Below are 60,948 nucleotides of genomic sequence, written 5' to 3' on the forward strand. Positions count from 1 at the left end.
TCAGCCCTAACTGCAGCTAGCAGCCCTGAGTGTTCTCTTCTCTCTCAGCCCTAACTGCAGCTAGCAGCCCTGAGTGTTCTCTTCTCTCTCAGCCCTAACTGCAGCTAGCAGCCCTGAGTGTTCTCTTCTCTCTCAGCCCTAACAGCAGCTAGCAGCCCTGAGTGTTCTCTTCTCTCTCAGCCCTAACAGCAGCTAGCAGCCCTGAGTGTTCTCTTCTCTCTCAGCCCTAACGGCAGCTAGCAGCCCTGAGTGTTCTCTTCTCTCTCAGCCCTAACTGCAGCTAGCAGCCCTGAGTGTTCTCTTCTCTCTCAGCCCTAACGGCAGCTAGCAGCCCTGAGTGTTCTCTTCTCTCTCAGCCCTAACTGCAGCTAGCAGCCCTGAGTGTTCTCTTCTCTCTCAGCCCTAACTGCAGCTAGCAGCCCTGAGTGTTCTCTTCTCTCTCAGCCCTAACTGCAGCTAGCAGCCCTGAGTGTTCTCTTCTCTCTCAGCCCTAACTGCAGCTAGCAGCCCTGAGTGTTCTCTTCTCTCTCAACCCTAACGGCAGCTAGCAGCCCTGAGTGTTCTCTTCTCTCTCAGCCCTAACGGCAGCTAGCAGCCCTGAGTGTTCTCTTCTCTCTCAACCCTAACAGCAGCTAGCAGCCCTGAGTGTTCTCTTCTCTCTCAGCCCTAACGGCAGCTAGCAGCCCTGAGTGTTCTCTTCTCTCTAAGCCCTAACGGCAGCTAGCAGCACTGAGTGTTCTCTTCTCTCTCAGCCCTAACAGCAGCTAGCAGCCCGGAGTGTTCTCTTCTCTCTCAACCCTAACTGCAGCTAGCAGCCCTGAGTGTTCTCTTCTCTCTCAGCCCTAACAGCAGCTAGCAGCCCTGAGTGTTCTCTTCTCTCTCAGCCCTAACAGCAGCTAGCAGCCCTGAGTGTTCTCTTCTCTCTCAGCCCTAACGGCAGCTAGCAGCCCTGAGTGTTCTCTTCTCTCTCAGCCCTAACTGCAGCTAGCAGCCCTGAGTGTTCTCTTCTCTCTCAGCCCTAACTGCAGCTAGTAGCCCTGAGTGTTCTCTTCTCTCTCAGCCCTAACTGCAGCTAGCAGCCCTGAGTGTTCTCTTCTCTCTCAGCCCTAACAGCAGCTAGCAGCCCTGAGTGTTCTCTTCTCTCTCAGCCCTAACGGCAGCTAGCAGCCCTGAGTGTTCTCTTCTCTCTCAGCCCTAACGGCAGCTAGCAGCCCTGAGTGTTCTCTTCTCTCTCAGCCCTAACGGCAGCTAGCAGCCCTGAGTGTTCTCTTCTCTCTCAGCCCTAACGGCAGCTAGCAACCCTGAGTGTTCTCTTCTCTCTCAGCCCTAACTGCAGCTAGCAGCCCTGAGTGTTCTCTTCTCTCTCAGCCCTAACGGCAGCTAGCAGCCCTGAGTGTTCTCTTCTCTCTCAGCCCTAACGGCAGCTAGCAGCCCTGAGTGTTCTCTTCTCTCTCAGCCCTAACGGCAGCTAGCAGCCCTGAGTGTTCTCTTCTCTCTCAGCCCTAACGGCAGCTAGCAGCCCTGAGTGTTCTCTTCTCTCTCAGCCCTAACGGCAGCTAGCAGCCCTGAGTGTTCTCTTCTCTCTCAGCCCTAACAGCAGCTAGCAGCCCTGAGTGTTCTCTTCTCTCTCAGCCCTAACGGCAGCTAGCAGCCCTGAGTGTTCTCTTCTCTCTCAGCCCTAACGGCAGCTAGCAGCCCTGAGTGTTCTCTTCTCTCTCAGCCCTAACGGCAGCTAGCAGCCCTGAGTGTTCTCTTCTCTCTCAGCCCTAACTGCAGCTAGCAGCCCTGAGTGTTCTCTTCTCTCTCAGCCCTAACTGCAGCTAGCAGCCCTGAGTGTTCTCTTCTCTCTCAGCCCTAACTGCAGCTAGCAGCCCTGAGTGTTCTCTTCTCTCTCAGCCCTAACAGCAGCTAGCAGCCCTGAGTGTTCTCTTCTCTCTCAGCCCTAACAGCAGCTAGCAGCCCTGAGTGTTCTCTTCTCTCTCAGCCCTAACAGCAGCTAGCAGCCCTGAGTGTTCTCTTCTCTCTCTTCCGCTTCAATTACCATGATGTGCCAATATAAGGCAGCCTTCCAACTGGCCCTCTCTCCATGCGCAGACTGACATTTTCAATAGGTTTGACTTAAACAGTTCTGAGGAACATAAACAGATCTAAGCAAGGGATCAATGGAGAGTCAAATGTTATACACAACCTGCCAACCATGGGAGGAATAAAATAGGCTGTTACCAGAGGATATGATGATAAATATGCCGAAATGTATTAGTGTAAATATGACATGGCCTTCAGGGGTTGTCTCCACAGTGCTTTGTGCTGTGTATTCATTTGCATTTGTCTATAGTGGCCGTTTGCATTACACATGCGGGAGGGTGTGGGCCTGTGGGTTCTGAGGTAAGTGACAGAGACAGGGTATGCCAAGAGATGCTAAAGAGAGAGAGAGAGAGTGAATGTCAGAATAAGAGCGAGAGAGAGAGCAAGCGAGAGAGAGAGCAAGCGAGAGAGAGAGAAAGCAAGCGAGAGAGAGAGAGCAACAGAGAGAGAGAGAGCAAGCGAGAGAGAGCATTAGAGAGAGCATTAGAGAGAGAGCACTAGAGAGAGAGCACTAGAGAGAGAGCTAAGAAAGAGAGCACTAGAGAGAGAGCATTAGAGAGAGAGCACTAGAGAGAGAGCTAAGAAAGAGAGAGCACTAGAGAGAGAGCATTAGAGAGAGAGCACTAGAGAGAGAGCACTAGAGAGAGAGCACTAGAGAGAGAGCTAAGAAAGAGAGAGCACTAGAGAGAGAGCACTAGAGAGAGAGCAAGGGAGAGAGAGCATTAGAGAGAGAGCACTAGAGAGAGAGCACTAGAGAGAGCACTAGAGAGAGAGCTAAGAAAGAGAGCACTAGAGAGAGAGCATTAGAGAGAGAGCACTAGAGAGAGAGCACTAGAGAGAGAGCGTAGAGAGAGAGCACTAGAGAGAGAGCTAAGAAAGAGAGAGCACTAGAGAGAGAGCACTAGAGAGAGAGCTAAGAGAGAGAGCACTAGAGAGAGCACTAGAGAGAGAGCTAAGAGAGAGAGCACTAGAGAGAGAGCTAAGTGAAAGAGCACTAGAGAGAGAGCTAAGTGAGAGAGCACTAGAGAGAGAGCTAAGTGAGAGAGCTATCCCCTTAAACAGGTCCCTGCGTTTCCCTTGTAATACAAGGTCAAGCGCGGGACATCCACCCTCATTCAATTTAGGTGTGTGGTGGTGTCCAGGCCATAAATTACACAGGCCTAATGAGAATTAGCAGGCTTTCCCCCGAGTCTGGCCATCAGGTCGGACAGTCCTCGCTATCCGGAATCCTTGGGACATCCCTATCCCATTGGAGTTGACATTTAAAAAGGTAAGGGTTGAGGTTAGGGTTAGGTTACGGTCAAGGTTAGGGTAAGGGTAGGGGTTATGGTAGGGACATCTCAAGGATTCCGGATAGCACTAACCCAGGTAGGACCCATCTCACAACCACGACTGCCTCAAAGATTTCACACGGGTTCAAATTTGGCTATGTCCAGTCTAGCAGATCCATCCAAAGCTGCACTTTAGTTATATACTTGTGTGGGTGGGTTGCAATACATATCTGCTTATCATAAAAGTACTATTAAGCCAATGCAGATATATATATTTTTTAAACACAGCATAGTTCGCGGCGCTAAGCACTACTCTGCTGCTATCCAATCAAAGGAAATGGAGTCTTTCAAGCTCTTTGAAAAAAAGTTTATTCTCTTCTACCCGCAACCTTTTAAACAGAACTAGAAGCACAGACTCTCTCTAATACAACACCATTAGAGTTGGCAGCTAAGTAAAGACACAGTATCTGGCCTGTCCAGTGGTGACCCGTCATTCAGGGCAGGTGAGGCAGAACAAAAGCTTTTTTTAATACTAAATCAAATAAAAGAATTGGGGGGGGGGCTTACCTGTTTTGCATGTTATTTTGGCATTAATACGTGTCACGTCAGTGTCACGTCAGTTAGCAAACAATGTAAACAAAACATATATATATATTATTGAGTTGATATAGCCGAAATAAAACATGGTCTCTTTTTTGTTTTCTTGAGTAAGGCAGCTCCAAAACGCAGGTGTTCCAGCCCAGCCAGTGCTTTCTGTGGTGGTGGGGAAAGCCAGCAGAAAATACAGAGCGTTGCGCCGTGATTGGCTCAGTATTTTGTCACTCATGGGGACACTACGTCATCGCCAAGTCTAAGGGTAGAGCTAGAAAATTCTAGCCCCTTGGGTGCTGCCATAGAGTTACATTAGAAGTGCCCATCCAAGAAGACTCAAGGTCAAAGGCCACAGATAAAATTTGTTAAATCACATTATATGTACAGCAGCTTTGATTGGACTGATCATGTCAACATCATACTTTCAAAATCTTAGCTAGCAGTCAACATCATGAATCAAGTCGACAATCTACTGGCAAATCCGTTTTAATCCTTGTCATATGAAGAGAAATAATGAAGACAAACTATAAATAAAACATATCGGTGCTCATCGGCCATTGGACATAAACATTACAAAACAAGTTGGAAATTGCAAATTCAACAATGAGTGGTTTGGAAGAAATCAGTGACAGTGGCTAACTGCAAGCATTGCAAAGCAATCACTAGCCTGCTATTCAGTGGAGTGGCTATGTGGTCCCAAATCTGGGATTAAGGGGCTCTTTTCGAAGTTTAAAATGATAAACACTGAACATTGGCCATGCTGTCAATGAAACATGATTTGTGCGTGCACAAAACAACTGTTCACTCAGAACTGCGAAAACTTGACTTCAGTGAGTTCAACTGGGAAGTTGAACTCATTGAAGTTGGGAATAAACTGGGAAGTTTGGAATAAACAAGCTCTGACTGGGAAAATACATTTTGAACGGTCACCCAACTCGGAATTGTAAATCCGGCCTCTTTCTAGAGCTATGAACTGAAGATCAACGACGTCATCATGATTCGACTTTGTTCTTTTCCGAGTTCCCAGTTGTTTTGAAGGCACCATAAATCCAAAGAATGGCAGACTTTGATGACAAATCTTGCCCACGAAGGACCACCACGCCACCTTCCCGTTCAAGTGAGCACAGCACAACAAGGCGAGTCCAAAAATGTATTGTATGCTGCTGCATAAATTATGTTATATGCCAGGGAGATATGTATACCTTAGCTAAGAAAGTAATACTAGGTGTTTGTTGTGTAGTAAGATGTTAGTAGCCCATCTGCATCACCCTAATTATTTGGTCTATTTACCCCTCTTAATTTCGCCTACTGTTCTGACTTGGTGGTAAACATGTAGCCTATAACCTGTTTTAGAGAAATGTAATCATTTGATATTAAGAGCTTTCATTGTCTGCTTATATGCCCCGTTTATTTATCCTACGGTTCTGACTTGGTGTACAGCGAGATTTGACTCTTATCCGCTTGTCGTCCCCTTATGCCATAGTTTGTACATCTCAATTGACATTAGAAACCACATTTGTTTAAGCAAGTCAGCCATATCAGATATGTTTCTTTAAAAGGCAGTAAATGAGGCTGAATGAACTGTTTCGCTGCCAGACAAGGCTCCGCTGATAGCCAGGTGTAGCAGTGGTAAGATGTTGGGACTGTTGTTGGGACAGCTTGATGTAGGCTCTAACAGTTTGTGGGCACTGTTTGTCACCGTTATAGTGCAATTAATATATTGTTTAGTGTTGTGTAGTGGCTTTGCTGGCATGCACCCCACTTTCTTTGTTTTTGCTCCACCAAGATTTACATGCTAAAATCGCCACTGGGCCTGTCTGAATGGACAATCTGCTCAGATACCCACAGACTTCCAGTCAATACGCAAACGCTAGATAACATTGGCTAAAAAAACTACCTCTAACTTCCTTCATACTGGACACAGAGACATAAAAAGGCCAAAATCCCAAAGGGTAGCTTTAGTGTAACTTAACTACATCCAGTGTGAAGTAAATTGGTAGCTTGGTAAACTATATATTCAGAGCAGCTTCCCCAACACTGAATATAGAAGTGTGTAGTATACTATATAAACCCCCTAGTCGCCCACTGGTAGACAACTCAACTGGGTTAGCTGGAGGACATGGCAGATCAATGAAACACTAGGAGGACCAGAGGGAAGGAGGGATGGAAAGAGGGATGTAGGCATGTGGGATTCCTTGGGGGTGTAGAGGCTATTTGAATCTCTCTATACCTCCCTGTCTTCAGCAGCTGTTGGAGATGGAGGGGTTTAAGACCCAGAGAACAGATTAGGATGGAGGGATGGGGGCGTAGGGAGGTGGGGTGCTGGTGTCTTTCATCGCCTCTAAATGGAACATGGGATGGGCCTGACTGTTCTGCAGATCTGGGTCTGTCCTTTCTTCCTAATGCAGCAAAAAGGCTCCCTTTGTCACGTTCCTGACCTGTTTTCTGTTAGTTTTGTATGTGTTAGTTGGTCAGGACGTGAGTTTGGGCAGTCTATGTTTTGTGTTTCTATGTTGGTTTAATGGGTACCTGATATGGTTCTCAATTAGAGGCAGGTGGTTTTCATCTCCTCTGATTGAGAATCATATTAAGGTAGGTTGTTTCACATTGTTTGTTGTGGGTGGTTGTCTCCTGTGTCAGTGTCTGTGTATGTTACGCCACACGGGACTGTTTCGGTTTTGTTTGTTTGTTCGTTTTATGTAGTCATTTTTCCTGTTCGTGCGTTCTTCGTGTTTCATGTAAGTTCTTACGTTCAGGTCAGTCTACGTCGTTTGTTGTTTTGTTTCTATTCAAGTGTTCGTCGTGTTTTCGGTTTTGTTTAAATAAATATCATGTCTTATCACGACGCTGCGTTTTGGTTCAATCCCTGCTCCTCCTCTTCGGATGAAGAGGAGGAGGAACACCGTTACAGAACCACCCACCAAATCAGAACCAAGCAGCGTATGTTCGAGCAGTGGAATACACAGGACTACTGGACTTGGGAGGACGAGCTGGATGGAAAAGGACCTTGGGCTCAACCAGGAGAATATCGCCGCCCCAAAGCTGAGCTGGAGGCAGCGAAAGTAGAGAGGCGGCGATATGAGGAGGCAGCAAGGAAGCAAGGCTGGAAGCCGGAGAATCAAGCCCAAAACCGCAGATATGAAGGTACGCGGCTAGCAAGGAAGCCCGAGAAGAAACCCCAAAAATTTCTTGGGGGGGGGCTAAGAGGTAGTGGGCCAAGGGCAGGTAGGAGACCTGCGCCCACTTCCCAGGCTAACCGTGGAGAGCGGGAGTACGGGCAGACACCGTGTTACGCAGTAGAGCGCACGTTGTCTCCTGTACGTGTGCATAGCCCGGTGCGGGTTATTCCACCTCCCCGCACTGGTAGGGCTAGATTGAGCATTGAGCCAAGTGCCATGAAGCCGGCTCTACATATCTGGCCACCAGTGCGTCTCCTTGGGCCGGCTTACATGGCACCAGCCTTACGCATGGTGTCCCCGGTTCGCCTACATAGCCCGGTGCGGGTTATTCCACCTCCCCGCACTGGTCGGGCGACGGGGAGTATTCAACCAGGTAAGGTTGGGCAGGCTCGGTGCTCAAGGGAGCCAGTACGCCTGCACGGTCCGGTATTTCCGGCGCCACCTTCCCGCCCCAGCCCAGTACCACCAGTGCCTACACCACGCACCAGGCTTCCAGTGCGTTTCCAGAGCCCTGTTCCTCCTCCACGCACTCTTCCTATGGTGCGTGTCTCCAGCTCAGTGCCTCCAGTTCCGGCACCACGCACTAAGCCTCCTGTGCGTCTCCAGAGCCCTGTACGCACTGTTCCTTCTCCCCGTACTCGTCCTGATGTGCGTGCCCTCAGCCCGGTGCCACCAGTGCCGGTACCACGCACCAGGCCTATAGTGCGCTTTGAGAGGTCAGTGTGCCCTGTCCCTGCTCCCCGCACTAGCCTTGAAGTGCGTGTCTCCAGTCCGGTGCCTCCAGTTCCGGCACCACGCACCAGGCCTACAGTGCGCCTCAGTCGGCTAGAGTCTGTAGTCTGCCCAACGCCGTCTGAGCCATCCGTCTCCCCAGCGCCATCTGAGCCATCCGTCTCCCCAGCGCCATCTGAGCCATCCGTCTCCCCAGCGCCATCTGAGCCATCCGTCTCCCCAGCGCCATCTGAGCCATCCGTCTCCCCAGCGCCATCTGAGCCATCCGTCTGCCCAGTGCCGTCTGAGCCATCCGTCTGTCCCGAGCCATTAGAGCCGCCCGTCTGTCCCGAGCCGTCAGAGCCGTTCGTCAGTCAGGAGCCGCTAGAGCCATTCGTCAGTCAGGATCTGCCAGAGCCGCCAACCAGACAGGATCTGCCAGAGCCGCCAACCAGACAGGATCTGCCAGAGCCGCCAACCAGACAGGATCTGCCAGAGCCGCCAACCAGACAGGATCTGCCAGAGCCGCCAACCAGACAGGATCTGCCAGAGCCGCCAACCAGACAGGATCTGCCAGAGCCGTCAGCGAGCCATGAGCAGCCAGAGCCGTCAGCGAGCCATGAGCAGCCAGAGCCGTCAGCGAGCCAGGATCTGCCAGAGCCGTCAGCGAGCCATGAGCAGCCAGAGCCGTCAGCGAGCCATGAGCAGCCAGAGCCGTCAGCGAGCCATGAGCGTCCAGAGCCGTCAGCCAGCCATGAGCGTCTAGAGCCGTCAGCCAGCCATGAGCGTCCAGAGCCGTCAGCCAGCCATGAGCGTCCAGAGCCGTCAGCCAGCCATGAGCGTCCAGAGCCGTCAGCCAGCCATGAGCGTCCAGAGCCGTCAGCCAGCCATGAGCGTCCAGAGCCGTCAGCCAGCCATGAGCTGCCCCTTAGCTTAGAGCTGCCATTTATCCAGAACTGCCCCTCAGTCCAGAGCTGTCTCTCTGTCCGGAGCTGCCCTTCAGTCCGGAGTTGCCCCTCTATCCTGAGCTACCTCTCTATCCTGAGCTACCTCTCTATCCTGAGCTACCTTGTCCCGGAGCTGTCCTTTATCTTGGTGTTGCCCCTTAAATTAGGTGGGTGGAGTAAGAGGGTGGTCATTCTGAGGGGGAGACGTAAGCTGGGATTGACTATGGTGGGGTGGGGACCTCGCCCAGAGCCTGAGCCACCACCGTGGTCAGATGCCCACCCAGACCCTCCCCTAGACTTTGTGCTGGTGCGCCCGGAGTTCGCACCTTGAGGGGGGGGTTATGTCACGTTCCTGACCTGTTTTCTGTTAGTTTTGTATGTGTTAGTTGGTCAGGACGTGAGTTTGGGTGGGCAGTCTATGTTTTGTGTTTCTATGTTGGTTTAATGGGTACCTGATATGGTTCTCAATTAGAGGCAGGTGGTTTTCATCTCCTCTGATTGAGAATCATATTAAGGTAGGTTGTTTCACATTGTTTGTTGTGGGTGGTTGTCTCCTGTGTCAGTGTCTGTGTATGTTACGCCACACGGGACTGTTTCGGTTTTGTTTGTTTGTTCGTTTTATGTAGTCATTTTTCCTGTTCGTGCGTTCTTCGTGTTTCATGTAAGTTCTTACGTTCAGGTCAGTCTACGTCGTTTGTTGTTTTGTTTCTATTCAAGTGTTCGTCGTGTTTTCGGTTTTGTTTAAATAAATATCATGTCTTATCACGACGCTGCGTTTTGGTTCAATCCCTGCTCCTCCTCTTCGGATGAAGAGGAGGAGGAACACCGTTACACCCTTGGTAGAAGCACTGCATCGTGTACAACATGTAGTAGGCCTCGTCTCTGCCTGCCTGCCTGGCAGGCTGGCACCTGACAACCATCACCAGCCCCCTCCATCTAACAGCCTTTACTAGCAAACAACACAATCAAGAGGGAGATAGTTTTTTTCTTTAGCTGTGCTTTGCGCTGCATGCAAGGGAGCCGCTCAGATTCAGAATATTCATATGGTGCTCTTAACAGCTGAATGCACAATGACTCCGAGCCCATTGGGAGTCGTTGAATGAAAGAGATACAGTGGGAAGATACGCCATTTGGAATCTGCATCAAATGATGCAATTGGATGTTTTCTTCACGTGTGGGCCGCACGGGGAGAAAGAGCGAAAGAGAGAAAACGGATTAAGAGTCGACCCAACATGAACACTAGCAGTAAATACAAGTGATGATTTGCAACCAATTCCATCTTTGATCGTTCTTACTTCTTGAAATCGTATTCAAATCAAAGTTTATTGGTCACATACACAGATTTGCAGGTTATCGCAGGTGCAGTGAAATGCTTATGCTTTAAGCTCCAACAGTGCAGTAATATCTAGCAATAATATTCCACAGTAGACAGAGACATGTTGCTAGTCTGTCCTGTCACCACTGTTAGATTGAGGTAATTAGGGTTGTATCACTTGTCGAGGATTTTAATTATTTTCTGATCCACTTCCTGCATATTAAACAGCACGCACAGGAGACTTTAATAGCTGTAGATAGAAATGTATGTTGCATACAAGGCTGGCAAGATGGCAGCATATGGGCGAGGATTATTACAGAATGGCTGGGGAGCTTGAATTAATGCAGTCCCCAAGGTCGAACAAGTACTATAATGAAAATCAAGATTTTCCCTTTATTTCACGCTCTCAGATTTAGCAAGGTTTTTAAAGGTCAGCAATTGAGATTTCAGTTAAGATTATCATTCCAAGATAGAGAAGACTAATTGATAGCTAGTGGACAAAAGTCAGACATATTATTCATTATTTTGGGAGTTTATCTTTTGAAAGATACTTCAAATAAAAAGAACGCAGCTTTAAAAGAAAATGGACGTTTGCTGTACACCACGGAGTGCTTTCTAAATATTTCTGATCTTCCATCTTCCACATACTGTACATAGGCACCCACTACCCTTGCAGAATACATCATCAGTATATAATATTCAGTATAACAATTTGAATTAAGTTTGGCTCTGTATCATACTGCTATTAATCAACAACTTCTTGAAATATTTCCAATATCTGATAATTAAGTCAGCAAGTGCTGAGACATCTAGGCCTACCACAGACTAGGTCCTACTCTGTTAATATTATCTACCAATTCCAGAAATGATATCTGAAATGGATATGGCATCTACGGGGGAACAGAAAACGGCATCTTTCAGACAGACGCGCAGCCAGTAAAAATAAGCATTTTATCTCAAACCCCAACAGAAAAATAGTATCACATCTCAGTTCGCTTGCCAACATGAAAAGCAATTAAAAGTCCTATCAAACAAATACAGCACGCTAGAAAGCAGAGAGAACTGCCTTCGCATCCAATGCCCTTGAATAGCAGATGCTCCTGGTGTACTGAGGAGGGTAGTGTGTAGTGTTCATCAGGCCTGAGGTAAAGAAGAAGAGGGGCCTCCTGAGTGGCGCGGTGGTCTAAGGCACTGCATCGCAGTGCTAGCTGTGCCACTAGAGGTTCTGGTTCAAATCCAGGCTCTGTCGCATCCGGCCGCGACCGGCCCAGTGTCGTCCAGGTTAGGGGAGGGTTTGGCCTGCAGGTATGTCCTTGTCCCATTGCACACTAGCAACTCCTGTGGCGCCCGGGCGCAGTGCACGCTGACACGGTTGCCAGGTGTACAGTGTTTCCTCAGACACATTGGTGCATCTGGGTTAAGTGGGCATTGTGTCAAGAATCGTGCAGTTTGGCTGGGTTGTGTTTCGGAGGACGCACGGCTCTCAGCCTTCGCCTCTCCCGAGTCCGTACGGAGAGACAAGACTAACTACCAATTGTTACAGTCTTGTCTCATCGCTGAAAGAAAAAAAAAGTCGAGCAGAGCACCGTAGCAAAACATTTTGAAATGGAAAATGAAAATAAGTATTTCTCATTTGGCAATCCCTCCTCACGGATTCAGTCTTTTTTAATTAATTTGGTGCCTAATAAACCCAACCCTGGAGTGACGTGCAGCTCAGCCCTTTATCGATATGCAGGACCTGGATTAGCCTGGTCTCAGATCTGTTTGTGCTTTCTGGCCATCTCCAGTGCTGTCAGTATCAGTATCATCTATGTACACTGGAAACCACACATCCTGAGGCTGCATTCAAGGTAGCTGAGGATTTAAACAAGGCTAATCTGAAAACAAGACTCCCTAAATTCTATCAGCATATCGATTGTGCTACCAGGGCTGGTAAAACCCTGGATCATTGTTATTCTAACTTCCGCGACGCATATAAGGCCCTCCCCCGCCCTCCTTTCGGAAAAGCTGACCACGAATCCATTTTGTTGCTTCCAGCCTACAAACAGAAACTAAAACAAGAAGCTCCCGCGCTCAGGTCTGTTCAACGCTGGTCCGACCAATCTGATTCCACGCTTCGATCACGTGGATTGGGATATGTTCCGCATTGCGTCCAACAACAACATTGACGAATACGCTGATTCGGTGAGCGAGTTCATTAGAAAGTGCATCGGAGACGTCGTACACACAGCAACGATTAAAACATTCCCAAACCAGAAACCGTGGATTGATGGCAGCATTCGCGCGAAACTGAAAGCGTGAACCACTGCTTTCAACCAGGGCAAGGTGACCGGAAACATGACCGAATACAAACAGTGTAGCTATTCCCTCCGCAAGGCAATCAAACAAGCTAAGGGCCAGTATAGAGACAAAGTAGAGTCGCAAATCAACAGCTCAGACACAAGAGGTATGTGGCAGGGTCAACAGTCAATCACAGATTACAAAAAGAAAACCAGCCCCGTCGCGGACCAGGATGTCTTGCTCCCAGACAGACTAAATTACTTTTTTGCTCGCTTTGAGGACAATACAGTGCCACTGACACGGCCCGCTACCAAAACCTGCGGGCTCTCCTTCACTGCAGCCGAGGTGAGTAAAACATTTAAACGTGTTAACCCTCGCAAGGCTGCAGGCCCAGACGGCATTCCCAGCCGCGTCCTCAGAGCATGCGCAGACCAGCTGGCTGGTGTGTTTACGGACATATTCAATCAATCCTTATCCCAGTCTGCTGTTCCCACATGCTTCAAGAGGGCCACCATTGTTCCTGTTCCCAAGAAAGCTAAGGTAACTGAGCTAAACGACTACCGCCCCGTAGCACTCACTTCCGTCATCATGAAGTGCTTTGAGAGACTAGTCAAGGACCATATCACCTCCACCCTACCTGACACCCTAGACCCACTCCAATTTGATTACCGACCCAATAGGTCCACAGATGACGCAATCGCAACCACACTGCACACTGCCCTAACCCATCTGGACAAGAGGAATACCTATGTGAGAATGCTGTTCATCGACTACAGCTCAGCATTTAACATCATAGTACCCTCCAAACTCGTCATCAAGCTCGAGATCCTGGGTCTCGACCCCGCCCTGTGCAACTGGGTACTGGACTTCCTGACGGGCCGCCCACAGGTGGTGAGGGTAGGTAACAACATCTCCACCCCGCTGATCCTCAACACTGGGGCCCCACAAGGGTGCGTTCTGAGCCCTCTCCTGTACTCCCTGTTCACCCACGACTGCGTGGCCATGCACGCCTCCAACTCAATCATCAAGTTGCGGACGACACTACAGTGGTAGGCTTGATTGCCAACAACGACGAGATGGCCCACAGGGAGGAGGTGAGGGCCCTCGGAGTGTGGTGTCAGGAAAATAACCTCACACTCAACGTCAACAAAACAAAGGAGATGATTGTGGACTTCAGGAAACTGCAGAGGGAGCACCCCCCTATCCACATCGACGGGACAGTAGTGGAGAGGGTAGTAAGTTAAGTTCCTCGGCGTACACATCACGGACAAACTGAATTGGTCCACCCACACAGACAGCGTTGTGAAGAAGGCGCAGCATCGCCTCTTCAACCTCAGGAGGCTGAAGAAATTCGGCTAGTCACCAAAAGCACTCACAAACACAAAAAGCACTCCTCCACAGATGCACAATCGAGAGCATCCTGTCGGTCTGTATCACCGCCTGGTACGTCAACTGCTCCGCCCACAACCGTAAGGCTCTCCAGAGGGTAGTGAGGTCTGCACAACGCATCACCGGGGGCAAACTACCTGCCCTCCAGGACACCTACACCACCCGATGTCACAGGAAGGCCATAAAGATCATCAAGGACAACAACCACCCGAGCCACTGCCTGTTCACCCCGCTATCATCCAGAAGGCGAGGTCAGTACAGGTGCATCAAAGCAGGGACTGAGAGACTGAAAAACAGCTTCTATCTCAAGGCCATCAGACTGTTAAACAGCCACCACTAACATTTAGTGGCTGCTGCCAACATACTGACTCAACTCCAGCCACTTTAATAATGGGAATTGATGGAAATGTATGTAAAAATGTATCACTAGCCACTTTAAACAATGCCACTTAATATAATGTTTACATACCCTACATTACTCATCTCATATGTATATGTATATACTGTACTCTATATCATCTACTGCATCTTGCCATCTTTATGTAATACATGTATCACTAGCCACTTTAAACTATGCCACTTTATGTTTATATACCCTACATTACTCATCTCATATGTATATACTGTACTCTATACCATCTACTGCATCTTGCCTATGCCGTTCTGTACCATCACTCATTCATATATCTGTATGTACATATTCTTTATCCCTTTACACTTGTGTGTATAAGGTAGTAGTTGTGGAATTGTTAGGTTAGATTACTCGTTGGTTATTACTGCATTGTCGGAACTAGAAGCACAAGCATTTCGCTTGACTCGCATTAACATCTGCTAACCATGTGTATGTGACAAATAAAATTTGATTTGATTTGATATTAAGCCAAACATAACAGGACAATGAGTGACAAGGAGTTGGCATGATAGCACAAACAGACTGGCACTCCTCCCACAGACAGGCTTGGTCTGGATGCCACGGTGGGGACAGCCCAGCCCAGTCAGACATTCCATGGCTAGTTGAGAGACCAGGGTGTGCTGCTGTTCTCTGTGAGAGGAGGAAATGCTGAGAGCCAGGCCATGTGGAAATGCAGATCCACCACCGATCCCCCCCTCCCACACACACACACACACCATCCTTTAAAAGAACCCCATTACATTATTCAGCAGAATGTCACGGGTCACAATGGTAAAAGCTCTGAGGCTGGCTGACACCCAGAAAAGGGAGAGAGAGAAGAGAAGAGGAGGGGAGGGGGAAGATTTAATGGGCTATGCTGCTACGAACTGAGTGATCTGTCACTTACTATTCAATCCCTTTCAGCTAAACTCTTTCTTTGGGGACATTTGGTGAATTTGTGTGAATGTGCGTTTGCACATTCCTACTCTGAGGCAGCGGCACAACATTCCTTCTCGATTTATTCAGCGTATTATACTCCATTTATGGTGACACCATCTGTTTGTTGGTGACTCAGTGAGAAAAATGGGGGCTTGGCCATGGTGGTAAAGGAGAATTAGCAAGCAGATGATGCTATTAAACAACAACGTCTGTCTGGGAAAACTAATGCTACACAAAAACTACTAAATGTCCTCAGACTAGCACTCTGTGTGAACTCCATATGAATGAACGGATCATGTCAATACCATACAGTACATATCTATCATGGTCAGATTCCATGGCTGTTACTGTGTGCCGGAGCAGAGATGCACCAAGAATGTCTTGGATGTTACTGCCGCCCCGCCTCTTCCCTCATCAAGCGGAGCCCCTTTCCCAGGAGAGTCACCCCCCACTCACATGCTCTGAATGATGAAATCAATCCTAGCCACCATGACACCAGCACAGCACTGCATGCCTGTCTGCCTTTCCCCTTCTCGCTCTCTCTCCCGCATCCCCCCCCCCCCCCTCCCCAGGGCCCACAGTAGCGGAGGGGTCCTGCTGGGTTTGCACGGCTGTCTTACACTGAGCGTAGGGGTTTTCATGGCTACACCCCTCCCCTCCTCCCCTACCCCCCCAAATCCCCTTTCCCACTCAGGCTTGCACCACAATCAGTTCTGATTAAAACTGGGAAGGCTGTCTCTTTCTTTGGGGAGAGAACAGCTTAATCTGTGAGACTGGAATGGCTCATTTACATAGAGGAGTGGAGGAATGGAATGTGGCAGATAGATATATGCACACTGCTACAGATCGATGTAGCTAGCTGGAGTCCCATGGTTACAGGGCTGCTCTAGTCTGTAGCTCTACTGCTGTTGCAGGCAGCTCTGCTCTGCTGACATGGGCCTGCCTGCCTCTAGTTTGATCACTGAAGACCAGAGGCAGTGCTACTACTAACCCAACCGCTGCCCTCAGCAGAAATGGGAGCATGTAAAAACGAGCCTTGCTAACCTGCGAATCCCTCTTCATTTACAGTGTGGATTCTGGAAACAGTGAAGAGCAGTAAGGGGTATTGTATGTTTCAAAAAGCTATCAGATCGTCCATCAAAGGCTAACTAATTGAAAAAGATACGAGGCCAGGTCACAACAATTGTGAGACGTGAGCATTTAATTGTACTGCCTTAATTCAATTTGAGAAAAAGTAGGGCCCAAAAAAAGGCTTATGTCAGGGTTTTCAGTTTCAGAATGATCATCCATTCAATTTAGGCTAATTAATACATGTAAATTCCAGTGCTGACTAAGCTCCAATTGTCCAACAGCCTAATTTAGCTTGTCTACTTTTATACAGGGTGGTATGTGTGTGTGTGTGTGTGTGTGTGTGTGTGTGTGTGTGTGTGTGTGTGTGTGTGTGTGTGTGTGTGTGTGTGTGTGTGTGTGTGTGTGTGTGTGTGTGTGTGTGTGTGTGTGTGTGTGTGTGTGTGTGTGTGTATGTGTGTGTGTGTGTGCTGGTGCAGCATATCCGGTTTCATGGTTGAGGCAAAGACGCTCATAGACACTGCAGCACTGCCCTCTATGCTGCATAGCTCTGTAGTAACCACAATGCATTTCATCACAACCATAGCATAGGGAGGCATGGAGAAAAACATATTTCCAGTGGAGTGTCAGACGCCTAAACACATACAGCAGTAACTGAACAAATATATACTAGAAAGCAAGAGACAAAAAAATAGAGTTCAGTTTAGTCTATTAACATCCCCATTAGCTGCTGCACATGCAGCAGCAACTCATTATGGTGTCCACACAAACAATTAAATATGTGACAGAGTACAGAACAGTTATAGAAAAGAACATAAGATATTACATTACATAAAAAATAAGAGTCATATTATCAAGACACCATGAGACAACAAAAATACTTATTACACAGTATTCATATATACTGTACATATTCATATTGTTCTATATAATACAGTTAATTTAGATATTTAGAAAGATGAGAGGTGCTGTCAAAATATATTGTAAGAGAGAGAATGAAAGAGAAAAAGAAAGAGAGAAGGGAGATAAGAGGAGACAAATGAAGAGCAAATCCATTGAAAGAGAGGACATATCCCCAATAACTATTACAGACTACAAAGGGAAGCACAGTCGCAAGCTGCCCAGTGACACGAGCCTACCAGACGAGCTAAATTACTTCTATGCCTATAGGCAGGAGGTCAGAGACCTGGCCGTGTGGTGCCAGGACAACAACCTCTCCCTCAACATGATCAAGACAAAGGAGATGATTGTGGACTACAGGAAAAGGAGGACCGAGTACGCCCCCACTCTTATCGATGGAGCTGTAGTAGAGCAACAAACTAACATGGTCCAAACACACCAAGATGGTCCAAACACACCAAGACAGTCGTGAAGAGGGCACGACAAAGCCTATTCCCTCTCAGGAGACTGAAAAGATTTGTCATGGGTCCTCAGATTCTCAAAAAGTTATACAGCTGCACGATCGAGAGAATCCTGACTGGTTGCATCACTGCCTGGTATGGCAACTGCTCGGACTCCGACCGCAAGGCACTACAGAGGGTAGTGAGTACGGCCCAGTTCATCACTGTGGCCAAGCTTCCTGCCATCCAGTACCTCTATACCAGGCGGTGTCAGAGGAAGGCCCTGTAAATTGTCAAAGACTCCAGCCACCCTAGTCATAGACTGTTCTCTCTGCTACCGCACGGCAAGCGGTACTGGAGCGCCAGGTCTAGGTCCAAGAGGCTTCTAAACAGCTTCTACCGCCAAGCCATAAGACTCCTGAACAGCTAATTAAATGGCTACCCAGACTATTTGCATTGCCCCCCCCCCACATGTACATATTATCTCAATTACCTCGACTGCCCCCGCACATTGACTCTGTACCAGTAACCTCTGTATATAGCCTCGCTACTGTTATTTTACTGCTGCTCTTTAATTATTTGTTATTTTTTCCTTATCTATTTTTTACTTAACACTTATTTTTCTTAAAACCGCATTGTTGGTTAAGGGCTGGTAAGCATTTCACTGTAAGGTCTACACCTGTTGTATTCGGCGCTTGTGACAAATAAAATTTGATTTGATTTGAATAACCTAACAGTGTCTAAAATCTAGCCACAGACAATGAAAACCACCATTCCTTTTACACTGGACAACATAATGTGTCATTCTCCTGAGCTAGCTCCATCAGCGACATTTCAAGCTAGCTATAGAGTGAGCTTACGGTACGTTCTTAACTCCTTTACACAGGCAGCTAATGCAGGCAGTCCAGACAGCAAAGGCAGCTTGCGCTCACCATCATTCAGTCACAGATGGTCGAGGCCCCTCGGTCTAACACTTGATCGAAACCCTCCCCAATACGAGCATCCTTAGTACCCTCCTTAGTACCCTCCCTCCCACACATAAAGCCCTGATTGTTGCCTCTGCTGGCATCTCCTCTGTTCTGCCACATTCATGTCCTGACAGTATCCCTTTATATTTCCTGCCAGCACTTAAGTAGAGGAAGATTTTTTTCTTCCTGCCTTTATGCTATGGCTCCTTTATGAGGAGATGCCTGACTGCCACATTAATCAGCTGTCACTTTACTGAACGGACACAGAAGAGCAGAGCAGAGGTACTGAGGACACAGACACACATCTTGCGTCCCAAATGGCACCCTATTCCGTCCCAAATGGCACCCTATTCCTTATATAGTGCACTATTCCACTATGGGCCCTGGTTAAAAGTAGTGCACTATAAAAGGGAAAAGGGTGCCATTTGGGACACATTCACACGCAGCAGCAGTACATGCGTAGGAGTTACTATGACACCAGTCACTGCTCCACATCATCTATAGTTCCATACACTGGATCTCTCTCTCTCGCTCTCTCTCTATCCCCCATTCGGAACTGTTGCAGATCTATAAGCTGAATTTCTATATGGATTATTGGAAACCACACTATGATGAATGAGTTTCACAATATGCTACCGTTTCTGACCATGAGGAGCTAAACTGAATCACTGTGTGTCTCTTCTTCAAATAGCCATTTTACAGGTTTCAGGGGATAAACATGGGGTGAACATCTTCCCTTTGCCCAAAATAACAAAGGTGTTATCTTATTTCTGGACAATGGAGGATGGAGTTTACAGGTTCTTGGTCTCTGAACCTCATTGTTCTCCAACTCATTTTTGGAGTGCTAGGTTTCTGAAATTCAAAACAGTCTAAGCTCCCACTAATCCCCAGTCATTCTGGCAGCGCAGCCCCTGTGATTGAGAGAGACAGAGAGAGAGGGGCGCTCGCTCCACAATATAGTCATGAGCTTCCTTCCTGTGTATGCTAATGAAAAGCCCCATTCAAAACTAATTTCTCTCCTGGTAATAGCATCAGTCCATTGTGTGAGAAAATCCATCATAGAATGATTAGAAAAGTGGAATAAAGGAAGTCAGAGAGGTATAGGCTTCAGATGAAGGGGCTGACAATCAACAATATGACAACAAAAAAACAAAGAGCTAGACTATCTAGACCAGCAAGACCACTTTCAGTAGTCCAGCTTGACCAGTTTGATCATCTTGGCTCAGCGGTTTTCCTATTTTATTTTGGAAGCATCTCTTGGAAGCATCTCTTGGAGTGTCTTTACTAGTTGATGTCCTTCAGGGTAAAGCAGAGATCAAGGTCCTACTTTCCAGAGGCCGGGGCCAGCAGGCCAACACTCTCAGACAGAACAGTAGGGTTCATTAGGACAGACCTTTCCCACAGCCCCTCTTTCTACATGCACAGAGCAGATGGAGATGGTAGAGCAGAGCATTAAAACAGACTTCTGAAGGCCCTCCCCCCTCTCGTTTATACTTTTTTATGATGTCACCCAAACAAACAAACAAATTAAAAGGTTATTTTCTCCTTGAACCATTTAATGATTTCCCTACCTAATTTCACACTTTCAAGCTCCAGTGAAACTGCCAAATAAGAGATGCAAGCGTAAAAGCAAAGAAGGCCACAGCCAAATCAACATCATAAAAATAAACAAAAAGGCAATCTAATGGATAGCTGCTATATTCATTACTTCACAAAAGGTCCATTTGCTATTTCATATTTAAATCAATATCAATTCTATGGTTCCCTGTATGGCACTGTTGTGGCAGTCTAGTTAGCTCTTTACCTGTCCATGGCAACCTCCCTGATCTCATCCAGTTTGGGACTGGGGAGGGGAACAGAGTCATTCCTAATTCATCTGTGGTGCAGTGTGGTGTCTGGGCTGACGTACAGACACACACCCGCTCCACTGTTTAGCAACCCAGGATGGCACGGTAGGGATTAAAATTAAGCAGCTCTTATCCCTGAACATAATCAAGGCAGGACAGGGCCCAGCAGGGTTAATCCTCCATACAGCAGGGCCCAGGAGGAGGAGAGGAACCTCTAGCGGTTTGGTCATTGTCTCCCCTATGACCTGACGAGCAGGTCATAGGGGATTTGTTTAATATCAATCCAGGCCGCTGCCTGAAGTTGACAGCTGCAGAGTTCATTTTAGGCTAAGTCCCCAGGTAAAGGTGGGAAGGCACAGTGACTGGCTGCACTACAACACTGCTGATTGTTTCCTGGTGAGAGACATTATCATCCTCAGATTGGGGAGGAGGGGATCAGCCAGGGAATTGACATTCTCTTGATGCACAGAGGGATTTCGGTACAATTCCTCTATGTTTATGCAATGTCCATGGGTTGCACTGTGGGGTAGGGTGGAGAAGGGAGGACAAGGGAGGTGGATTAACGGCCAGTCAACATGTCACAGTGTAATAGGCCCACTGGTATTCTGATAACGCATTACCACCCAGGTCCCTGCACGGAGGAAAATTATGCTCTGAAATCTTGTTTAAAACCAATTTCTGGCACAGAGGTCATCTTGGGTCTGACTGCAAAGACATGATTGAAAGCTTTTGAGGACATGCCATCAATATCACAAGGATATGGAAATACAAGAATAACACCAGATCAAATTAACAAGGCTGCTTTAGACTGAAGTTACTTTTTGTTCGTTTCCCTCTCAAATCCCAATACTAGACATATTGATGTTAATTATCTTTGTTTTTATTAACTAGAGGGAATTTGTCAAATAAAATACAAAATGACATTTTCACAAACAGCATCGGTTTTCCCAAATATGAGGCTGGAAATGGGATCTTTAGTGACCACAGAGTCAGGACACCCGGTTAACATCCCATTCAAAAGACAGCACCCTACACAGGGCAATGTCCCCAATCACTGCCCTGGGGAATTGAGATATTTTTTTAGACCAGAGGAAAGGGTACCTCCTACTGGCCCTCCAACACCACTTCCAGCAGCATCTGGTCTCCCATCCAGGGACTGACCAGAACTAACACTGCTTAGCTTCATAGCTTCAGAAGCAAGCCAGCAGTGGGATGCAGGGTGGTATGCTGCTATTTAACCCCAGACAGCTAACAATTAATAAAACCTTAACCCCTTACACTCACGGGAAATGGCCAAAATGAATAGGGCTAAATTTACATGTTTCTTACAGATGAAATATGAAAAGCATAAGCATAACGATGGTAGCAATTAAAAGGGAACAGTTTAAAGATGATGGGAAAATGATTAGACTAAAAGGTGAGGACAACAGTTCCCCTGAAAAGACTGAATCCAAACATTACGCTGTTGATTTGATGTGCATTTTACATTCACTTTACTTTGCTGCATTTGTTGACAACAAAATCTGAAAATACTCTGGATACATTCAGTGACATGATAATTTAGGGTAGGTTCAACAGAAGACAAAAACATGACAAGGGTTTGAGTGCTAGGTGTAACTGGTGTTTCCAAGTGGCCACACACACCTCTCCAAAGTGTACACAGTACCTAAGTAATTGTCAATGCACTTTTATGACTCATATAATAGTCTTAAACTATAAGGTGCTTTTTTTAGATCTCCTAGCTGTGCCGTTGAGGAACTAGAGCAAGCACACTTGTAGTTGTTTTGTTTGGAACACAACCCTGCATCCCCGCACTCACACAATTACTGTTGTTGTTTAAGAAATTCAAATACGGTCCATTATAAATTGCAATCTGGGTCAGATGGGCATAATTTCAAAGGTTGTTCTATTGCTAACATGACTAGCGAAGTTATAAAATACAATCTTACAGTGTTAGGCTTTCACAATGCAATTCAGAGAAGTAGATCGTAATGAGTGTATTCAGTCATGAGTGCATTCAGACGTGGGGTCCGCGGCACATTTCATTCATAATACAACAAACATATGCTCATTCTGTCCAAGGCAAACCAGGGTATAACGCCATGTCATTCTGTAACTGTACATCAAACATAGTGATCATAAACATTGACACTGTATATGACATGAGTTTTATGATATGGAAATGTGAAGTACACATTTGGACTCACAGGTGTTTAGCTTTCTTGTATTACATCATAGCGGTATTTATTATTATCCTCAAAATCCGTCATTCGGACTCCCAAGTGGCTCAGCGGTCTAAGGCACTGCCTCTCAGTGCTAGAGGCGTCACTACAGACACTCTGGTTTGAATCCAGGCTGTATCACAACCAGCTGTGATTGGGAGTCCCATAGCGCACAATTGGCCCAGCGTCGTCCGGGATTGGTCGGTGTAGGTCGTCATAGTAAATAAGAATTTGTTCTTAACTGACTTGCCTAGATAAACAAAAACACAAACATCTCATCTTTCAAAATACATAAAGTCTTCTTAATTTTCTTAATTCCTGGGACTATGTGTTGGGGCTGGCCAGACAGACAAAGACCTAGAGAGTTATTTCCCTTGGCAGGAGGGAGAGGAGAGGCGATGGCCAGCGCCAGGGGTGGATTGAAGGAGCAAACCAAGCAAGCAGCACAGAGGGAAGAAACACAGCTCTGTCCCCCAGCCCAGCAGGTGTCAGCCAGAACCATAAAGAGTCATTCACTCTTGACCTGGCCTGCCTCTCTCAATACACAGGAAGTCAGTGTAGCCCACAGTACTGAGTGCACTGAATAATACAGTTTCATCTCCCCAATAAGATACTATGATAAATCCATCAAACTACCAAGACAGCCAAGTGTGATGTTAGTTTATTTATTGATGAAAATGTTCATGCAAGTTGAGGGAATTTAATGTCAACATGATTTCTCTGGAAGGTATCAGCTTGACTGATCCGTGCAATATTATCATCAGAGTAGATGAGTTGCTAGATTAGACTTGTTCTCTCTCTGTCATAGCATTAGGTGACTTTTCTTCTAATCATGTTTTACGGATGAACATCTTGAGGGGCAGCCCCCTATAACATCAAGTGCTAAAACATACTCACTAGCCTTGTTGCATGAGGCATTCCGTTGTACTGCACAAATCGTTTCCATTTCACTGATTCTATTAGCTAATAAAAATATCCACAATGAATCCTCTCAAACATAGTCTCTGTTTGGCATGACATGTATTACAATACTGCACTTAACATTAAGCAATAACCACAGAAGCATACAAAATGATGATGCAGAGTTAACGCGACTAGTCTACATTTGCTGCATACTTGAACACACATACATGTCAGAGTAGGATTCATATAAGCTATTCACCACAGCATCCATAATCATAGAATATAACGCTGTACAAGTACAACTTAGGCGAAATAAATTCAGAGACTACATAAATCTTGCATAAAACAAATCATAATCCACTAATTTGAACAAGGGCCAATCTCTTTTTTCAAAGAGCACATACTGGTTGGAGTTGGCACTTATGGTTCAGGCTCTCTGTGTTAGTCCACTCTAATCAATTCTACAACCTCAAATGAAGGAAAGAGAAAGCCTGACATTCTTCATACACTTAATTAACATGTGAAATCAGGTCCTGACTGATTAACATTCCACAGTTCATTGATCTAGAAGATGAAATAAACTAGAATGAATGGTCAAGGCCAAGTCTGTAGACTGCCTAGAATGGACTAACAAAGCATGTGAACACCATAGAAGTTTCTGTGTAAATTTCACACACAAGTGACACTTTGATTTAGGAAAATCCTATACCGGTTGCTTACAGGTCAATCTTGATGCAAGTCCAAAAACTGAAGCTGTAGATTCAACCAATCAATTGTGAAATGCATCTGCAACATGTTGTAGAGAAAAATAACTATTTCTGTTATGCTGGTGAATGAGGACCCAAAAGCGACGTAATAGTAACAGAGTCTTTATTCCAGTAATAAACAAATAATGATTCTCCTGGATATTATCAATGGTCAATCCAAAACAGGAACTGAAATCCTCTCGTCAATAGAGAGGAACGACTGGAGACGCGACCACAGACTGCAGGTCGCTTCAGGAAGGCACTGGCCGTAGCTGACATAGACACCTGCTCACACGCAGCATCTGAAGAAGGCAAAGAACACGACAGGGCGGAACAAGGACACAGGAACAGCAAACATCAAACAAGAATCCGACAAGGACAGAAGCGGAAAACAGAGGGAGAAATAGGGACTCTAATCAGAGGGCAAAATAGGGGACAGGTGTGAAAGAGTAAATGAGGTCGTTAGGAGAATGAGAAACAGCTGGGAGCAGGAACGGAACGATAGAGAGAGAGAAAGAGGGAAAGAACCTAATAAGACCAGCAGAGGGAAGCACAGGGACAAGACATGATGAAAGACAAAACATGACAATTTCTTATATATTATGTTCGTTCCTATCCACTGGATTTGTGAGTAGCCTACATCTACCTTGACACGTTCCATTAAAACTACATCACTGATGAAAGATTACGTATCTGTCTGTTGTAGGCCACGGTCTCTGTCATGCTGGTTGCATTATCTAGGCTAACATGCATAATACTGAACACTGCTGTGCTCAGAACTCCTTTCCCACTCAACATCCACTGCTGTACTTTAACCTAGCTTCCATATAGTGTATAATAATAACTCTGTACAATAATAATGCTAGTTTCAACGTTTATTCGCCATGTGCACAGGATACAACAGGTGTAAAAAAGTACAGTGAAATTCTTACTTGAGAGCTCTTTCCCAACAATGCCGTGATGACAATAAATAAAACAAAAGAATTGTAGTCAAAGATTTGATCCCACTGAATAGCATAAAGCCTATAGAAATCCAAAAGAGGCTATATTCAGGGAGTCAGGGATGTTATAATGGACGGCTGCAATAATGGAGTACATATTCACAAAATCACTTTGTCAAAGTGAAATATAATAGTCCTAGGGTAGATCTATGTAGCCTCATAGCCTGGTTCCTCTCTAGTTTTCTTCCTAGGTTCCGGCATTTCTAGGGACTTTTTCCTAGCCACAGTGCTTCTACACCTGCATTGCTTGCTGTTTGGGGTTTTAGGCTGGGTTTCTTTACAGCACTTTGTGACATCAGCTGATGTAAGAAGAGCTTTATAAATACATTTGATTGATTGATATGTGGAATGAAAAATCATTGGGTCGAAAAAACGGCAGCAGTCAGTTCAGTGTATTCTACTCAGTTGAATACTGACAGATTCCTGGACAGGGCCTAGGCATTGTGTTGTCAAATCTAGCAGACTTAGGAACCATTGTGGCCAAGGCCCTAGGATATCATATGGAGCATTTTCAGTGCCAACATAAATTGTATTTGAATTCCATCATTTGTATTAGGATATTGAATTTGAATGTAATATTTTTTCATTTGTAATGCACAAATTGAATAATTGAATGCATACATTAAACTTGTATTTCATGATTTGAAACTGAATTGAATGAATATTCAGTTTTAAAATGCAATTTAAATGTAATTGAATATTCAAATGCAATATTTATATATTCAGTTTCAATATGGTAGATATTACATTTGTCTGTCTATCAAGTTTACAAACTATAATTTCAAGCTTATCAAATTTCAATATATTAAACTTCTCAGATGCATTCGGATTGACTTATCAAATTCAGTTCCAAAACCAGAGACAACATCCTGGTACTTTGCCAGCCAGGAAAGGTAAAGGTTGAGGAGAACAGATGCTCTCTGTGGTAAAACAAAGCTTCTGGCGTTTTTTGAAGCCAATGTGGGTGGTTGAATTTATTTTCTTCCTATGAATTTGGCTCTAGCGTTTGTACCATGTTGGGTATAAGCTATTCCTGAAGGCTAAGACTATCTTCTGTATACCACCCATACCTTGTGACAACACAACTGATTGGCTCAAAATCATTAACGAAAGAAATTCCACAAATTAACAAGGCACACCTGTTAATTGAAATGCATTCCAGGTGGCTGCCTCATGAAGCTGGTTGAGAGAATGCCAAGAGTGTGCAAAGCTGTCATCAAGGCAGACGTTGGCTACTTTGAAGAATCTCAAATAAGATATATTTTGATTTTGGTTACTACATGATTCCATATGCGTTATTTCATAGTTTTGATATCTTCACTATTATTCTACAATGTAGAAAATAGTAAAAATTAAGAAAAACCCTGGAATGAGTAGGTGTCCAAACTTTCATTCAGACCCCTTGACTTTTTCCAAATTTTGTTCCTTTACAGACTTATTCTAAAATTGATTAAATTATTTTTTGTTCCTCATCAATCTACACAAAGTGAAAACAGGTTTTTACCTCATTTACAAATTCAAAATTATGGAATTCAAATACAATTTCTGTTGGCACTGAAATCGCTCCATAATATTGTTACTCAATTCTAGAAATATGGCAAACAAACACAGTCATCAATTAGCTGATGGGGCCCGAGGGCCACAGTGGCCTTTCAGATAAGTGATTAGTGTAGCACATGCTTATCTATAAAATAAATAGGTGGCACTCAAAAGGGAAAACACTTGAACCAATAACATCCATCCATGGTTGGTTGCATATGATTCCTGTACTGTAGGTGCTTGATTTGGAGTACCCACACCTTAAATGTTCTACTGCTTCAGCTCCTGCACCTCTTATAGAATATTAGCTCAAAAGTATTGTGAAGCTCCTGCACCTAAATATACAACAGTACCAGCACAGAAAATGAGTAACGCCACCTACTTCAATCCAAGTCAACATTGTACTTTCAATGTGAAGAACTTGCGACACAGACAAATACAAACAGAAAATAAGTTATTTCCATGCATTCGGAGTAGTACTATTGCACATATATCAATCTAAATTAGGATTTCCTACATTTTAACTTAGAATAAAAACTGCCAACTGGGCAGAAGCTGTGGTAGCAGCTCTCCAGCGCATGACCTTGTGACTGACTGCAACAGCTATTTATATTCATTCATACATGTCAATCCCATCCAACCAAATCTATTTTCGCAGGTTGGCATTTATTGGGATGACTCAGCTCTGCAGAGTGGTCACTACCTGGCAGTCACAAAGTCATTCAATCTTATTTTTAACCTAAACAAACGTCAACCTGCCCACACAGCCGTCACGTCAACTACATTTAACACATCAAAATGCCCCTATGGCGATACGTACGCATTTCATTATATTGGGCCTACCAAAGTGGGGACATCATTTTTGTATTTTATTTAACTAGGCTTAGTTAAGAACAAATTCGTTTTTACAATGACGGCCAGTGGCTTAACTGCCTTGTTCAGGAGTAGAACGACAGATTTTTACCTTGTCAGCTAAGGGATTCGATCCAACAACCTTTCGGTTAGTGGCCCAACGCTCTAACCAACCTGCCGCCTAACACAAAGGGTGTTCAGGCTCCAAGAGGAAAACTACATAAGACGGAAGGTACACGTCATCCAAATAATTCCAGCAGCAACTCGCAAATGCCCCCTTTTCCAAACTGGTATATTACAAGGGGAGAACCCGGAAGGCAAAACAAAAGCTATAGCACATCTAGACATGACCATGTCACTCACTCAGCAACAGGGAAAAACAAAGAGGGAAATGATTGACAGGTCACGCCACAGCAAAAAGAACATCTTTACAGTAATTTTTTACATCTTGGAAAAAACAACTGTCTAAAAAAATATTATAATGTATTCAGCACATTTGTTACTATAAAGAATATTTAACTGTATTCTGCATTGCCTGAGGTTTACATTTAAATATCATAATTATTTTTGAAGTATTGCAAAGATGCTGCAGGTAGGTAGCCTATTGTAGGTGCCCTGTGCAGACAGAGGCACTTCCATGACACAATCGATGACTATTTGTGTGCTCTTAGATCTGCAGAATCAGGAGGCAGTGCACGACATATTCATTGTTATATATATATATTCAGCAAACACACGACATGGGTTTGGAATTTTCATATTATGAAACAGAACTATAATGTAAGAGGACAAAAAAAAAAGTAATATTCTACAATCTCTGTAGCGACTATTGCAATTGATATATGTCGTTACGCATTACATGGCATGAGATAAGCAATCTACAATTGATAATAGGCTGGAATAATTATTTTATCGAATGCAATTTCGTTTAATTCAAATATTAATTTAACCAGTCTACAATTGAGTTCCATAAATGAACAACTCCGCGTAAAATCCACACAGCAGTCCCCCACTGGCTCACACATCCTTCAATCTCCATGACAATCGCAAAGCATTGTATCGTGTACGACTACGTATGAATAATATATGTTTGTTCGGCTGCTAAAATGAAAACGATACTCTTGAATCAAATTTGGACGTTTTATATATAACCAGGAACATTATAGCACATTTCTTACCTTCTACTCCTCCCTTCCACTGGAGTTTAGGGATAGTACGTACGCGCACGCAGGAGGAGTGTAAACTTGGCGATGCAATCACCAGATGGTTCCTTGCGCTGGTTAAATAAATCACCTCACACTCCTAGCCTATTCTTCTTAGTTTATGAATTGCACCTCATGACCAAAACGAATAATGATTTATCCTCTTTTCAATGTTTTTGTTGCAAACGACAGCGCTACTGTTATTCTCGTATAGTGCCGGAGAATAGCAGTGTAGTCCGTGATTGGCTTAGCCAATGTTTTATTTGCTAAATTATATGGAGGGTTAAGAGAGAGGACAAATCAAATGTAACCTGTGTTGAAATTATTCCTTACTTTAAAAAGTCCATGATTCATTCAATATAAAATAAAAGAAAGTTATTTTTAACTAGGCTATTTATAGTCCAAGTCTGTGCCATCTCCAAAAACAAAACAAAAAGCACCGTGAGGTCGCAAATTCTTCAATAGCGTCAAATACACATTTTGACAGCAAATTGTTGTAAAAAAATAAAAAATTGCCTGTCACTGACCCAAATCCGTGGCCCCAACTGACGGTTTCAAACTCCTCTCTTACACAAACAGCGCTAGTGCAACAAAACTGTCAGAGCCAACATCACTTGAATCCCACCCCTATCGCGGAGTGTTCGACGAAATATTTATTTTGATTGGGTGAAACTACTTTCAATTAAAGCAGAGACAGAATATCTCTTACTTGATTGGATTAAAAGCTGTCAATCTTTGTATACGACGTACAATTTGCAATCTACTTTGAAACAAATGAACTGCACATGATCGAATATATAATTTGTAATGTTATCCTTAAAAATATAAACGCAACATGTAAAATGTTGGTCCCATGTTTCATGAGCTGAAATAAAATACATTTTCAATAAGCTTCTCAAATTCCATGCACATATTTTTATACATCCCTGTTGGGGGTGGCATTTGTCCTTTGCCAAGGAAATCCAGCCACCTGATATCAACATTTTTTACATTTTTACATTTAGCAGACGCTCTTATCCAGAGCGACTTACATTTAACCTTTATTTTAACTAGGCAAGTCAGTTAAGAACAAACTCTTATTTTCAATGACGGCCTAGGAACAGTGGGTTAACTGCCTTGTTCAGGGGCAGAACGACAGATTTGTACCTTGTCAGCTCGGGGATTTGAACTTGCAACCTTTCAGTTACTAGCCCAACGCTCTAACCACTAGGCTACCCTGCCGCCCCATCAAGAAGCTAATTAAACAGCACGGTCATTACACATGTGCACCTCGTGCTGGGGACAAGAAAAGTCCACTCTCAAATACACTACGTGACCAAACGTATGTGGACACCTGCTTGTTGAACATCTCATGGGCATTAATAGGGAGTTGGTCCCCTCTTTGCTGCTATAACAGCCTCCACTCTTCTGGGAAGGCTTTCCACTAGATGTTGCAACATTGCTGCAGGGACTTGCTTCCATACAGCCACAAGAGCATTAGTGAGGTCAGGCACGGATGTTGAGCGATTAGGCCTGGCTCGCTGTTTTTTTTTTACCTTTACTTAACTAGGCAAGTCAGTTAAGAACAAATTCTTATTTTCAATGACGGCCTAGGAACAGTGGGTTACTTGTCAGCTCAGGGATTTGAACTTGCAACATTTTGGTTATTAGTCCAACGCTCTAACCATTAGGCTACCCTGCCGCCCCAGTAGAACGCAGTTGGTGTTCCAATTCATCCCAAAGGTGTTTGATGGGGTTGAGGTCAGGGCTCTGTGCAGGCCATTGAAGTTCGTCCACACCAATCTTGACAAACTATTTCTATATAGACCTCGCTTTATGCACATGCTGAAACAGGAAAGGGCCTTTCCCAAACTGTTGCAACAAAGTTGGAAGCACAGAATCATCTAGAATGTCATTGTATGCTGTAGCATTAAGATTTCCCTTCACTGGAATTAAGGGGCCTCGCCCAAACCATGAAAAACAGGGGTCCAATGGCAGCGAGTTTTACAATACCCCAGCTGACGCTTGGAATTACGTATGGTGATCTTAGGCTTGTGTGCAGCTGCTCGGCCATGGAAATCCATTTCGTGAAGCTCCAGATGAACAGTTCTTGTGCTGACGTTGCTTCCAGAGGCAGTTTGGAACTCGGTGAGTTTTCTACGTGCTTCAGCACTTAGCGGTACCTCTCTGTGAGCTTGTGTGGCCTACCACTTCGCATCTGAGTCGTTGTTGCTCCTAGACATTTCCACTTCACAATAATAGCACTTAGTTGACCGGGGTAGCTCTAGCAGGGCAGAAATGTGATTAACTGACTTGTAAATGTGTCATCCTAAGACGGTTTCTGACAGTTTGTGTAGAAATTCTAACCCCTGCACCAAGGAGATTTGATGAATATTATGGAAAAAAGTATACTATATCAAAACATAAATTCTGCTTTTCATTGCTGACCAGCAGATGTCACTAATGTGCATTGTGTTAAAAGCTCCAACTAATTTAGCCGTTTTTCGACACAATTTGGTGAACGCCCCAAACGCTTCAAAAAGCCTTGGCTTCCCATCACAAGTTTCAGTTAACTGCTTGGTGGCATAAAGGTTCTCCAAACACATGGAATCTTCTCAGTAGCCTTAGTCAATCATCCATGCGCCAAAAATGTATTCTCAAACCGCTTGTACCCAAAGCAGCACAGACTAGCCATCATCTTCCAGACAACGCTCTCAAATGCTGATAGGGTTTAAGAAGGGGAGGTTTTATAACTCTTATGTTTCGCACAAATTTTGGTTCCACAGGAAACACTGACCAAAACTGTCGTTCCTAACCAGTCACGCTTGCATTACCAAAACATACTTAGATCAACTAATTTAAATGCTCTATCAACTAACTTAAATTATTACATTTACATAAACTGTCAAACGTAGCTAATAGTGAAATGAGAAATCTGAAAAATATACATAACCTTCACTCAGGGTTAGTATCGGCCAATCATAGTGTATGTTGCTAGACGGTTACGCCTACTATGTTTTGTTAGGGTGCACGCGATTTACGCCTGGGATATTCTGGAACCATCAACGGGGTGAGCGCAGTTCACATTCGTGTAATGACATTGACCTGAAAGTGCCCGTCTAGCCTACCCGCAAGATAAATCAAATGCACACACTACGACGAAGGGTTTGTTTTGTTTTGTTGTAATGTTAGCCAACCGAATGAATAGATCTTCAGCAGCAAGTGGAATAGTGAGTACTTTTCTCAATGTAACGTTAGCTAGGTAGCCAGGCAGATGAATGATAACATATTCTTACTTATTTTGTAATGTGTCACAAAACAGACCGGTAGCAAAGTGTTGTCACTTGCCTGTTTTGTCCTTGTTGTTAGTGTGACATCTAGCTAAGGTTAGCTAGCTAGCGCAAGACTGCTGCATCTAGCTAACGTTAGCTAACGTGATAGTTTGCTAAGTAACTGCAATCTATGCTCGTTCAAAGTTGCTGACTATAAAGCTAGCTAGCTGGCTATAATATGCATTTTGTTGTCCTGGTTATCATATTTCACATTTTTGTTCACCATTGCTATAGCTAGCTAGCTAACGTTAGATCTCTAATAATTGTAACGAATGTTGTTTGCTGGTAGCTGTTAAAGGGGACTAGAAAGGAGAACTCACCAACAAGCTGTCTGCTCTGCTCCTCTATGTCACTTTATAAAAATACCCTTTATTAGTTGAAGCAGGTGTGTTGTTTTAGTGCTGGTTTGGAACAAAAGCCTGCACACTTTAGTTATGTGGTCACCAGGTGCTGACCTCTTTTGTAATGTCATTTGAGTTTTAAGAATCAGCTGATAGTTCAAATATTTTTTTTCTAATCATTTGGCCTAACCCAATCACTTCTCTATCGGGTTTGTCAACAGTATTGCTGTCCTGTATTGAATAGGTATTTCAATCAGGATTAGGCTACCACTTGGATAAGGTAGGGGGCTTGGTACAGCTGTGGCTACCTGTACAGTCCTGTAGGATTTAGGTGGTTTGTCTCCTTTGTAAATTGAACCTAGGCCATGCTATAGTGTAGGGTGGTCAAGACCACCCTCCTCCTTTACTCACTTGACTATCATCTATCCTAGCCCTTGTCAACATGTCCAAGCTTTGAAAGTTACTGTTCCCAGTGTGAGAGAGCGTCCCCAACCACTAACACCCCCATGTGTATCATCTTCTTCAAGTTTGACCCTCGACCTGCATCCAAAAATGCCTACAGGTAAGGCCTCTCCTCCCTCCGTGTACTATTACCACACTTTTCATATAGACTAGTCTGGACGACTCTCATTTTATGTCAACTGGAGGCCTATATTCAGATGATGGTTTAAAAAGATGCACACTTCCAGATGTTGAGCAAATCTGAATCTTAAAGGAATCAAAGCATCATTGCGTTTGACGCAGGAGACATTCTTCTTATCTCCTGATACATACTAAACAAAAATATAAACTTAACATGTAAAGTGTTGGTCCCATGTTTCATGAACTAAAATAAAAGTCCCCAGAAAATTTTCTTACACCCAAAAAGCTTATTTCTCTCAAATTTGGTGCACAAATGTGTTTACGTTCCTGTTAGTGAGCATTTCTCCTTTGCCAAGATAATCCATCCACCTGACAGGTGTGGCATATCAAGAAGCTGATAAAACAGCACAATTATTACACAGGTGCACCTTGTGCTGGGGACAATAAAAGACCACTCTAAAATGTGCCGTTTTGTCACACAACACAATGCCACAGATTTCTCAAGTTTTGAGGGACAGTGCAATTGGCATGCTGTCTGCAGGAATGTCCAACAGAGCTGTTGCCAGAGAATTGAATGTTCATTTCTCTACCATAAGTCACCTCCAATGTTGTTCAAGAGAATTTGGCAGTACAATCGGCCTCAAAACCGCAGATCACATGTATGGCATTGTGTGGGCGAACCGTTTGCTGATGTCAACAGAGTTCCCCATGGTGGGGTTACGGTATGGGCAGGCATAAGCTATGGACAATGAACACAATTACATTTTATTAATGAAATTTAAATGCACAGAAATACAGTGATGAGACCCATATATATTTTTTATTTATAAAAAAAATTAAAGGTTTTGTTATCTGTAACAAACAGATGCAAATCTATATTCCCAGTCATGTGAATTCCAAACATTAGGGCACAATTAATTTATTTCAATTGACTGATTTCCTCATATGAACTCTAACTTGTTGCGTTTTACATTGTTGTTCAGTATAATTGTGAATAAAAAATTCCCTTTGTCCTTCAAAGATGCGTTAGGCTAGTGCTGAGGTGTAGCACCCAAAGCAGTGCTACGAACCTGAGATAATCTGTGGTGCTGTCTCTCACCGGAAGTATGAAAAGCTAGGCAGTATTCAAACTGAATTGCTCTGTTTCACTTCCCGATTTCAATGAAACGTAACATTTCAGTTTGGTTCCAGGCTAATTCAAAGCCTCCCGAACAAAGCACAGTGAAACACCATGTGCCATCCGCTAACCTTTCCTACAGTCACTGCTGGTTTCTCTCAGTGAAGGTCCTTTGTGGGCAGACACCAGTGGTAGAGGAGCAGTCAATGCAATTTAAAGCCCTGCTTGTAATAATCCCCTGGGCTCTGTGGAGCTCTCTCTCTACCTGGCCAGGATCTATCTCTGCCTTTGCCTCTGGGAGATTACACTAGCCTGAGGCGATCAGTGGATGTGTGTGGGCAATGACTCACTCTGGACCCATGGGATACGTGTAACCTATAGGCCTAGCTAGCATCCTCACCGTGGTTAAATTGAATGCATGTAGGCCTACATTATCAGTGCGTGGAATGGCATAATAACTACAAGAATGTTAAGTAAATCTCTTGTGTAAGTGGTTTTTCACCATACACCCAATTCCGCCAACATCCCTGCCTGCCAACAATGTTGTGAATTCCCATTATGCCCATGCATTGCCTCACCATCAAATTATTAGTACTTTCCTTTGCAATACAGAATGAATGGAATGTATCTTGTCGAAATATTAGCCTTCCCATTGACCTTGTCTCAAACATAGTATTTATTTTGTAAGGAATAAGTGACAAATTATAGAATTCTCTAAAATGGCGCACTCTCCACATAGCTGGGCCCTGTTAATTTTCTTGTTTCTCTCCTAGTGATTCCCACAGTCTCCAAAAAAGCATGGATGCTCTGCTCTCTCTCTCCTGTGTAAAATCATTAGTGTTTGCTTTGTTTCTAGGCCAGTGTTGTCGACTCTTGGGGAACAATTACACTGCAACCAGCTTTTGCATCATGAGCCTTTGATGTACAGAGGTTGACACAATTAGGTCAATTTGCTTTATTTGTTCTTTAAGAAATCCACCTGCCTCTGAACAAGGTTAATGGGATTGGTAGCCGCTGGCAAGATACAATTATTGCTGAGGTCATCATAGTTCAGTGGCCTAATCTGTCTTCTGTAACTGTGCACCACGAATAAATGCCTCTCAGTGGAACTATTTAATCCTCATCATTTGACCTGTGACACCCGCATGACAACCAATACGTCTCAGGTAGTTGGCTTCGAAAAGGGACGTGGGTGAAAAAACAAACATACGTCTTCTGTGTGTCTAAATGATAATGAGCGAGTAATGGCGATGCACCAATTTTTATTTTTATTTTTTATTTCACCTTTATTTAACCAGGTAGGCCAGTTGAGAACAAGTTCTCATTTACAACTGCGACCTGGCCAAGATAAAGCAAAGCAGTGCGACACAAACAACAACACAAAGTTACACATGGAATAAACAAACATACAGTCAATAATGCACATCATTATCTGGGATCAGTGTGTACCAGCAGAATTTTGAACAGAGGATGCAATTATATATTGTAGACTACATGGAATATTCTAGGTTGACCATTTTACTTGACTGTTTGTGCAATACCTATCTCAGGTTACATACTGTTACAGCTATATGTTATATTATAGGCCCACACATTTTGTATACATAAATTGAGCCCACATGTCTCGTAGAGCCAGCACGAGAAGTAAGTGTGGATAGAAATGGCCTACAGTTTTTAACGGCCCCGGCGACATTCAATATAGGCTACTTCTACAAACTACAGAATGTTTACTTTGATACCAGGTTTAGTGTCACTACTGTATACCAAAACAATATCACAGCATGGTCATTTTTTTGTCCAAATGTTTCATGTTTTCGCTCTCAATCACACTTTTTAATAGAACATCCAATTTTGTTGTTCAAAACAATGCTTAAACCACATCAGGAGACCACTTTTGAGGTCTGGGAAAAATCTAAGTAATTTAGATTTTTGTTGTTGTGTGTAGTTACCCTTTAGTTCAAGAGTGCGTACAAACTCAAATCACTCACAAAGGGCCCACAGGTCCCAATGTGCAATTCCACCTCTCGCCTAAATCCACATCTATGTCAGCTTCTGCTGCCTCAGCACACTAATATAGGGCAGCCAAAAGGGGAGGGAAAAACCCCACAATCGTGTGTGCGTGCGTGCGTGCAAGGCTAGCGGGTGATTCATGGGACAGTAGCTGAACAGTAATGTGAAGTCACTAAGTCATGCACTGTTGCCTTGCTAAATAAGTGACAGTTGTGCAGTGGTAGTAAAAAGTCACCAGAAATGAATGTCAAATGCAGCATTAGCAACAACAGTGATTAAGTCTGTTAGTGTGGTGAGTGGCACATTAAGTCTCATTTGTAATTGGATAACTACTGAAAATGCCAGTAAGTTGTAGTGGTGCTAGCTCAGCATAGGCCTAGGTTTCACTTAAAGCACTAGACTGCACTAGGTTATTTAATTTCAAGTTTTGGATTGTAGAAATGCTTATGTTTATATTCCTATTCGCTGAGTTCCTTTCTCCTATGTGTGCTGTCTGACAGGTCCCCCCCCCCACCCCCCCAAATCTTCCGTATCTTTCTCTCTCTATTGGAGATGCTCTGGTTCAAGGCTTGCTGGCAGGCTCCACTACCTCGACGGAAACAGGGAGACTGCAGCATAGCCAGGGGATTAATACACCAGATGTCACTGGCATCGGGAATCAATTCAAGGCTATACGCCAATTCATGCTCTTAATGAGCTACTGTTGGTCCAGTCTCTGGAATGGAGAACTGGTCAGTGTGAGGGGGCATTTCTGTAGCCAAGGACTTGGCATAGCCTAATCATTAACGTCATTGTCCAAACGTTGGTCTGATTGGGAAGTGAATTCTGTGGCCAAAGACTTGTCGTAGTCATTTATGTTGTCAATGTTAGTTTGATGTCTGAGAGAGCTGCCACTGGAGGTGATTTGGCTCTAGAAGGCCGGATACTTTTAAGGGTCACACACATCGCACCGAATATGGATCTCCCGTTCGTCTACCGATTGTTCAGTGCACTGTTGACTACTGACATTTTTGTGCAATTCTACATGTTTTCACTTGGTTCGCAAGTACTCTTGGCAGGCAAAGGCTATTGGTGTGTTCGAGCCCTTATTCCGTATACAGCCATCCACTGCACTGGATCAATCTGATACAGCATCTCCCGCTGGCCTTAGCCTCAGCCCGCTGGCCGTAGCCTCAGCCTCTTGCTGACACGGTCCTTTTAGACCTCTGAAGGTAGAGACATTTTGTCGCTGATGCATTATGGATTTGATGTGACGTTTGCAGTGGTGTGGGGCCTGGAAAATCCCATCTCTTAGTGATCCATGTACACTGCAGCAGTCCAAGGTGGGTGGAGAATGTCAGCAGGGGTTGTAATGTTATTGCGGTAAGGTAATCGAGGTACATGGAGAGGTATGGGCTGCATCCCAAATGACACTATATTCCCTATGTAGTGCACTACTTCTGAGCACAGTCTTATGTGCCCTGGTCTAAAGTAGTGCACTATGTAGGGAATAAGGTTCCATTTGGGACGCATCCATGGTGTTGGATAGTGACAGCACAGCAGCTTTCTTCTGCTGCTGCAGCTGATGGGGAACTGGGGTGCGGAACTTTACTGTGTCCTGAGGGGAGGAATAGTGCACACCCAGACAATCAGGAAACATGCAACCTCAGTCAGGAGCTCAGTTAGGTCTGCTACACGGCACGGCATGGCATTTCTCTCTCACACTTATTCACTCATGTGTGCAGAATGCAGCCTGGCAAAAGAGCACACATTCTGCTTCCCAAATGGAATCCTATTCCCTTCATAATGCACCACTTTTATATGGGCCCTGGTCAAAAGTAGTGCACTATATAGGAAATATGGGTGCCATTAGGGCCACAGACACACAGTCCCAGGGCTCAGTCTCTTCGATTAAGGACATGAGACCTGGAGAATATCAATATATCAAGATGGATACCACCACTAGGTTATTGTGTTATAGAACATTACCTTAAGTGGTCTACCATGGTCTCCCTCGTAACTCTATTTCTTTCTCTTTTCCCCTCAGACTAATTTTGGCTGCAAACAGAGATGAGTTCTACAACAGGCCAACCAAAGCTGCAGACTTTTGGGTGAGCAACAGCGAAATCCTCAGCGGTAAGTATCTGCACTTGATGTTGCAGTGACAGAAAAACATTGGTGACAGAAATCGTTCTAGAGAGGACTCCCCTCTGTTTCCCCTTCTCTCTCTCTCTCTCTGAGACCCTTTATTTCACCACAACCCATTTCAGCTCCGCATGAATGCCTTCATGAGCCAGATATTGGATTCCATGTCAACAAACCAATTCTGAGAAGAATTTAATGCAGTGAGTGCCCCAATGAATCATTCCATTCTTTATTAAGAGCATAGCCCCACTATGGCAAATTGACTGGGAGAACAATTACATCTCCTTGAGTTAAAACTGTTTAAAAAACAAACAGGGTGGAAGGCTAAGAAGTAGAATTAGAATGAGGGTCCTGTCATGGAGCAAGGGCATTGCTTCTGTTTGAGTGATTCCTTTCATTTCCCCTCCCTCTCCTCACAACAGACTAGGAAGTTGATTTGTTCAACAGGCTCTTTTTAGTATTTTCACATTTCTGAGTGAAGTATATCATTTGTCTTAACAGGCTATGAGTTTATTTCCTCTAGAAATCTAGAGTGGCAGAGTAATTGAGGTTTGCGAGGGATTAGGGTATAGGATTGGTTTGGAAATTAGGGCCTACGGGTCAGGTTTTATGTTGGCTTGGGATTGAGTCCTCAAAATTGTATTAGTTTTATTCAAGGTAAGTTACTCACTGATAAGTATTTTGAAATTCACTGACTTGTCTCTTCCGATTGCATTTGAGTCACTTTGTACCGTACAGGCGCAAGGGCATTCCTGGACCCTGCAGTAAACTACCTTTAATTGACTGATGTCTCCCAGTCAGATACACAATACAGCCCAGCTAGGAAATCAATCATCCTTCATCCCGTCTGCTGGTCGGTTGGCAGAAGAAACACAGAGCAATGCCCTTAGTTGTTCATCCGTCTCCTTTCCCTCTGTAATCGGTGAGGTCAGACTCCAGTAGCAGCCGTTTAATTGATGGATGCTTTTATGTGGCGTGGCAGAAATGAATAAGTTTGGCCGGTGAGGCTCTTATGTGGTGCTGGGGGTGGAGGGACGGCGGTAGGGCTCTGATCTGGTGTGGAGGGACGGCGGTAGGGCTCTGATCTGGTGTGGAGGGACGGCGGTAGTGCTCTGATCTGGTGTGGATGGACGGCGGTAGTGCTCTGATCTGGTGTGGAGGGACGGCGGTAGGGCTCTGATGTGGAGGGACGGCGGTAGGGCTCTGATGTGGAGGGACGGCGGTAGGGCTCTGATGTGGAGGGACGGCGGTAGGGCTCTGATCTGGTGTGGAGGGACGGCGGTAGGGCTCTGATCTGGTGTGGAGGGACGGCGGTAGGGCTCTGATCTGGTGTGGAGGGACGGCGGTAGGGCTCTGATCTGGTGTGGAGGGACGGCGGTAGGGCTCTGATGTGGAGGGACGGCGGTAGGGCTCTGATGTGGAGGGACGGCGGTAGGGCTCTGATCTGGTGTGGAGGGACGGCGGTAGGGCTCTGATCTGGTGTGGAGGGACGGCGGTAGGGCTCTGATCTGGTGTGGAGGGACGGCGGTAGGGCTCTGATCTGGTGTGGATGGACGGCGGTAGGGCTCTGATCTGGTGTGGAGGGACGGCGGTAGGGCTCTGATCTGGTGTGGAGGGACGGCGGTAGGGCTCTGATCTGGTGTGGAGGGACGGCGGTAGGGCTCTGATCTGGTGTGGATGGACGGCGGTAGGGCTCTGATCTGGTGTGGAGGGACGGCGGTAGGGCTCTGATCTGGTGTGGAGGGACGGCGGTAGGGCTCTGATCTGGTGTGGAGGGACGGCGGTAGGGCTCTGATCTGGTGTGGAGGGACGGCGGTAGGGCTCTGATCTGGTGTGGAGGGACGGCGGTAGGGCTCTGATGGAAGGTGATGGATTATGCTGCATGTGGATGTTTGTCCACACAACCATCTCAGCCTGATCTTACAGCTACAACATACGAGGGTGTTTTTGGCAGCATGAGTGAAGGAGGCTTTATTGCAATGTAACGATGCTCATTGTCTTTTTAATTCATATTTTGCCTAATAGGGAGAGGAGAACTGAGTGAATTCTGAAACCTTTTTCATGAACAGCACACGCATAGTGGCACCAACTGTCTTCGTGTTTGTCTGCTTTAACCCAACTCTAGGGGAAATTTTATTTTTATTTCACCTTTATTTAACCAGGTAGGCCAGTTGAGAACACCTTTATTTAACCAGGTAGGCCAGTTGGGAACAAGTTCTCATTTACAACTGCGACCTGGCCAAGATAAAGCAAAGCAGTGCGACAAAAACAGCAACACAGAGTTACACATAAACAAACGTACAGTCAATAGCACAATATAAAAATCTATGTACAGTGTGTGCAAATGTAGAAGAGTAGGGAGGTAAGGTAATAAATAGGCCATAGAGTGAAATGATTATAATTTAGCATTAACACTGGAGTGATAGATGTGCAGATGATGATGTGCAAGTAGAGATACTGGGGTGCAAAAGAGCAAGAGGATAAATAACAAAATGGGGATGAGGTAGTTGGGTGTGCTATTTACAGGTTGGCTGTGTACAGGTACAGTGATCGGTAAGCTGCTCTGACAGCTGATGCTTAAAGTTAGAGAGGAACATATGACTCCAGCTTCAGTGATTTTTGCAATTCGTTCAAGTCATTGGCAGCAGAGAACTGGAAGGAAAGGCGGCCAAAGAGGTGTTGGCTTTGGGGATGACCAGTGAAATATACCTGCTGGAGCGCGTGCTACGGGTGGGTGTTGCTATGGTGACCAGTGAGCTGTGATAAGACGGAGCTTTACCTAGCAAAGACTTATAGATGACCTGGAGCCAGTGGGTTTGGTGAGGAATATGTAGTGAGGGCCAGCCAACGAGAGCATACAGGTCGCAGCGGTGGGTAGTATATGGGGCTTTGGTGACAAAACAGATGGCACTCAGATAGACTAAATCCAATTTGCTGAGTAGAGTGTTGGAGGCTGTTTTGTAAATGACATCACCGAAGTCAAGGATTGGTAGGATAGTCAGTTTTACGAGGGTATGTTTGGCAGCATGAGTGAAGGAGGCTTTGTTGCGAAATAGGATGCCGATTCTAGATTTAATTTTGGATTGGAGATGCTTAATTTGAGTCTGGAAGGAGAGTTTACAGTCTAACCAGACACCTAGGTATTTGTAGTTGTCCACATATTCTAAGTCAGAACCGTCCAGAGTAGTGATGCTAGTCGGGCAGGTGGGTGCGGGCAACAATCGCTTGAAGATGTATAGATGCCAGATGTATACAGAATGGTGTCGTCTGCGTAGAGGTGGATCAGAGAATCACCAGCAGCAAGAGTGACATCATTGATATACAGAGAAAAGAGTCGGCCCGAGAATTGAACCCTGTGGCACCCCCATAGAGATTGCCAGAGGTCCGTACAACAGGCCCTCCGATTTGACACAGTGAACTCTATCAGAGAAGTAGTTGGTGAACCAGGCGAGGCAGTCATTTGAGAAACCAAGGCTATTGAGTCTGCCGATAAGAATGCGGTGATTGACCGAGTCGAAAGCCTTGGCCAGGTTGATGAAGATGGCTGCACAGTACTGTCTTTTATCGATGACGATTATGATATCATTTAGGACCTTGAGCGTGGCTGAGGTGCACCCATGACCAGCTCGGAAACCAGATTGCATAGCGGAGAAGGTACGGTGGGATTCGAAATGGTCGGTGATCTGTTTGTTAACTTGGCTTTCGAAGATTTTAGAAAGGCAGGGCAGGATGGATATAGGTCTATAACAGTTTGGGTCTAGAGTGTCTCCCCCTTTGAAGAGGGCGATGACCGCGGCAGCTTTCCAATATTTGTGGATCTCAGACGATACGAAAGGGAGGTTGAACAGGCTAGTAATAGGGGTTGCAACATTTTGGCGGATAATTTCAGAAAGAGAGGGTCCAGATTGTCTTGCACATCTGATTTGTAGGGATCCAGATTTTGCAGCTCTTTCAGCTGTCAGCTGTCTGGATTTGGGTGAAAGAGAAGCGGAACGGGGGGGGGGGGGGCTTGGGCAAGTTGCTGCAGGGGGTGCTGAGCTGTTGGCCGGGGTTGGGGTAGGCAGGTGAAAAGCATGGCCAGCCGTAGAAAAATGCTAATTGAAATGATCTATTATCGTAGATTTATCGCTGGTGACAGTGTTTCCTAGCCTCAGTGCAGTGGGCAGTTGGGAGGAGGAGTAAACTCTGGGATTCCTCCAGCTCCCTCTCTACCCATCCCCAGGGGCGTCAGGCCATGGCTGGGTTTCTCTATAGCAGAAAACCTCTCATCTGTTCCCTGGCTGTTTCAGTGGACCCATATTGATCATGTGGAAGTGTAGATTTACACTACGTGACCAAAAGTATGTGGACACCTGCTCGGCAAACGTCTAATTCCGAAATCATGGGTATTAATATGGAGTTGGTCCCATTTTCTTCTATAACAGCCTCCACTCTTCTGTGAAGGCTTTCCACTAGATGTTGGAACATTGCTGCGGGGACTTGCTTCCATTCAGCCACAAGCATTAGTGAGGTCGGGCACTGATGTTGTGCAATTAGGCCTGGCTCGCAGTCGGCGTTCCAATTCATCCCAAAGGTGTTCGATGGGGATGAGATCAGGGCTCTTTGCAGGCCAGTCAAGTTCTTCCACACTGATCTCGACCAACCATTTTTCTATAGACCTCGCTTTGTGCAGGTGGGCATTGTCATGCTGAAACAGGAAAGGGCTTTCCCCAAACTGTTACTACAAAGTTGGAAGCACAGAATTGTCTGGAATGTCATTGTATGCTGTAGCGTTAAGATTTCCCTTCACTAGAACTAAGGGGCCTAGCCCAAACCATGAAAAACAACCCCAGACCATTATTCCTCCTCCACCAAACTTTACAGTTGGCACTATGCTTTGGGGCAGGTAGTGTTTTCCTAGCATCTGCTCAAACCAGATTCGTCCGTCAGACTGCCAGATGGAGAAATGTGATTCATCACTCCAGAGAACGAGTTTCCAGAGTCCAACGAGCTTTACACCATTCCAGCCAATGCTTGGCATGGCACATGGTGATCTTAGGCTTGTGTGTGGCTGCTCGGCCATGGAAACCCATTTCATGAAGCTCCCAATAAACAGTTCTTGTGCTGTCGTTGCTTCCAGAGGCAGTTTTGAACTCGGTAGAGAGTATTGCAACCGAGGACAGACTATTTTTACACACTTCAGCACTCGGTGGTCCCGTTCTGTGAGCTTGTGTGGCCTACCACTTTGTGGCTGAGCCGTTGTTGCTCCTAGACATTTCAACTTCACAATAACAGCACTTACAGTTGACAGGGGCAGTTCCAGCAGGGCAGAACTGAGTTGTTGGAAAGGTGGCATCCTATGATGGTGCCACATTGAAAGTCACTGAGCTCTTCAGTAAGTTCATTGTTGCCAATGTTTGTCTATGGAGATTGCATGGTTGTGTGCTCGATTTTATACACCTGTCAGCAATGGGTGTGGCTGGAATAGCCGAATCCACAAATTTTAATGGTTGTCCACATACTTTTGTATGTATAGTGTATCATCCTGCCTCTGCACATGCTTCCCTTAGTTACCTTCTCTCTCATAGAAACACACATCTCAGTGTGAGAGAAGTGATTTGTAGTCGTAAGTGACATTTTAGGTCAAGATTAACAGCCTGTGTCGTATAGCTCTTTGCTTCTCTCTAAGTTTATTCAAGTTCTTGTACAGTGCAATACAAGGTCAAAACGGCAAGAGTCTAGCAAATCACACCAGCTGTAGTAAAACAATCCATATTTCTCTTAACGCTGTACTGATTTACTTATTCCCTGTGTAAGGATATCACCTCAATCCACGTCCAGACAAATAGAATGTATGAGTAATCTATTCAGTGTTTTCAGAGTTCCGTGCTCTACATTCTAATGATCAGCCAGGCTCCAATGATAATGAATGCAAGGCAGAGGCCTCTGTCTGTCTGCTTATCAGAAACCCACTGCTCAGCCTTAACTTGATTTTAAATTCAATTAAGTACAAAATCAATGGTTGTCCACATACTTTTGAATGCTGTTTTTTTTGGCACTCCATATTTATTATATTTATTTTTTTGTAACTCAGAGAGAAGTCAAACTAAGCAATCAGTGATGGCTTGGAGGAGGGTGAAATATTTGTCCTTGATTTGCATCTTCTAGAATTAATAAATGATTATAAGCAAACTATAATCACTTCATTTGAGTGTAGACCTGCAGCATTATTGTCAGCAGTACGTGATCGCCATTATTAATTCACAGTGCATTCAAAAAGTATTCAGACCCCATCCCATTTTCTACATTTTGTTAAGTTACAGCCTTATGCTAAAATTGATTAAATACTTTTTCTCCGCATCAACTTACACACAATATCACATAAGCGAAAACATTTATTCATTTTTTTATAAATGTATAAAAAATAAACTGAAATACCTTATTTACATAAGTATTCAGGTCCTTTGCTATGAGACTTGAAGTTGCGCTCAGGTGCATCCTGTTTCCATTGATCATCCTTGAGATGTTTCTACAACTTGATTGCAGTCCACCTGTGGTAAATTTAATTGATTGGACATGACTTGAAATGCCAAACACCTGTCTATATAAGATCCCACAGTTGACAGTGCATGTCGGAGCAAAAACCAAGCCATGAGGTAAATGGAATTGTCCGAAGAGATCCGAGACAGGATTGTGTCGAGGCACAGATCTGGAGAAGGGTACGAAAACATTTCTGCAGCATTGAAGGTCCCTAAGAACACAGTGGTCTCCATCATTCTTAAATGGAATAAGTTTGGAACCATCAAGACCCTGCCCGGCCAAACTGAGCAATCGGGGGAAAAGGGCCTTGGTCAGGGAGATGACCAAGAACCCGATGGTTTCTCTGACAGAGCTCTAGAGTTCCTCTGTGGAGATGGTTGTCCTTCTGGAAAGTACTCCCATCTTCACAGCACTCCACCAATCAGGCCTTTGTGGTAGAGTGGCCAGAGGGAAGCCACTCCTCAGTAAAAGGCACATGACAGCCCGCTTGGAGTTTGCCAAAAGGCACCAAAAGACTCTCAGACCATGAGAACCAAGATTCTCTGGTCTGATGAAACCAAGATTGAACACTTTGGTCTGAATGCCAAGCGTCACGTCTGGAGGAAACCTGCCACCATCCCTACGGTGAAGCATGGGGGTGGCAGCATCATGCTGTGTGGATGTTTTTCAGCAGCAGGGACTGGAAGACTAGTCAGGATCAAGGAAAGATGAACAGAGCAAAGTACAGATAGCTCCTTGACGAAAACCTGCTCAGGACCTCAGACTGGGGCGAAGGTTTACCTTCCAACAGTACAACGACCCTAAGAACACAGCCAAGATAACACAGGAGTGGCTTTCGGACAAGTCACTCAATGTCCTTGAGTGGCCCATCCAGGGCCCGGACTTGAAACCGATCGAACATCACTGGAGAGACCTGAAAATAGCTGTGCAGCGATGCTCCCCATTCAACCTGATAGAGCTTGAGAGGATCTGCAGAGAAGAATGTGAGAAACTCCCCAAATACATGTGTGCCAAGCTTGTAGCGTCATACCTAAGAACACTCAAGGCTGTAACTGCTGCCTAAGGTGCATCAACAAAGTACTGAGTAAAAGGTGTGAATACTTCTGTTAATGGGATATTTCAAAAAAACAGTTTTTGCTTTGTCATTATGGGATAATGTGTGTAGATTGGTGAGGAGGAAAAAAACGGTAATCCGTTTTAGAATAAGGCTGTAACGTAACAAAATGTGGGAAAAGTCAAGGGGTCTGAATACTTTCCGAATGCACTGTAGCATTCAATCTCACTAGTCAGTTACACCTGTTCTATTTTCAGTCACGGAGGTGTTAAAATGTGAAGAAGGTTAATGTGGGAGTTATGTGATGACGTGGAGTGTGATGTGATTGTGTGTTGTCAGGGCTAGACCTGGAAGAGGGGAAGGAAGGAGGGTCATGGCTGGGGATCAACAAGAGGGGCAAGCTGGCCGCACTGACCAATTACTTGGAGGGAAGGCCCAATCCAGACGCACAAGGAAGAGGTGAGGACCAATCAGGAAGAAAATAATGACCACTGAACAGTTTGATATGTGCATGCATCTTTAACAGACAGTCGTGTTTTAATATTTCATTCCTAATAAAGGCTTTGTTCCTAGAAAGCCGACGCTAACGTGAAACCGGTATGGTCAACTGCCTTTTTAAGCATTCGTTCACTAGCATTAGCACCACAATAAGTGAATAGTAGTGTCAGTGTGTTCTCTAGTAGTCAGCTGTCCTCACTGCAGATGCTCAGCCCCGAGAGGAAAACACCTCTTTGTGTAATAGCAGCTTTCTAATTAGTTTATTTTCTGTAAGGCCAGATGTCAGGTGTCTTCCTGACACTTAACCGATGTAGTGCAGTTCCCCCCTCTTCGGTAGCAGCCTGTCCTTCTAACACCCAACAAATCAAATAAACGTTTATTGGTTGAGTACACCGTTTAGCAGATGTTGTAGTGGGTGCAGTGAAATGCTTATGTTACTAGCTCCTAACAATGTAGTAAAATGTCAAACAAGTACACAAATAATGTATATATTTTTTTGAAGTACAGATAAAAACAAGAACGTCTGGGCGACTCCAATTAACAGCCCAAATAGCACTGTAACAGTAATCCAAATGCAATCTAGAAGTATCTACACCAGAAGAATTTACACAAGATATACTAAAATATATGTACAGCAGTAGATATAATCAGAGTGAGCTATGTCAAGAATCAGGTATATATTACATATGCTGTGTGTATAAACAGTGTAACTATGTAATTACAGATACAGTCGCAGAGATATTAGAATGAGCTATGTTGGGAATACAGTATTTAAATACTCAGTGTGATACATGAAGTGTCCAGTGGTTCAATGTCTCTATGACGTGGGACGGCAGCATTAGATTGTGAGTATGAGGTGTGTGTGTCATAGCTTGTGTTTTTTGTGTGAGTGAGTGTGCATCACCTAATAGACGGCTAGTGATGGCTAGCCGCAATGCCACTAGAGATCCTGGTTCGAGTCCAGCCTCTGTCGCAGCCGGCCGAGACCGGGAGACCCATGGGGCGGCGCACAATTGGCCCAGTGTCGTCCAGGTTAGGGGAGGGTTTGGCCGGCAGGGATGTCATTGTCCCATCGCTCACCTGCGACTCCTGTGGCGCGCGGGCGCAGTGCACGCTGACACGGTCGCCAGGTGCACAGTGTTTCCTCCGACACATTGGTGTGGCTGGCTTCTGGGTTAAGGGGGCATTGTGTCAAGAAGCTGTGTGGCTTAGTTGGGCTGTGTTTCAGAGGACGCACAGCTCTCCACCTTCACCTCTCCCCAGTCCGTACTGGAGTTGCAGCGATGAGACAAGACTGTAACTACCAATTGGATACCACGAAATTGGGCAGAAAAGGGTTAAAACAATAATAAAACTGTCTGATGGCCCGGTAATAGAAGCAGTTTTTTTGTCTCGGTCTTGGCACTGATGCACCTGTACTGACTCCGTAAATAGTCAGTAGCCGAGTAAAGTCGATGGCTTGGGTGACTGAGGTCCTTAATGATCTTCTTGGCCTTCCTTTAACACCGAGTGTTGTAGATGTCATAGAGAACAGGCAGCATGCCCCCGGTGATGCGTTAGGCTGACCGCACCACAGTGCTAAATAACATGGAAACAGATCTCAGATGTCACCCAGTCCAAGACCTATGTTACATATTTTACCTCGAATGTCCTCCTCGTAACTGCATCACATTTTTCTTTTAACCAGTGTTGTGTAGATTTATTTGGATGCTATGACTAAATCTGTGTGTTGCTACAAAACCAACTAGGCAGCCTAATGATAAGTCTGCTCTTGCTATGTGTAGGGATCCTGGGCTTGCCTGAATGGGCTGCAACCTCTCTGAATGTGTGAAAAGTAAGAATAATGTTGATTCTTTGTGTTGAAGGGTTCTTGGTGTCTAACTTCCTGACGGATCAGAGCCAGGACAGCTACTCCTACCTGAAGAGGGTGTCATCTGAGAGACATCTCTACAACGGCTTCAACCTCCTCACAGCTGAGTTCAAGTGAGTCAAGGGTTTGGGCAGACTGATCAAAACTAGAGAACATGGGATGGGTTGATGAATATTTTCGCTGAGGTTTGGCCTTACCAATCAATGCCCACTTCCTTATAGGACTCTGATTGACAATGCTGTCTCAATTATTTAATTTCCTAAGGTACAGCCAATACATGCAATTCGACCTCTAGCCCAAGGCACATAGCTCTCAGAGGATTTTCCACCTAGCCTGTCAGACGTTAACGTGTAGCTATTTCTAAACTGCTTATACCTGTCTATTCCTTTCCAAACCTCCATGACGTGTCTAGGGCTAGGAGTGGATTTGACACTGGGTATAATAAGTCTCTGTACACGTGTTCTCTCTGGATAAAAGGCATGAGCTATAGCCGCCCACTCTCTCACTCTCTCTCTCTCTCTCTCTCTCTCTCTCTCTCTCTCTCTCTCACACACTCTCACTCTCACACACTCGCTCTCTCTCTCACTCACTCACTCTCACTCTCACACACACACACACACAAAGTTTTATCAGTCTCCCTATCTTCACACACAGAAGAAACCTTGAGCTGAAGGGACCATTATTAGAATTCTGAGAGGACACATGTTAATTCTTTTTTTCTTTACCAGCCTGACTTATGAGGGTGAGTCAAAAGCTCTGTGATTTTTTTGAAAAAGGGAACCCAGACAATGTTAAAGATAGCTGACTTTGTCCCCTCCCTTTCTGTTTTCTCTCACTCTCTGCAGCAGACATGCGTGATTTAATTTGATGGACTTGCGTCGTAGACTAGAGAAAAAACCTAACTGGAACCTGCTGAAACTAAGACAGCTGTCATGAACGGGGGTTTATAGACATGCCATTGGCATGGCAACAGGGTTCTAGGTCTCATTTTGGAGGTCAGGGGGTTTAGGAACAACTTTTCCCACTTCCTGCTGGGGGATGCAGAGTTCTTCCTGTAGACAAGGTGTCCTGCGTCATATATCCTGCTAATATGGCCTAGGGCAGGAACGGCAAGGAATGAGAGCAACTCTCCCCTTTAATCCCCCTCCTCCGTTGTTTTCAGGTATTGTTCTTTTCTCTCCACCTATAAGCTTCTCTCCATTCTCTAAATGCATTGCGCTTATTATAGCAGGTAGAGCTCAGCAGGTCGTGTTTTGTTGTGTCGTAACAGCAAAGCTATTCAGGAATGCAAATTACCTCATTAAGACCAGGAGTTATGGTGCTTTCGGAAAGTATTCAGACCCCTTGACTTTCTCCATTTTGTTAGATTACAGCCTTATTCTAAATGTATTAAATTGTTTTTTTCCCCTCATCAATCTACACACAATACCCCATAATAACAAAGCAAAAAAAAGTTAAACCCAAAATAACTGAAATAACACATTTACGTAATTATTCAGACCCTTTACTCAGTACTTTGTTAAAGCACCTTTGGCAGTGATTACAGCCTCAAGTCTTCTTGGGTATGACGCTACAAGCTTGGCACACCTGTATTTGGGGTGTTTCTCCCATTCTCAGGTTGAATGGGAGCGTTGCAGCTATTTTCAAGTGTCTCCAGAGATGTTCAATCCGGGCTCTGGATGGGCCACTCCCGAAGCCACTCACTCTTGGCTGTGTCCTTAGGGTCATTGTCCTGTTGGAAGGTTAACCTTTGCCCCAGTCTGAGGTCCTGAGGGCTCTGGAGCAGGTTCTCATCAATGATCTTTCTGTGCTCTGTTCATCTTTGCCTCGATCCAGACTAGTCTCCCAGTCCCTGCCGCTGAAAACATCCCCACAGCATGATGCTTCCACCACCATGCTTCACCGTAGGGATGGTGCCTGGTTTCCTCCAGGCGTGATGCTTGGCATTCAGGCCAAAGAGTTTAATCTTGGTTTCATCAGACCAGAGAATCTTGTTTCTCATGGTCTGAGAGTCTTTAGGTGCTTTTGGCAAACTCCAAGATGGTGGTCACTCTACCACAAAGGCCTGATTGGTGGAGTGCTGCAGGGATGGTTGTCCTTCTGGAAGGTTTCTCCTATCTCCACAGAGGAACTCTAGAGCTCTGTCAGAGTGACCATCGGGTTCTTGGTGACCAAGGCCCTTCTCCCCTGATTGCTCAGTTTGGCTGGGCGGCCAGCTCTAGGAAGTCTCTTGGTGTTTTCAAACTTCTTCCAATTAAGAATGATGGAGGCCACTGTGTTCTTGGGGACCTTCAATGCTGCAGACATTTTTTGGTACCCTTCCCCAGATCTGTGCCTCGACACAATCCTGTCTCGGATCTCTTCGGACAATTCCTTTTACCTCATGGCTTGGTTTTTGCTCTGACATGCACTGTCAACTGTGGGATCTTATATAGACAGGTGTGTGGCTATTCAAGTCATGTCCAATCTATTAAATTTACCACAGGTGGAATCCAATCAAGTTGTAGAAACATCTCAAGGATGATCAATGGAAACAGGATGCACCTGAGCTCAATTTCGAGTCTCATAGCAAAGAGTCTGAATACTTATGTAAAATGTTTTTTCTGTCTTTTTATTTTTAATTTGCAAACACCTGTCATTATGGCGTATTGTGTGTAGATTGCTGAGGATTTTTTTTATTGAATCCATTTTAGAATAAGGCTGTAATGTAACAATGCGGAAAAAGTCAAGGGGTCTGAATACTTTCCAAAGGCACTTTGTCCGTGTTTGGCTGCTGCCCCTGCGGTAAGAGACTTAACGAAAGGAGACATCACTGCCACTATAAATGTACACGCACTTACACACACACACACACACACACACACACACACACACACACACACATGAGATGAGATGTCAGCTGAGAGAGAGCAACAAGCAATATGTGTTTATTTGATGATGTATGCTCTGGGTCTGAATCACTCCATCCCTTTGTCTGCCTGGGCCTGTGGAGCCTCCTGTAGACCCACAACTAGATGTATGGATGCTGACAGATGGGACACCATGGTACGCAACGCCATAATAAAACAGACAAGGGATTGCAGCTGCTGTGACTGTCATGTATTTGTTTGTAGACCTTTTTAATAAAGGCTCATTATAGAGCTATTAGTTTCCCCCTCTGCACAGTGAAACAGCAGTGATGTGTGTTGGTTAGAGACAACCCAGAGGAAATACTGTCTGTCTGTGGCTGCTCTTTCTCTGAAACGATAGTTGCGTCTTGTCTCTTGCATACAGAGGAGGCCCTTTATTACAATCAGTGGATTTCTCATCCATCCTTAACCAATGACGTGACGGTTTATGATTTGGGGGTGAATGGCTATGTGGGACAAGATGTGTGGCGGCCATTTTAAACATCATCTCTATTTCTTCCTGTTGTTGTCAAGTTCTCCCTAGGAGAGGTGGGTGTGGAGTCGGGCGCAGGAGAGTAAGAATTGCAAGAAGGGTGTTTATTTACAAGTCCATCAAGAACAGGCACAGGACCACAACAGCAGCCACTAAAAAACAGGAACGCAGTCCAGAAAAAACACCTGTTCAACAAACCAAACGCAACCCAAACAAATGACAGATACACAAACAATCCCGCATAAAACCTAGAGGGTAGGGTGAGATTAAATACCCCACTGATTAACCTAAACTAGACACAGGTGAACAACAAGACAGACAAAATCAAACGAAAAAGAAAAGGGATCGGTGGCAGCTAGTAGACCGGCGACGACGACCGCCGAGCGCCGCCCGAACAGGGAGAGGAGCCACCTTCGGTGGAAGTCTTGACAGTTGTATAATGTTTATACTCATCGTCATGGGGATGCACTAATAGGAAAGGCATATACTTGTGTATTTATCACCCAACTGAATAAAAATGTTAATCTCTCAACTTCAAATCTGTATTGGCATGATTTATATTACGCCTTCCCTTAATTATGTTGCTTGTAAAACCAATATTGCCTTGATTAATAATCCATAGCTCCGTCGTTGGGTTTGCATTCTTTCAATTCAGTTGATATCTTTGCATGCATTTGTTTCCTCTCTGACTGAGCCTTGGCGGAACTAAAGATGTATATTTCAAATGTATCATCTCTCAACTTTTTATCTCAAATGCCCTCAATTTAATGTTGTTAGCACTGACCCTGAAGAAGGCACATTGATGCCGAAACGTTGGTGTTTTTTTTACCCAATACTGGGAGGTTATATTTATGGAGTGTGCGCCTCTTTGTTTTTATAGCACTGACAGCCAAGCAGCTGTAATATTTATTCATTCAAGACTGTGGTGGTAGAAGATTATCCCTTTATTCAGGAGCAAAGACTCCCTCAGACTCTTAACTGTCATCTCATGACATCCCACAATGCAATTCCATTTTTTGGCAGGTTTTTTGTTTTTCCTTTTAAGAAGAAAAACAGCAGTAGATCAGATCGCAGCAGCATTTCTCAGATGGTTTCCGTGGTGTATGGTCCATTTTAATTTTGATGAGTAACAGTAATGCATATTCTCTTAGTCTCACCCAAAGGCAGTATCCTATCCTCAGCTAAAGCAAAAACAAATGAGTTACTTAGCTGAGCTCTGCATCTAGAGCATGGAATGGCTCTTCAGTGCCCATGTGTTAAACTAGATGCCTTAAAATCAAATCAAGTTTATTTTATATAGCCCTTCGTACATCAGCTAATATCTCGAAGTGCTGTACAGAAACCCAGCCTAAAAGCCCAAACAGCAAGCAATGCAGGTGTAGAAGCACGGCGGCTAGGAAAAAACTCCCTAGAAAGGCCAAAACCTAGGAAGAAACCTAGAGAGGAACCAGGCTATGAGGGGTGGCCAGTCCTCTTCTGGCTGTGCCGGGTGGAGATTATAACAGAACATGGCCAAAATGTTCATAAATGACCAGCATGGTCAAATAATAATCAGGAATAAATGTCAGTTGGCTTTTCATAGCCGATCATTAAGAGTTGAAAACAGCAGGTCTGGGACAGGTAGCACGTCCGGTGGACAGGTCAGGGTTCCATAACCGCAGGCAGAACAGTTGAAACTGGAACAGCAGCAAGGCCAGGTGGACTGGGGACAGCAAGGAGTCATCATGCCCGGTAGTCCTGACGCATGGTGCTAGGGCTCAGGTCCTCCGAGAGAGAGAAAGAAAGAGAGAAGGAGAGAATTAGAGAGAGCATACTTAAATTCACACAGGACACTGGATAAGACAGAAGAAAGAAGTAATAGTTCATTTTGGCTCTGAAATGTTTGGGACCATGTTTGGAAATCGGCAGTGTTCAAAAAGCATCTGCTCTGCATCCCTTCAACTTTCAGCTACTTTGTCTAATTTACCAAGATGTTGTAATGGTATTCTGATTATATACAGGCAATTTGAGTTGACCTGGGAGATTCCATTAAGTTTTAAAGACCCCGGTTCTTTCCTTAACACAGCTGAAGTTGACTGGCTTTTCTTTGTTCACAGAGTAACTAGGACGTGACGGTCAGATCAGATGTTGCTATGGGTGGTCTTTCTGTTGGGATTAGAGCTGCTGTCTTTCTGTTGGGATTAGAGCTGCTGGCTAAACAGTCAGCTGTTTAGCCCTCATGAAATGCATAAAACTGCATCAAAGAAATTGTTTACCCTTGGACTTGCCTAGATACCTCAGACCCCACTGGTGGTTATAAATGCCGATTCAACCAATGTCAAAAACATCAGCAAGCTCGGCACAGCAGCAAGGCGCAAAATAAGGCACTACTTAAACACTTCAGAATAATGGACTGCATTCCATTAAAACAAATATACTATCCTGCATGGGGATTATCATTCTGGCCAGCTAGATCTTCAAAGTGCTGTTTCTAAAGCTTCACAGAGAACTTCCTCTTCCCGTTGGTTTGTTCACGCTGCCCAGTGCTAGCTGCCACCTCCCATGGTTTCGTCATCTCAGCTCAAATCTCCATGCAGCAGAAATTTAGGTTTTGATATTCACATACTCTGGCAAGAATATCAGAAATACTTCTTTCCATTGTGCTTTTGGGTGAGACTATTGAGCTTAGACCTCAATGTGTCCAAACAATATGTGAGTATTTGTCTGGGTTGGGACCGAGAGTAATCTTCACAAATAGCTCCATCTCTCCACAGCCCAATGAGCCCAAAGCACCATTTGGTCACCTCTCTGTAGGTTTGCAGTTTTATATACATATCAAGAGAGGGGTTATTTGTGAAGAAGAGTATCAAAACCGAGTCGTCAACAGGCAGTGAAGCTGCAAATATTGTACCCATGGAAGGAAGCTACAAGACGATAATATGCAACAAAGTAACAAAATGGTTTCTGTCATTACTGTAGTTACCAGCAGTTACATTGCCAAAAGTTGTTGTATCATTCTGGTTTGGCTTTCATCGGCTAGACTTTGATATTGTTTGGTTTTACTAGCACACTGACTTACTGGCCTTTTTTAAATTCCTCTGCCCTAGGACATTTACACCAGATGAGAAGTGGTAACACAAACAGATACCCTTTGCAAATGAGCAAGGTCTACTCTTTTCCCAGCTTAATTGCTTATTGCGGCATAAACAAATTTACAAGCTCGGACAGGCAAATTACCTTCTAATTAATTGGAAGAGATAAGCATTTAGCAGACAGCGGAACCCCTCATGTCAGACATTTGATTTTGTCAGTCCCTCTGTCAGTGGCTTTTTGTAGATGTTATTATCAAACAATTCTCAATCTCATGCCGGGAGAGTAATCTTCTCTCTTCTCATATAGCGCTTTAGAAGAAGCGCAACTCGGGGATGGAAACAGGAAACAGTTAAGACTTTGATGTATTTAACTTTTGACCCTGGCCACTGACTCCACAGATCAGAGCCATAGCAGGTATCTGGATACCTGTCTGGAGGTTAGATATTGATGCAGTGTTGCACCAGTCTACACATTTGACTGATGATGCTACTGATGGCTGTCAGAAACAACTGACAAGGCAATTAATTCACTTTCAACACTTGTGTTGGTTGTAATTCATTCATTCATTTTCCTGTACTGCAGTTGAAAAGACTTTCATGTCGGAGAGGCGTTCCAAATAGAAGTAGGATCTCTTTTCAGCCAGGGCAGGAGAGACGTAAACAGACTCGAGGTCTAGTTAGACTGGAGGACGATTTGCAACGGCCTACTGTTTAATTTATTTTTGTATTTTTTTGAAAAATCACCTCATCTGATTGCCATCTATTGCTACAATTTACCATTGTCTAGTTTTTATTTGGCATTTCAATTTCCTTTACAAATGCAGCGGCTCCATTAATCGCTGCAAAGCTGAGCAGGAAATAATAGCAAATTGTATAAAGGATGACCCTCACAATTAAACAGAACTTTAATCGGTCACCAACTTGCATGTGTAATTTCCTCTCATGGTGTCCAATGCAGGGCCAAAGAAGACACTATGTGTTACTATGGAAACAGAGGCAACACCGAACCCATCCATCTAAATCCAGGTCTGCATTTCTTTCATGTGGAATTGCTTTTGCATTAATATACATGTTTGTGCGTGTGTGTGTATAATTATACTATATTCTATCATTGCACCATACAAGCATGCAGGATTTTGACTATGAGCCTATGCCTCTGTATGTGAGTGCATGTTTTGGGGGATAACATGCACATTTTGTAGGAATCTCTGTTCTCTAGCAATGCTGTGTGTCTGCTACAGCAGGAATCTATGGTTTGAGTAACTCCCTGTTGGAGACCCCGTGGAGGAAGCTGCAGCATGGGAAGAGACTGTTCACCAGTGTAGTGAACCAACCCTTGCCCTGTGACGTTCTGGTCCATGACCTGCTAAACGTCCTCAACAACGAGGAGCTGTGAGTTTACCACACACTCGCTATCAATAACACAGTAAATTCTTCATCAATACATGTACATGCACACTCAAAACACTAAACATGAAGACACACACCTGCACAATGTGCAGTTCAGTTTACATTTTGAAGCGGTCAATGTGACATGGCATAATCTACATTAAAACATATACCTACAGTACCAGTCAAAAGTTTGGACACACCTTCTCATTCAAGGGTTTTTCTTTATTTTTACTATTTTCTACATTGTAGAATAATAGTGAAGACATCAAAACTATGAAATAACACATATGGAATCATATCGTAACTCAAAAAGTGTTCAACAAATCAAAATATATTTGAGATTCTTCAAAGTAGCCACCCTTTGCCTTGATGACAGCTTTGCGCACTCTTGGCATTCTGTCAACCAGCTTCATGAGGTAGTCACCTGGAATGCATTTCAATTAACAGGTGTGCCTTGTTAAACGTTCATTTGTGGAATTTCTTTCCTTTCCTTCTTTTTCAGTTGTGTTGTGACAAGATAGGGGTGGTACCTTGGGCTCCCGAGTAGTGCAGCGGCCTAAGGCACTGCATCTCAGTGCTAGAGGCGTCACTACAGACCCTGGTTTGATTCCAGGCTGTATCACAATTGGACCAGCGTTGTTAGGGTTTGGCCGGGGTAGGCCGTCATTGTAAATAAGAATTTGTTCTTAACTGACTTGCTTAGATAAATAAACGTTAAATTAAAAATAAATAAAAATACAGAAGATAGCCCTATTTGGTAAAAGACCAAGTCCATATTATTGCAAGAATAGCTCAAATAAGCAAAGAGAAACAACAGTCCATCATTACTTTGAAAGTTTCTTCAAGTGCAGTCGCAAAAACCATCAAGCGCTGATGAAACTGGCTCTCGTGAGGACCGCCACAGGAAAGGAAGACACAGAGTTACCTCTGCTGCAGAGGATAAGTTCATTAGAGTTAACTGCACCTCAGATTGCAGCCCAAATAAATGCTTCATAGAGTTCAAGTAACAGACACATCTCAACATCAACTGTTCAGAGGAGACTGCAGAATCAGGCCTTCATGGTCTAATTGCTGCAAAGAAACCACTACTAAAGGACACTAAAAAGAAGAGACTTGACTTGGGCCAAGAAACACAAGCAATGGACATTAGACCTGTGTAAATCTGTCCTTTAGTCTGATGAGTACAAATGTGAGATTTTTGGTTCCAACCGCTGTGTCTTTGTGAGACGCAGAGAAGGTGAACAGATGACCTCTGCATCTGTGGTTCCCACCGTAAAGCATGGAGGAGGAGGTGTGGGGGTGCTTTGCTGGTGACACTGTCTGTGATTTATTTAGAATTCAAGGCACACTCAACCAGCATGGCTACCACAGCATTTTGCAGCGATACGCCATCCCATCTGGTTTGTGCTTAGTGGGACTATCATTTGTTTTTCAACAGGACATTGACCCAAAACACTCCTCCAGGCTGTGTAAGGGCTATTTAACCAAGAAGGAGAGTGATGGTGTGCTGCATCAGATGACCTGGCCTCCACAATCCCCCGACCTCAACCCAATTAAGATGGTTTGGGGTGAGTTGGACCGCAGAGTGAAGGAAAAGCAGCCAACAAGTGCTCAGAATATGTGGGAACTCCTTCAAGACTGTTGGAAAAGCATTCCAGGTGAAGCTGGTTGAGAGAATGCCAAGAGTGTGCAAAGCTTTCATCAAAGCAAAGGGTGGCTACTTTGAAGAATCACAAATATAAAATATATTTAGATTTGTTTAACACTTTTTGGTTACTACATGATTCCATATGTGTTATTTCATAGTTTTGATGTCTTCACTCTTATTCTACAATGTAAAAATAAAGAAAAACCATTGAATGAGTATGTGTGTCCAAGCTTTTGACTGGTACTGTACATACTCACTGTCACTCGTAAGATATTTGGTAGTAACTTACAAGGACATGTAAATGTGTCTGAGGGTAACACTTCTGCACATTTACTAAGGCTATAAATATGCTTACTCATTATTGGTTTGCGAGTACCACAGGTGGACATTCAACATGGCTACATGGGGATCGAACGTGAACACCACTTGACTAAGAGAACATATAGTCCTGCACACATTACATGAATGTGCAATTAGGAAAATAGTACACTGCTGTTGTTGGAATCTTGCTCTTTTATGTTGAATTAATTGCAAAGCTTTTAATCAGTTAACTTTTGCTCTCCACAGACTACGCCTACCTCACTCTCTTATAGGTTTATCAGCTCCACAATGTGCATTATGTAGTGCTGAAATGTATGTCCTATTATATAAGTAGTTTTTGAAACTTTCAGTTCAGTAGAAACGTTCTGTTCTGTTTTTCTCCATGGACCTGGTAACACTGAAGTTGGGCTAAATAGTTGTACTTTTTCCAATTGGTTCCAATCCAAAACTCTTAATTCATGAAGTTTGAGGGAGAAGTTGAGAACCGTATCTTTTCTGAAGGTACGCCCCTTTCTGTTCCAAATCTCTGTGACAGTCTGAGGAGGATTGAGTGAGAACGGTTTCTGTTTTTATTCTTTAGGAACACTCCTGACCCGGTTCAGGAGAGCCAGGGTGAAGGGTACAGCAGCCCCATGCTGCGGGTCCTGTCCTCCGTGTGTGTTCGATCCCCTCACTATGGCACAAGGTCAGAGTCCTCCCAGTCCATGACACCAATTAACTAGGTCAGACTCCTAGAGATACAATATAATACCAGAGTGTCTTTTGTGATAAACCTTGCCAATGTCCAACCTAGTGTTCTTATTTAATTCTGTGGTCAGAGTCCCATTCTGTGCTCCCAGTCCCACCAATTGGCTCTCCATTTATCATGCGGTGCCTGCCATCAGACATGAGGGCTGTGCTTGTGGGGTTTACAAGCAGGGACATATTCATAGGGCACCGAGGGAAATGAAAAGAATTGGTTCTTATTTGACAAATCCATTGTCGTCTTCATTTGTGCGCACCGTAGCAAAGGGCAGACGTTTTGCAACAAATTATTTTCTTATTGGACAAATCCAGTTAGTATCTCTCTGTTTCAGTCTGTTTAGCTCTGTTGCTGCATAATAATAACGCACCATACATCATACAGCTCCTCGTGCATATAATCTCATCTATAACCAGCATGCCCCTGGCCTCCAGTCTAGTGTGATAATGAAAGGTGATTAGGGAGCTCTTCCCCAGCATCACAATATGCGTTTTCCCCGTATTTAAGCCCCTGATCTCGTTTCACCCCTCTATTTATCTGATGTTTTGTGTCTCTGCCTTTTTCAGGACCAATACCATTATCCTCATAGACTCATCAGGGAACGTGACCTTCACAGAGCGCACCATGCTCAACTGTGACATCAGCCAATGGAGCACAAGCTCTTTCCAGTTCAAACTCAAGGACTGAAGATGGCTATATGGGAATTACACTGTGCCTTTCTGCATCCCTCCTCCTATCCATCCTCCCACAGCAAGCTCTGGTTACACCGTAGTGGAATGAACATTTTCCTTTTTTCATTTAAAATGGTGGTGGGAGAGTGAAATTATGGCACATGTTTGGAAAGAGTTTGATTTGCATTTGTCAAGTAGTTGTCTGGGAAATATATTTTAGCTTGGCTTAGACCTATGATTGTGTGAATTTATCAAATCATACATTATGGGTGTTATTTAATCTTAAATTATATCAAAGAACTTGCTATTCTTATTAAAATATTTTGCTTTGTGTGCTTAAAAAGTGGTTTTATTGCCAAAGAACAAATGTAATTTATCAAACTAAAATAATCTTTTTACATTTCACATTGCATCTATTTACTCAGCACTGGATTGCTGAGGAAGACGAGAACTAAAAGGTTGATACGTAATTTCTGGCTTCGTGGCTCAGACTGCCATCTTCTAGGCAAGTTGGTTAGTATCTCAAGAGTGTAAAATGGTAACACTCATAGAAGCAGCAGCAGCCATCACCTATCTGTATAAAAAGCTGTACAAATAATGACAGGTTTGATTTCCTAAATGTTCATCTCAGGTGTTATAACTTTCCTGTGACATAATTATGAAGGCGTATTACGACAGCCTGCCTTGTACTATAATAATTATCATTGCACCGGATTTTGACTTTGTGACCCAGGTTTGCTAGTTACAAGTAAATCACAGAGGAAAGGACTTTAAATGTTTTTTCTAAATGGTAAGCAAAGTGTTTTATTTTTATTTTTTCTGCCTTGTTCCACATACTGCATAGGAGAACAGATTGCCTTGCTGTGAAATAACTGAAAGGATTCCTTTTGTCACTCACACCTTCAGTGTTCTGTGGTTCTTACCCACTTTTTCTCTATGTATAACAGTCCGTTACTCTCACAAATTGTAATGACCATTTCAAATTTTGTGTGTTGATGTTGAGGATCCCAGTGGTTTTATGTAACTGACCGCAGGTATCCATAGAAGTATCGAAACCCCTGTTTACCATGTCACTGTTGTCTTGATATAAATTGTGAATAAAGTACTTTTTCATCTGTATTATAAACTCAATCTATATTGCAAATGTATAGTATTCTTTCAAGAATATATCTTATCAGCCAGTTTTTTATTAGACAATCACAAGCTTATTAAAGTGGGGCTCCCGAGTGGCGCAGCGGTCAAAGGCACTGTATCTCACTGCAGTCCCTGGTTCAAATCCAGGCTGCATCACATCCGGCTGTGATTGGGAGTCCCATAGGGTGGCACACAATTAGCCCAGCGTCGTCCAGGGTTGGCCGTCATTGTAAATAAGAATTTGTTCTTATCTGAATTGCCTAGTTAAATAAAGGTAAAAAATAATAATATATACATAAAAAAAAGCAATGTTGGTGTATGGTTGGTAACTGAATAAGCTGTGGTCATTGCAATGTTGATGTTTATATACTGAACA

The 60,948-nt window shown here is 44.3% G+C and overlaps 1 protein-coding gene across 5 annotated transcripts; it reads left to right on the forward strand.

Annotated features, from left to right (window-relative positions):
* Positions 1–31,842: 31,842 nt before the first annotated feature.
* On the forward strand, positions 31,843–60,569 carry LOC120063258 (transport and Golgi organization 2 homolog). Of its 5 annotated transcripts, none has more exons than XM_039013521.1 (9): positions 31,843–31,995; positions 32,966–33,000; positions 38,174–38,262; positions 46,184–46,303; positions 48,208–48,325; positions 55,623–55,690; positions 55,906–56,056; positions 58,606–58,710; positions 59,334–60,569. In XM_039013521.1, the coding sequence occupies exons 1-9, from the start codon at positions 31,951–31,953 to the stop codon at positions 59,452–59,454; spliced, it is 852 nt and encodes a 283-aa protein (XP_038869449.1). In that variant the 5' UTR covers positions 31,843–31,950; the 3' UTR covers positions 59,455–60,569. The 5 variants fall into 5 exon arrangements, with proteins under 5 accessions (XP_038869449.1, XP_038869448.1, XP_038869450.1 ...); XM_039013520.1 differs by having other exon boundaries at positions 32,870–33,000; positions 58,606–58,747; positions 59,334–59,445; XM_039013519.1 differs by having other exon boundaries at positions 31,844–31,995; positions 32,870–33,000; positions 55,909–56,056.
* The last annotated feature ends 379 nt before the right edge of the window (positions 60,570–60,948 follow it).

Source organism: Salvelinus namaycush, chromosome 18, assembly GCF_016432855.1.
Source record: "Salvelinus namaycush isolate Seneca chromosome 18, SaNama_1.0, whole genome shotgun sequence".
Taxonomy (NCBI): Eukaryota; Metazoa; Chordata; class Actinopteri; order Salmoniformes; family Salmonidae; genus Salvelinus; species Salvelinus namaycush.

Bases quoted from the DNA above. Each gene is read 5' to 3' on its own strand.
- LOC120063258 (XM_039013517.1), top strand. From the start codon at position 31,951: ATGTTAGCCAACCGAATGAATAGATCTTCAGCAGCAAGTGGAATA. The intron at 48,326-55,622 runs GTGAGTCAAGGG...TGTCCAATGCAG, and splicing joins CTCCTCACAGCTGAGTTCAA to GGCCAAAGAAGACACTATGT. The intron at 56,057-58,605 runs GTGAGTTTACCA...TTTATTCTTTAG, and splicing joins GTCCTCAACAACGAGGAGCT to GAACACTCCTGACCCGGTTC.